Here is a 72,089-nt window from a genome sequence, read left to right as displayed (position 1 = left end):
GACAATGACCCGAAGCACACAGCCAGGATAACCAAGGAGTGGCTCTGTAAGAAGCATATCAAGGTTCTGGCGTGGCCTAGCCAGTCTCCAGACCTAAACCCAATAGAGAATCTTTGGAGGGAGCTCAAACTCCGTGTTTCTCAGCGACAGCCCAGAAACCTGACTGATCTAGAGAAGATCTGTGTGGAGGAGTGGGCCAAAATCCCTCCTGCAGTGTGTGCAAACCTGGTGAAAAACTACAGGAAACGTTTGACCTCTGTAATTGCAAACAAAGGCTACTGTACCAAATTTTTTAAAAATTTCAGGTGTTCAAATACTTATTTGCAGCTGTATCATATAAATAAATAGTTAAAAAATCATACATTGTGATTTCTGGATTTTTTTTTTTTAGATTATGTCTCTCACAGTGGACAATTTCAGACCCCTCCATGATTTCTAAGTGGGAGAACTTGCAAAATAGCAGGGTGTTCAAATACTTATTTTCCTCACTGTACATGAAATCGAATGTAGTAATTTATGCGTATTTGGCGTGCTGTCCGGGAAAGGGCTCTGAATTTGGCCCGAACCCATAGTACTCCCCCCTTTTGACTGGGATAGAAAACCAGCCAAGAGTGAGGTGATAGGGTGGTGGAGGGATGCTGTGAAACTGTCATGGGACAGAGGTGAGGGAAGGCTATAGTTATACCGGCTTCCTATTGTGCTGATTGGTTGATTACCTGAACGTGCTTCTCCCGAACTTTGTAACATAAAACTTTATTTCACGAGTTCACACGTACATGAAATCGAATGTAGTAATTTATGTGTATTTGGCGTGCTGTCCGGGAGAGGGCTCCAAGCTCGGAATTTGGCCCGAATCCAGAGTACTCCCCCAAAAAAGCCAAGTAAGCCGCAGAACAGCAATCGTAAAATGATGAGAAATTAACCCCTCAAAAAGATGCTTGCTGCATCGTACGGGTAAGCCCCACCAGCAGTCGAATGGAGGGCGCTCGCTGTGATCAGTCAGGAGGGTTCAACCAGCGCTTCGAAGGCAGCTGGGACACGGGAATAGACCCCTCGCTGCCCAACGAACGGGGAACCCAGCCGGCGACACGAGCGCAGCCGTCCGATGACGACTAAGTCAGGCAGGCTCTCACTGCTATTCGAACAGGAGGGCTCGACCGGCGCTTCGGAAGGGGGACTGAGCCCGGCCCACAGACGGAGAGCCCTCACTGCGTGCGAACGGGGAGCCTGCAATTGTTTGTAAAATAAATATATACTGAAGCGAATTACACATTTTTGTACGATTTAATTAGTTAGGTGTGCGTTTCTGATGTGGAAGCGGCTGGTGACCTGATGACCAACGACCTGATGTGGTTGCTGCTCCGATACGAACGAATGACTTGAAAATTTATTTGCTACGATACCTGACTGGATGAGAACTGCTTTAAGATGTTTTTGGAACCAGAATCTCGTGGCTGGATGATTGGAGTCGTCTGTGAAGAGTGGATCGAGTGGGGATTTGAACATGGAATGTCTATACTGCAGGTAATTTATGAGAGAATTGTACGGTTGAATGGGAGTTGGCAGATTGAAAATGTAAATGAAGTGACCTTTTTTGGCTAGATCAGTTTTACTTTGTTTAATGAAGAAAGATATGGTTTCGTTATCAACGATCTGTAAATCTGAAATTGTAGGGTGGATATTCGTGTCGAAGTTAGATGTGATTGTTAATTCGGAGCAGCGAAGAAAACCGAAGAAAGCTAGGATGAACATTGCTTCCAGTGTTGGTGGAATGGTATCCGAGACGGAGTGTTGAAATACATTTGGTGAGTATGACGATTGTAATAGGCTGTCTGGTGTCCGGGCGGGTGGGATGAGTTCTTTGAATTCCTTTAATGAGAAGGGAAGTTTGAGAGTTATTTATGGCAGGGACGGACTTACCGTAGGCTAATTTATGGAAAAATTGAATACCGCTTAGATAGCTTTTTATGGAGCCGGCTTGGAGACCTTTTACTCTGTTAAGGTGAGATTTGAATGACATAATGGATAAAAGAGAGAAATCGGGAAACAGCAGGTTGAGAGAGAGGTGAAATGTTTTGAAAGCTTTCCATGCTGTGTAATATGTTTGGAGGGTTCTAGGTGAAACTGCTTGGAGAATGGAATTGATAGAAGTGTCCAGAAGGGATTTTAGTGGATGATTTATGGGAAGATCAGCTGAGAATAATGATGGACTGGGGTTGGAATTGGATCCTCTTCTGGCGCCAGCATCCTGAATTTCTGAATAGAGAAACGGGAGAGAGAGTCAGTGATTTGATTTTGTGAGCATAGGACGTGTTTGGCAGTTATTAAAAACTGATCGCAAGCGGAGATCCAGATGAGGCATCTGAGGATTGGCATGAGAACAGCCTTTGTTAATGCAATGCACAGTTTTCTCGTTGTTGCAATGGACCAGAATGCTTTTAGATGACCACTCTTTCCCCCATAGGGAAGCTGCGACGACGATCGGATAGAGCTTGAAAAGTCAAGTCAAGTCAAGTTATCTTCATTTATATAGCGCTTTTAACAACGTAAATTGTTTCAAAGCAGCTTCACAGAGATAAGCGTATAATTTAAGGTAACAGAGATTGTTTTGGCTTTATAGCAGAGTTAAGTTATTTTCCATCTAAAGTTAGTTTTGATTGATTTGCTTCCGTCGCAACGATCATTTGTTATTAAATTAGGGGCCGCTAAGACGACACCATTCCCTCTACACAGACTTTAAACGCGAACCTGTGAGAAACGCTGATGGCGTTCACATGCGCATTTAGAATGGGTTCTATAGTTATGTGCATTTGAAAATACGCAGGTTTGGAATTCCCTACAAGCCAAGCCTAAACAAAGTACTTGTCTTTCCTTATAAATTTTGATAAAGAATTTTATTTTATTTTGTTGCTTTGGGGTAGGAACGCGAAACGGATTTTCCCGACAACGCCTTATCTGTATAGTGGTAGAGGGATCCTCCATAGGGAGAGACTAGTTGGCACTTCAGCACTGCGTTGTCATCGGTCCAGGCGAAGGTCCTTCGTCAGATCTGGATACGGCCTGGATCCGGCAGGCTGCAGGAAAACCTCGGGAAGGGCTGAGGAGGCTGAGGACTGAGGTGTGTCTAGGAGCTGGGGGGGCCAGGGAGATGCGAACCAGCTTCCTTGGTAAAATTCCCAAAACACAGTGGTAAAAACACAGGGCTGCATCTGTGAACAGTTTTACCCCCTGGGGTCGGCTATCGCGCAGATGCGATAGTCTAGCTTATTTTCTTATCAGTGCAAAATAAATCGATTTTTTTCATTGATCTTGGAAGACTGTGTTTTGCTGTGCTGTTTCACTTGGATTTACCTCAGAAGAATTAGAAGAACGCGATTTGAAGATGAGAATGATTTTTAAAGTAAGACACTCATAATAGTAGCATGTTATTGTTGCATAAACTTTACATTGTTGCTACTAAAACTGGTGCCAGATTAAAATGTACGTTGTGAAATGAGATTGTAGTAAAAACATGAAGCCTAATGCTAAATGTGTGGTACGACACAAGGATGTTTTTATGTTCGATAATAAAACACAGCATGATATAAAAGTAGGCTAGTATGAGTGTTTACTCTAATATGGTGAATATTATAATGTTTAGAAAAAAATATATAATATTTGAGTTATATAAAAAGCTTTTTATTTGTTTTCTTCCTAATTGTCCTTGAAATAGTGGTCAAGATATATATACAGGGACCAGATGCCACTGGATGAGTCCTGATGACTTCAACATTCACATGAGTTTCTATACATGAACATGGTAAAATGAAAAATCAAACACCTTGGAATTGACAGGTATGTGTTTGAGGAATGGCACAAATGTGTGTGACTGTTCAAGTCTCTGTCTTTAGTTCAGTGTGTTAAATAATGTGTTTTTTTGTCATTTGTTTTGTATCTTTGGATTATGTTGTGTTGTAAATAAATCCAAACAATCTAAAAGCCATTATTTTTTAAATCTCCTCATTCTTTGTGCAAGGTTGCTCAGAATGATAGGGCCTGATAGCCCCTGATAGGGCCATTATCAATTATCATGCGCTTTTTTCTCCCGTGACGGGTTCTGGGGCCCAGGCTCGCTGAAGGTCTGCGTGGGAGGAAGGCGGAGAAGCTGCTGGACGCGAGATCGCGAGCAGAAGAAGTGGAAGCTGTAGGAGAAGGGTGAGTCGATTGCAAGGAGAGATATACATTAAACAATTCTGCTTCATTTAATGTTCGTGAGAAGTTGACGTCAGAATTAATTAGGGCTTGTCCCAGCCCTTTAACAGTCCAGGTAGATGAAGAGGAAGATGGTGGATTTCCCCGATTTGAGGACGGAGGCTCGATGATGTTGGTGGCTGGAGAAGAATTATTCCGTGGAGCAGCGGATTGCGACGGAGGCTCAGCTATAACGGAAGAATCGTCATCAGAAGGGAAGAGCTCTAGCTCAGACATGACAGCAAAAGGGCGGGGCTAAATGCTGTGAAACTGTCATGGGACAGAGATGAGGGAAAGCTATATTTATACCAGCTTCCTCTTGTGCTGATTGGTTGATTACCTGAACGTGCTCCTCCGAAACTTTGTTACATAAAACTTCATATCATGTGCTGTGGTTGAGGTGATGATGACATCGCCACTCAACCACAAACACCAACTTTCAAAAAACATCTTCCTCACCACACCGCTTGAGCCCTCACCCAAGATGGCCGCCGTCTCACCGCCTGAGCCCTCAGCCAAGATGGCCGCCACCTCACCGCCTGAGCCCTCAGCCAAGATGGCCGCCGCCACACCAATACCTGTTCCCCGTTCTGTTCCTCGACCTGTTCCTGTCCTTAGACCTGTTCCTGCCCCAAGGACTGTCCATATTTCCAGACCTTTTCCAGTCCCCATTTCAGAGTCTCGTCCCGCCGAGACCACCCGTCCAGAGTCTCATCCCGCCGAGACCGCCCTTCCTTAGTCTCCTGTCCCCGGGCCTGAGTCTTCCGTCCCCGAGCCTGAGCCTTCTGTCCCCGAGCCTGTATCTGAATCTGTTCCCGAGCCTGTATCTGAATCTGTTCCTGAGCCTGAGTCTGAGTCTGTTCCCGAGCCAGAATCTGTTCCAGATCCTGAGCCTGAGCCGGTTCCTGAATTTCCACCCAGCCTCCCTCTCCCACCTCCTCCCATCTACCACCTCCTCCCATCTACCACCTCTCAACCCTTCTTCCGCCACTGCCTGTCAGCCCCTCAGCTCCTCAAACCACCTTCAGAGAGGTGGGGTCGCTGTGGGTCTGCTAGCCTGCAGCTCCAGCCTGGTTGTTGGACCAGCTCCACCGTGGACAATCAGTTCTGCCAGGCTCCCTTGTCCCCCCCGGATCCACCTTGGTCACTCGTCAACCTACCCTCACCTCTGGACTGCACTCCTCTGGCTACGCCCCATCCCTTCATCCCCCCGTTCTTCTGCCTGCACCACACCGTGACAGCGACCATCTCAGGTATATAGCAAATTAGCTGGCAAGTTTGTGATTGTGAGACCCGCGTTAAACAGAAGGCATGAGGACCTCAAAGTGACGTAGATTCCTAATATAAATGGATAAAATATAAGTAAAGAGTTGAAAATAATCAAACATTCGCTCACATTTAATGATGCTCAGATATCATTAAAACCATTTATTTTTATTATTATTATTTTCATTTATGGAGTCAGCTGAAATAACAAGGTAATACATATGAGAAAATGTATTTAATTTAATCTTGTTGTGTTGCGCGAAAGGAAAGACAGTAACATGCAGTAACCTTCACCCGTATTATTGGAAACCACCATTGGACCTTTAGACGGGCTTACACTTTGATGTAAATACAGTGAGCTTTGCAAATTGGTTGTAAATGTAGGCACTGTCCCCGACCGCCACGCGATGCTGCAGAGTCGTGTCAGCCAAGACAGCCCCACAACATCCAGAGACTTGAGGTACTCAGGGCGGATCTCATCCACCCCCGGTGCCTTGCCACCGAGGAGTTTCTTGACTACCTCTGTGACTTCAGCTTGGGTGATGGACGAGTCCGCCTCCGAGCCCTCAGCCTCTGCTTCCTCAATGGAAGACGTGACGGCGGGATTGAGGAGATCCTCAAAGTATTCCTTCCACCGTCCGGTGATATCCCCAGTCGAGGTCAACAGCTGCCCACCTCCACTGTAAACAACGTTGGTAGGGCACTGCTTCTCCCTCCTGAGGTGCCGGACGGTTTGCCAGAATCTCTTCGAGGCCGACCGAGAGTCCTTCTCCATGGCCTCACCGAACTCCTCCCAGGCCCGAGTTTTTGCCTCCACAACCACCCGGGCTGCAGTCCGCTTGGCCCGTCGGTACCCATCAGCTGCCTCAGGAGTCCCACAAGCCAACCAGGCCCGACAGGACTCCTTCTTCAGCTTGACGGCATCCCTTACTTCCGGTGTCCACCACCGGGTTCGGGGATTGCCGCCTCGACAGGCACCGGAGACCTTACGGCCACAGCTCCGAGTGGCCGCGTTGACAATGGAGGTGGAGAACATGGTCCACTCGGACTCAATATCTCCAGATTCCCTCTCTGACAGGAGATTCGGCCAAACGTTCCCAACAGACCATCACAGTATGTTTGGGTCTGCCGAGTCTGTCCAACTTCCTCCCCTGCCATCGGATCCAACTCACCACCAGGTGGTGATCAGTTGACAGCTCCGCCCCTCTCTTCACCCGAGTGTCCAAGACGGCCGGAGGTCGGACCAGATCAGGGTTCAGAACAGGGGGGCCGTTCCTCCCAATCACGCCCCTCCAGGTGTCACTGTCGCTGCCCACGTGGGCGTTGAAGTCCCCCAGTAGAACGACGGAGTCCCCAGTCGGAGCACTTTCCAGCACCCCTCCCAGAGACTCCAAGAAGGCCGGGTACTCTGCACTGCCGTTTGGCCCGTAGGCACAAACGACAGTGAGAGACCTATCCCCGACCCGAAGGCGCAGGGAAGCGACCCTCTTGTTCACCGGGGTGAACTCCAACACATGGCGGCTGAGCTGGGGGGCTATAAGCAAACCCACACCAGCCCGTCGCCTCTCACCATGGGCAACTCCAGTGTGGTTCCAGAGCCCAAGCCGTGCGTAGAGGTGATCCCAACTATCTCTACACGCACAACCTCAGGCTCCTTCCCCGCCAGAGAGGTGACGTTCCATGTCCCTAGAGCTAGATTCCGTGTCCAGGGATCGGGTTGACTAGGCCCCCGCCTTCGACTGCTGCCCAATCCACTTAGCACCGGCCTCTTACGGTCCCTCCTGCAGGTGTTGGGTCCACGGGAGGGTGGCCCCACGTCGCTCCTTCGGGCTGAGCCCGGCCGGACCCCATGGGGGGAGGCCCGACCACCAGGCGCTCGCATACGAGCCCCAACCCCGGGGCTCCTCTTTAGCCTAGCATTATTATAATGCATCTCCTAACCTAACCTTATACTGTTATATCAGATCAAATGCACATGATTATTCTTGCTTGATTTTATGAACAGCTATGCTAATTATTTTCTATTTGCTTCTCTGTTTTATCTCAGAATGCCCATCCTGAGGTAACTAGAGAGTATGTCAGCTCCAGTCTGGATACAGCCTATTATGAAGACTTCAGATGCCCAACATGTATGAAGAGATGGTGCCAAACCCCACGAAGACTTCAGATGATGCAAACGCTGAATCAACATGCACCAGTGCTATCTTTTCTAAATGTCATAATCATTTATTAATAAGTATTCATTACTTCAATGAGCTCATTGTTTCTGCATTAAATGATTGCATTGTTTAAAAAATTTTTTTAGCTAACTGTGACTTTGTATATATACATTTCTGAAATACATAACTTAGACAGTTAGCTCTGTTAACAGAACACTCTAAATTGTAACATGGACTCATGCACTTTCTGTAAAGCTGCTGTGAAATGTGTATTGTGGAAAGCGCTATACAAATAAACGTGAATTGAATTGTGCCTCATGAGTGCTTACTTGGAAAACCCTGAATGGAGCCATATTTTTTTTATTTTGAATCAGATTGGTACTTTGATGTAGCAGCACAAATCATGAAGGTTGCAGCTGTTAAGCTGTGTGTCCTGAGTGACTATTTTGGTCACATATTATGAAGTTTGACGATTCACTGCACTTTGAACATTTTTGGTGTGAGCCTCTCACAAAGGTCACATGGTTTGTTGTTTTTTCCATACCAGCTGTGACAAATGTCTTATTTCAAATAATAAGTCTTCCGAGAAACCATTTACATTAAACTCTAAAGACCAATCACAATTGTCATAGAGTGTTATTGAGTAAATGTACACCTGAGGGTGCTATTAACACCTGTGCTGAATATAGAGATGAACCATTCATTAAAGGTGTGAACACAAACACGGGTAAACACACACAGAGAAGGCACTGATGCTCATTTGGTGTTTTGTTTTGATGTATTTTAGAAGTACAACTTATATTCATCAAGTAGATACACAAAGAAGCAAGTGTTACTTGTTAAAATACATACGTAAAAATGAATGGATATTCCAAATTAATATTTACTTAAGTTTTTGTCATCAACAATTTACATCTACAGATGGAGGATTATTCAAAGTATAGTGAGTTTATAAACACAATACAACCCTATACAATACTAATTACCTTTCCAGTACTGTGTGTGTGATGGAAATGTAACCATGTCTATCTTAATTCAGACATTACACATATTTGTATGTAAAATGTTGTATGGTAATGCGATATTCAAATAGTTTTATTCAACCAGTTTCAGCCAAACTGCACAAATGAATTTCTAATTCAAGTCACCAAGAATTGTGATTACCTTTTACTTGAAACCATGTTCTGTTCAATTTATTAGCAATTTCTGAGTGAGAATTGTATCTTAGCTTTTTTTTCAAGTAAATCTTACTTACAGGTGCCAACAATACAGAGAAACACATTCCAACAACAAATTCCAACAGAACGAATGAATCAAACAAAAAGTAAATGTTTCAGCTGACAACTGACGATCTTCTTAGCACAATTTAGCAAAATTGGACATGTTCCTGGTTCAACATCCCTGCATGAACCGAGCATTTACAACTGTGTGATTAAGTGAATCAACTGATTAACTGATCGGACTCTGAAGAATGATTCACTCATGAATCATCAATTCAAATGATTGTGTGATAATTTATCTTATCGGCTGAAATAAAAAATATTATTATTATTATTTTGAGTATCACTTGTTTGGAGGGACTTGGTTTAGGTTTATTAATAAACTATTAATCTATCCTTTCATTAGAAGTTGCGGTAACACTTTATTTTACAGTGTCCTTGTTACATATGTTACATGTACTTGCCATAGTAATAACAGTAAATTATGAACCCTAATCCTAATCCTACCCTAACCCAATAGTAAATACATGTAGTTAATTAATATTACTCAGTGTAAATAATATATAATTACACTGTAACAATGACACCTTAAAATAAAGTCTAACCAAAGTTGCATAGAATCTACACATTTTAAATATATATAAAAATGCAGCTCAGTTGTTACCCTTCTTTCATTTGATGTTTTTATCCTCTGTGCCAAGCACACGCACATCAGCACAGCTGTTGTTTCTCATGTTATAAAACTCAGTCTATAAAGAGAGGCCGAAAAGTGTTGCTGATGCTGACTGAAATATCTTAAGTGATAGGATGTGTTTAACTCACCTTCTAAAGCCAAGGGTAAAATAAAGCATAGATAAGAGGATTTTTAACTCAGGCCTGAGTTAAAATAGTAGACCCATGTTAGAAAATTCACTATTACAGAGGACATTACTGTATTCCCTAAAAAAGAAAATATATAGAGAGGTAGAAAGCAGAGAATATGAAGCTTCCATTACACATTTACCACCCTTCATCAGTGCGTGTATAACTTTCACCTGCTGATGTACAACAAAGAAAATCCTGAAATATAAAGTTATGATTAGGGTACAAGGAAACAGCAAGGACACGAACAGATCAGTGACTACCCATGTACAACTTTTCATGAGAGAACACTCTCCATAACACACATCTGTTTTGTGTGATGTGACAAAACGTTGATTGCTGCTTGAAAGAGAAGCGATATAAGCTGAAGAGCAAAACCAGCAAAGACAGGTGGTCATTTATGTTTTAGTTACGGTTATTTTCTGTGGGTACTGTAAAGGGTGACACAGCCATAACGATCAACAGCAATTAATACTAAATTACTGAGAGATGCTGAGATTATCAGACTAAGGGTCATACTGAAGATCAGGTCATGTCAGGTCATCTTCATTTATATAGCGCTTTTAACAATGTAGATTGTTCCAAAGCGGCTTTACATTGATAACTGGAAATCAAAGTAACAGAGATTGTTTTGGCTTTATAGCAGCTCTAGAATAAAGTTATTGTCCAGCTAGTTAGTTTTAGATTGATTCACTTCCGTTGCAACGATCATTAGTTATTAAATTAGCTAACACGACACTGTTCTAAAAGAAAACTCGTAAGTTCTTTCTGCGCAAACTTCAAAAACGCGAACCCGTGAGAACTCTGATGGTGTGCACATGCGTATTACGAGTTCAGTCTATAGGTGTGTGTGTTTGAATATATGTGCGCAGGCGTGTAGTCCTTCCACACACACTCACTCACTCTTCCTCGTTGCTCCTGCTGCAGCTGTTGCGTTGGTGTGCGTCTGAAAGCTTCGTATATCTTTCTGTTTTGAATCATTATTCCATGTTGTTTATACTGCTAAATATAACTTACTCAACATCACACATTAACCTGACATCGCTAGCTTCAATCTAAATTGTTATTGCTAGCACAACATGCTAGTAATTCGATAGCCTGTTAGCATGCCATCTGTGCGCTCTTTATTTATTTATTTATTTTTCTTGATTGCTGCTTGAAAGAGCAGTGATATAAGCTGAAGAGCAAAACCAGCAAAGACAGATGGTCATTTATGTTTTAGTTACGGTTATTTTCTGTGGCTACTGTAAAGGGTATTGGATTGGGGATGTAAAAAAAATCACAATAATTGTGATTATTGTGATTTTGATTTTTCACAATAATTGTGATTATTGTGATTTTGATGCAATTATCTTGCATCACAATAATTGTATTGTGATTGTCAAAACATTTTAGTAACTAGAATTGTTTAGAACATGTTACAATTATTACATGGTACAATTTCTGGTAAGCTATGTTTTTTTTATTATTGCTTGACACAAATTTCACAATAAAGTTCAGATCTTGTGATTTGATTCAATATTGACTCAATCAGACCTACAGAAGATAGGCGTACATTTTTCTCAAGAAAAAAAAAAAAACCTCACCTAATGCTGTAAACATATAGAGAGCCCTATCTAGTATTATTTAAGATTAAAAATAACTCAAATTAAATATCATGCGTTTTTTTATTATAATAACAACCTTATTTAATGATATAAGTACAAATATAATAAATATGTAATAGTAGCCTACACATATTTAGCAAAATACTCTCTATAGCTCCTTTTTCTAGCTTAACTTTAACTAACGTGCTGGCCTATATTATGGTCATTAACCCTCTGGGGTCTAAGGTGTTTTTGGGGTCCTTGAGATGTTCTGACATACCCTGACATTTGTGCTTTTTTCAGTTGCTTATAAACATATTAATGGCAAAGGTGTAATTACACTCTATTTAGCACAAACAGGGCTACCATAATATGTGAGCAACATGTATGTACATGTTTTCATTTTTGAGAGAATAATGTTTATGCATGGTTATTGAAAAAACTAAAAACTAAAGTTTCTGAAATAAGGCCACATTTTCTTCAAAATGATGTGAAAATCACCCTGCCTAATCATTCACATAACACAATACATTGATTTAAATTTTGCAAAACACTTTCTGTTTGGAAAGGCAATATGCAGAGTGGGCGTCAGCGATTCCAACACCATCATGCATATTTAGTGTTTCACACCTGAGGAGACAATGGGGCCCGCATACTTAATGAGCCATTCATTCAGGTGTGTCACTGAGCCACAAGAAAGAATGCAAGAGCAACAGTTGGAAGAATTTCAATTTTTTATTTTATTTTTCACAAATTGTGCTTGCAAATTTGCCTATAATATCCAAGGAAAACATGTCTAGTAATTGTGCAGTTAATTCTCATACTGTATTTTCAGTTTTGGAATATGTATCCTCTCCCCAAATTTGTCACTAATAAAACACAATAAAAATTATTTAAAGAAAAGGCTTATATTTACCTTTTAATAGTTTGTTTACATCTACCTTGTAAATATATTTTTTTTATTAAAAAGGGTACAATTACAACAACAATTCAAGTGTAATCTTTCTTTGTAAAAACTAAAGTATACATTTTATCATACATATTTCAAAGTTAAGGATTCATTACTTGAATATAGCCTAGGCTACATTGGAATAAACACTATAACATATTATTTGATTACTTTATTTTTGACAAAACATACTATATTTAACATATGAGCAAAAATTGGCAAACAAAAGCTTATTTGAGGTGGCAGATATTTTACAGTAAAAATGTATAATCTATCCAAAACTAATCAACGAAATGTTGTCTTTCATATGTCTGTAACATAGGTCTTTCGTTTTTATTATAAGAAATATAAATGTTAATTTGCAGTTTAATACGTTGCTTATACAAATACATTTTATTTCAACATATTTCAGTAGATTTTTACTCAGTATAGCAATACAGATTGCTAAAAGCGAAACATTCATTCACACACAGAAACGCGATTCAAATTTAATCGCCTCAGTCATTTGCGTTTGAATAGCACGCACTCTCCGTGGGCGGGGTCAAATTAAAAATAATGAGCTGAGATGAGAACGACTGACATCTCGCTCTTTTCATACAGATTGCATAAACTGAGAATATTTGTTGTTTATAAAAATTACTTCATTTAAAAGAAGAGAATTCAAGCTTCATGCCTGTGTGCCTGTGTGACTGTTTGACTGAGTATTCGCTGAGTTATGGTTCATTTTCGGACGCGTTTCAGAATGGACTTAACTGACAGAGAGAAGGCAGAACTCGCTTCGTGTTTATTTTTCTTTATTTGGCAAAAAGCACAACACTTTGTTTTTATTGTGAGTATTCACAAAAAAAATACACACTTAACAGGATCGATTGATGTATAACACAAGCATATAAGATAAAAATTAATATTAGTATTTTGATTCTTTTTTGCACTGATAAGGAAAAAAACGAGCCTATCGCGCTGGCGCGATAGCCGACCTCAGGGGGTTAAATGGATTTCCTGAGGTAAATGTTATGTGACATAATTGTTCTCCAGCTGTTCAGTTGACCCTTTCCGCGGTTGAAAAACACTGATTGATCGATATTATGTATGAGGAAAATACATTTCGGTAAGTTGTACATTATCTTTCAGCGTTGTTCATTCGTGTTTATTTACTATTAGCTAGTAGAGATGATCGCTCAGGTGCCACTAGGGATCTGTCACGTCACGTTTACAAGTACCAAAACGGTATTTAGTGTTTGAATTTTGTAATAAAATTGACAGAATCTGAGAGCTGAGATTTTTTTATATCATAAGTAACCTGCTCTGGCTAGTCTGTCGGTCTCCGTGTCTTTGCTTCACGATTTTTCTGTGCGTGAGAAAATGGATGTGTGGCGTGAGAGCGTGTGAAAAGTGTCAATTGCGTGAGTCTCACGCTCAATGCGTGAGAGTTGGCAGCCCTGGTTATTAAATTAGCTAACACGACACTGTTCTAACAGAAAACTCGTAAGTTCTTTCTGCGCAAACTTCAAAAACGCGAACCTGTGAGAACGCTGATGGTGTGCACATGCGTATTATGAGTTCAGTCTATAGGTATGTACGTTTGAATATATGTGCGCAGGCGTGTAGTCCTTCCACACACACTCACTTACTCTGCCTCGTCTGCCTCGTTGCTCCTGCTGCAGCTGTTGCGTTGGTGTGCGTCTGAAAGCTTCGAATATCTTTCTGTTTTGAATCATTATTTACTATTATTCCATGTTGTTTATACTGCTAAATATAACTTACTCAACATCACACATTAACCTGACATCGCTAACTTCAATCTAAATCGTTATTGCTAGCACAACATGCTAGTAATTCGATAGCCTGTTAGCGTGCCATCTGTGCGCTCTTTATTTATTTATTTATTTTTCTTGCGCGCGCTCGCGCCTTTTACGAGTCCATCAAACAACTTAGGTGAGTAGGATCAGTCAACAAACATAGTAAGTCATGTCATCTCCTCTTATTGTCACTTGCACCTCATGTAACATGTTTAGCATAGCCTTCTCTGTCAGCACAGGTTTTTTTACATGTGATAAATGCAGGGAGATAGTCAAGCTGACGGAGAAGATTTCAGAACTAGAGACACGCATCCAAACTTTAATCGAGGTTAATTGTAAGAGTGCAAGGGCTTTAGATACTGCTTTGGATGCGACTAGCTTAGTGAACTCTGTACATTGTTCGGTTCCGGCTGAAGTAGAGCCCGTGCTGCAGGGCAACTGGGTGACGGTGAGACGCTATAGTCACGGGACAAAACACCACTCTTCCGTTCCGATAACAACATCAAACAGATTCTCCCCACTCAGTGAAACACCCACTGAGAATTCTGTTGAATGTGCCCTAGTTCGGCCATTCCCAAACTAAAGGCAAAATAAAATATAAAATAATATTTTTTTACCTTCATTTTACCAGGAAATTCCCATAAAAAAAAAAAAAAGTAAAAAGAATATGTAGGCCTATATAAAATATTTTTTCTGTAGGAAGGACATCTATGTGACCACTAAAAAAGTCTGGTCTCATCCTGAAGAAATTGACTTTTGACGTCCCATGTACCGTGTAACTCATTCTCCAGTATCCTTTAATGATCACCTATGGTTGCTATTTGGGACAGTTTGCTTGGCTGGTGATTGTTTGGCATGTGCTTATGTAAATATTGTCTATGCATCAATATAAACTCACCTAAAGGATTATTAGGAACACCTGTTCAATTTCTCATTAATGCAATTATCTAATCAACCAATCACATGGCAGTTGCTTCAATGCATTTAGGGGTGTGGTCCTGGTCAAGACAATCTCCTGAACTCCAAACTGAATGTCAGAATGGGAAAGAAAGGTGATTTAAGCAATTTTGAGCGTGGCATGGTTGTTGGTGCCAGACGGGCCGGTCTGAGTATTTCACAATCTGCTCAGTTACTGGGATTTTCACGCACAACCATTTCTAGGGTTTACAAAGAATGGTGTGAAAAGGGAAAAACATCCAGTATGCGGCAGTCCTGTGGGCGAAAATGCCTTGTTGATGCTAAAGGTCAGAGGAGAATGGGCTGACTGATTCAAGCTGATAGAAGAGCAACTTTGACTGAAATAACCACTCGTTACAACCGAGGTATGCAGCAAAGCATTTGTGAAGCCACAACACGCACAACCTTGAGGCGGATGGGCTACAACAGCAGAAGACCCCACCGGGTACCACTCATCTCCACTACAAATAGGAAAAAGAGGCTACAATTTGCACGAGCTCACCAAAATTGGACAGTTTAAGACTGGAAAAATGTTGCCTGGTCTGATGAGTCTCGATTTCTGTTGAGACATTCAGATGGAAGAGTCAGAATTTGGCGTAAACAGAATGAGAACATGGATCCATCATGCCTTGTTACCACTGTGCAGGCTGGTGGTGGTGGTGTAATGGTGTGGGGGATGTTTTCTTGGCACACTTTAGGCCCCTTAGTGCCAATTGGGCATCGTTTAAATGCCACGGCCTACCTGAGCATTGTTTCTGACCATGTCCATCCCTTTATGACCACCATGTACCCATCCTCTGATGGCTACTTCCAGCAGGATAATGCACCATGTCACAAAGCTCGAATCATTTCAAATTGGTTTCTTGAACATGACAATGAGTTCACTGTACTAAAATGGCCCCCACAGTCACCAGATCTCAACCCAATAGAGCATCTTTGGGATGTGGTGGAACAGGAGCTTCATGCCCTGGATGTGCATCCCACAAATCTCCATCAACTGCAAGATGCTATCCTATCAATATGGGCCAACATTTCTAAAGAATGCTTTCAGCACCTTGTTGAATCAATGCCACGTAGAATTAAGGCAGTTCTGAAGGCGAAAGGGGGTCAAACACAGTATTAGTATGGTGTTCCTAATAATCCTTTAGGTGAGTGTATGTTTGAAAAGAGTTTATGATCTTTTGGCTGTTTTTTTTTCTCCATTATTCTTTGTTTGATTCTTGAAATACATTTTATCCTTCCCTGGGTATATTACAGATATGGTCCCCCCTTTTATTTTTTGTAACTTATCAGTTCTAAGCAGCTGGGACAGTTATATGTTGCGAAGATCATTAGTCATTAACTATGGGGCCGCTAACACGACACCGTTCTAACATCTAACTTTGATCAAGTCTGTATGGTGCCCTGGTGGCCTGTATACAGGAGCCAGCACAAATCTCAAACGTGATTTATCATTTACACTAGATAGTGTTACATTAAGCACCAACACTTCAAAAGAATTTGAAACTAGACTTCTCAGTAATTCTGAAGATATTACTATAAATGACAGCAACACCTCCCCCTTTGCCTTTCAGACGAGGTTCATGTTTATAACAGTAATCTTGGAGGGTGGACTCATTTAAAGTAATATAATAGTTTGGTTTCAGCAAGGATTCTGTCAAACACAGTCACATCTAGATTATATTCTTTAATCATATCATTAACAATAAGTGTTTTTGAAGTAAGGGATCGAATATGCAGAAACCCGAGCTTTATCATTTGTTGATCTGTAGGCCTATATATGGGTCGCATAAAAAAAAAGTCTTAAAAAAGTTTGAAAACCACTGGTCAAGTGTGTGCTTACATAAAAAAAATGGCACATTCCGAACCAGGTGAACAAAAATCAACATAGGAAAAGAAGTAAAAAATGTATAAAGAAATAACCTACGGCGTCACGTATGACGAATCATTTATGCAAAGATATGGTGACCTCGCTCTACGGGCGACGAAGGTGACCGCACGCTACCTGGGTCAGGTGATGTCCACATGCGTGGTCCAGATAAGACACCTCTGACTTAACCTGGTTGATATGTGCGAGGCTGAGCGAACCTGCTTCCTCAACTCCCCCATATCCCAGGCTGGCCTCTTCGGCGGCGCGGTCGAGGACTCTGCCCAACAGTTTCAACCGCCCAGAAGCAGACTGAGGCGATCAAACATGTTCTGAACCCCAGTTGCCGGCTCAGACGCCTCAGTCTGCTCACCGCCGAGGCAGCCCTTGTGCCACTCCAGCAACTCGGGGTTCGTATCCTGAACTATCTCAACGACTGGCTGCTTCCTAGCTCATTCTCGAGACCAGATTTGCTAACACAGGGATCTGGTTTTCCGCCACCTCGCCCGTTTGGGCTTTTGGGTCCAAACTCTCTTTTCTTGGTATGAAGAGGATCTCTTTTCTTGGTATGGTCGACTCGGTCGCCATCTGTGCGCAGCTTACGAGCAAGCAGTCACTGCTGACTTGCCTGAGTCAATTCCAGAGCAAGAGTGTGGTTCCACTGAAGTTTTTTCAGAGGCTCCTGGGGCATATGACGTCCCCAGCGGCAGCCCTGCTCGGACTGTTTCATATGAGTCCACTTCAGGCTTCGCGATCGAGTCCCGAGGTGGGCATGGCAACTAGGCATGCTCCAAGTACCAGTTACTCCGACCTGCCGTCAGACCTTCACCCCGTGGACGAACCCCAGCTTTCTACGGGCCGGAGTGCCGGAGTGGCCAGACATGTTGTTGTGTCAACAGATGCCTCCACCACGGGCTGGGGTGCCATGTGCAATGGACATGCTGCCGCGGGCTCCTGGACAGGACAACAGCGCATGTCAATTGCCTCGAGACGATGGCGGTACGCTTGGCTCTGCACCGCTTCCATGCGTTGCTCAAGAACCAACACGTATTAGTTCTCTTAGACAATACCGCGACAGTAGCGTACATCGACCGACAAGGTGGTCTACGCTCCCGCCGTATGTCGCAACGCGACGCACAGGTAGATCTGTTTGCCTTCCACGACTTTTCCCATTGCAGCCTGTTTTACTCCCTGACCGAGGGCACGCTCGGCACGGACGCACTAGTGCACAGCTGGCCACAGGGCCTCCGCAAATATGCGTTTCCCCAAGTGAGCCTTCTTGCACAGACCCTGTTCAAGATCAGGGAGGACGAGGAGCAGGTCATTTTGGTCACGCCTCATTGGCCCACCCGGACCTGTAGGGCTGGGCGCTATGACGGTATATATCGTTACCGTGGTAGAAAATGTGAACCGTAATAGATTTTTTTATTCTGTGTATACCGCGACATGTAAATAAGAGGGCGTTGTTAACTCACGTGCAGCGTGCGTGAGACAGATCAATAGGATCCACAAAGGAATTACGTTTTCTAAAGGGTTATTAACCTGTTAACCGTTGCCAGTGCGCCCGCGCACTGAAGCGTTATTTATTTATTTAATTCAAAATTACTATCAGATTTAATGTTATACCTTGACAAACTATACATAGTTAAAAAGATATAATACTCAAGTTTCAGTATTTGACCACTATTGTATTCTGAGAAACTCATAGTGACAGTTATGTCTTAATTTGTGTCAGGAGTTATGAAATGAAAAAATGAGTCGATACCTTTAATATGAATTATGCGCGTCAGCCGCTTTCATTCATAAAAAACTCCGTGCTGTCGTCATGACAGCGATACACAAAACAACGTCCCTCAGGGCTTTAGCTCAAAAATGTGCAGATTTGGAGAAATATTGATAGATTCTCATAGATTTACATCATATTTCTATAGACAGGAATAATATTTATTGAATTTATACCCAAATGCGTCGATGTAATCTTTATGAGCATTTGGTATTCCGATACTGTGTTTTTTAATTCATACCAATAGCCTGAGGGCGCTACATGCACAATAATAGTCCATATATGGAACATGAAGAAGAGCCATGACCATGTGACATTCCAGGACGTCACTGATACCTGACTGATACACACAAAGCTAACAAGAGATCGCGCTGTAACATGCAGATACAGATGTTTTGAAGACAATAAACATGATTGCACTGATATTTGAGTTACCTGTGTTTTTCAAGCCATGCCAGGTATTTTCATAATAATAGATTATATTTATAATGTAATGCTAATCTATATAGACTATCATTGTGCAGAACACTATCCAATAGTATATTTTCTGTCTGATTTTTTTATCTGAAGCCAAATTAGATCACAGAAGATTATTTAAAATACTCAACGTGCGTTAAAAAGTAAGTTTAGAGCACAAACATGGTTTTAATCTCATAAATTGTCGTGTATTGATGGTGTGCTAAGCTAACATGCTAGCTAGCCCTAGGTGCACCTGCTACCTAGAAGTTATACTTTTATTATTTTTTGAATGCTACCTGAAATGTGTCTTTATTCAAGAAATGCATTTGATACAGTTTAAAATGTGTGGTAAACTTTGAGAAAAGAAATTAGGGACTGAAACCCTATGAATAGCCTGTGAATAGCCAGTCGTTAGTAGCTATAATGCAGACAAAAGAAATGCATATTTCGAGCCATAACCAGGCTGGAGAGGTGTGAATGTGTGCAGGGGGAGACTGAGACTGAATGGGGATCGTCTGCACCACAAAACAATACAGACAATATACTGGATAGATGGTTAGAAGATGACAATAAACATCAGTAGCATTTTAGCGTCAAATCAAAATAAAGTCATTTGACATGGTCTTGAAAAACATTTAACCAAATACAGAGTTTTGGACTTATTATCTTCAGATTTTAAACATAGAATGTTTAGACATATGGCTTTAGCTGTAGTGCATTTCTAGATTGCTCCAGTGCCAACTTCAATTTTATTTTCATGAGGATGTTTCATAAAAATTAATTTCTTATAATTTTACAAAACTTTGAAGCTATTTATAACAATTTTTGTCATTATGACAATAATTAATTCTACATTTACAATAAACTGCCAGGTGTCAGCTTTCAAATGAGATCATACTTGTGCTTTTAATGCAAAGGGTTCATGAACTGTATCTGTTTCAGTTTGGGTATGTCATTTCTGGGGATTTTTCAAAAGTGGGGTTGCAGCTTAACAGGTTAACCCCCTGGGGTCGGCGGTATCGCCGGCGATACCAGCTCGCTTTTTTTCTTATCAGTTCAAAAGAGATTCAAAAATACTCTGTTGACTTTGATTTTACAAACAAATTTCACACATCAATCGATCCTGTTAAGTGTGTTTTATTTTTGTGTATACTCACAATAAAAATAAAGTGTTGTGCTTTTTGAAAAAATAAAGAAAAATAAACATGATGCGAGTTCTTCTACTCTGTGTCAGTGAAGTCAATTCTGAAACGCGTCCGAAAATTGTAACTCAGCGAATACTCAGTCAAACAGGCATACAGACACACAGGCATGAAGCTTGAATTCTCTTCTTTTAAATGAAGTAATTTTTATAAAAAACAAATATTCACAGTTTATGTAATATATATGAAAAGAGAGAGATGTCAGTCGTTCTCATCTCAGCTCATTAAGTTTTAATTTGACTCCGCCCACGGAGAGCGCCCGCTATTCAAACGCAAATGTGAGGCGATCCATACAAACTTGTGAAACGCCCACATCAGCTGGATAACACACACCACGAGTTCACTTTCAGACTGTACTTTACGACGCTGTGAGGAATACTATCTTGATAATAATCCTGGAAAATTTACCTCAGAAGTTCTGGAAGTTTCATTTCGAGGAGCAAATGGATCCGGCTGAGGAATAGGTCAGTTCTATATCTGCTTTGTTCTAATCGCAAGTGTCTGTACGCAAAAAGACTGTTTAAATATGAATCGCGTTTCTGTGTATGAATGAATGAACGCACAGATGCGTGCTGTTGTGGAGCTACTACAGCTGGCAAAAATACTGTTTAAAAATGATTCGCATTTTTGTGTGTGAATGAACAGCTTTTACCAAACTCTATTGCTATACTGAGATGAGTAAAAATCGACAACAAAATCGGATAATTATAAAGTTTTTACAGTAAAATACTGCCACATCAAATAAGCTTATAATGTTGCCAATTTCTGCTCATATGAATTGAATTACGTATGATAAAATGTATACTTTAGTTTTTACAAAGAAAGATTACACTGGAAATATTGTTACAATTTTAAATGTTGTTGTAATTGTATAACCTTTTAAAAAAAATATATATATAATAATAATAATAATAATATATATATATATATATATATATATATATATACAAGGATAGATGTATACAAAATCTTAAAAGGTCATTATAAGCCTTCTCTTTAAATAATTTTATTATGCTTTATTAGTGACACATTTGGGTAGAGAATATATTCCAAATCTGAAAATACAGTATGAGAACAATTAACTGCACAATTACTAGAAATGTTTACCTTGGATATTATACAATTTGCAAGCACAATTTGTGGAAAAAACAACAACAACTGTGAACCAATTATATATATATATATATATTGTCCTTGCATTCTTTCTTGTGGCTCAGTGACACACCTGAATGAAAGGCTCATTAAGTATGCAGCCTCATTATGCGGGGGCATTGTCTCCTCAGGTGTGAATCACGCCCACCCGCATATGGCCTTTCCAAACAAAAAGTGTGTTACAAAATTTAAATCAATGTATTGTTTTATGTGAACAATTAGGGAGGATGATTTTCACATCATTTTGAAGAAAAAACTCTAGGCGACAAAATGCATTATTCAGAAGTCTTATTGACACATATTTAGTATGTGTTTTGTGGCCTTATTTCAGAAATTTTCATTTTTAGTTTTTTCAATAACCATGCATAAACATTGTAACGTAAATATATGACTCTGGGTCAATGCGAATTAGCTCAAGGATATAGGGAATTTTGGAAATATTAATAATCATAACTCATGGTCATAATTCATAAATCACATATACGTTTACTTTATCAATTATCGGTATTTACCTCTTGACTGGCCTGGTCTCGTTTATTAACTCAGTCACTTGTCCACCAAATGTATGGAAGATAGCTTATCACAGTTCAGAAAGGGTATTACCGTTTTTTACAAACTCCAAGAAAGTTTATCTTCTGGCCACGAACATAGAACTTTCTGAGTTTATGAATTAAAACTACTCAAAGTAGTCTATAATATCGAGCGTGTAGCTTAATTAGATCTTTTGCATTTCATTGACTTCATAATCAGAATCAGAATCAGAAATCAGAATCAGAAAGAGCTTTATTGCCAAGTATGCTTGCGCATACGAGGAATTTGTCTTGGTGACAGTAGCTTCCAGTACACATACAATATAAAGTGACAAGACAAGTAACATAGGTATAAATAAAAAATAGAAAAAAATAAAAATGAAATAAAAATAAAAAGATTATAAATTATAAATATATATAAAGTTATAAGGTGCTATAATGAAATGTCTAAGGGAAGTATTGCACATGTTTGTTCCACAGTAGCGGAACATTTAAGTGTTCATGAGGTAGATGGCCTGGGGAAAGAAACTTTTCCTGTGTCTGGTTGTTTTTGTGCTCGGTGCTCTGTAGCGTCGACCAGACGGTAACAGTTCAAACAGAAAGTGTGCTGGGTGTGACGGGTCCAGAGTGATTTTGCGAGCCCTTTTACTCACTCTGGATGAGTGCAGTACTTTGAGTGTGGGAAGGGTAGTGCCAGTGATTCGCTCAGCAGTCCGAACTATCCGCTGTAGTCTACAGCGGTGGGTTTTCAAACACAGAGACAGTCAAAGTATGAATGGGTTTTAATAAATGTCAAAACTAGAGATTATATGAGCTACAAATATACATTTAACCAAACAAGAACATAAGAAATAACGTTATCAGAATAAATGAAATGAAAGAGAGAAAGAAGGATATAGAGAGAAAAGATAAGAGGGTAACTTAATTCACAGACCTAAGAGCTAGACACCTGAAATCAGCTTTTAGAGAGATCAATACTTGCAAGATTTTGTACTATTTCAGTGTGATGCTGGAAAAGGGGAGGAGGGGAGGGGAGACGCACGTGTGCACGTGTCCGGCTGGTTTGCGTCTAGCATCGTCTTCCAGTGTCGTTTCGCAAAACGATGTAAAGGCTCACTTGAATTTAACGTTACCGAGAAAATTCAGATCATTTCCCTTGTGGAGGGAAAGGCGAGTATGAACTTAGTTGCAAAGGACGGCAGCTTCTACATGATGCGGGGGTATGCGTCCCAGAGAGAGGCCAAGGCCTGTTCCAGCTGGTTCCGTTGGGAGAGGAGAAGCGCTGTGCGTGGAGAAGAAGAAGTGTGAGAGGTAAGAGAGAGCGGGAGGGAGCGAGGGTCTGCACCTTTAAAGGGAATCTGCTTCCGCCCTCTTTTTGGGACAACAGCCAATCGTATCTTCTGATCTGAAGCGGGAAAAAGTTCCTTTGTGAAGAACGCCTACTTTGACTATGTCATATGAGAGATAGAATTCGTATTTTCTCTTTCAGAAAGATAATACCCATAAGAATACATTTCATTGTAATCTCATACATATATGCAATTCTGTGAGATCACTACGATTAGAATGATACCAGAAATGGTGTGTACAGAATATGGGAATACAGATATGCATTTCAAATGTAGAATTCTGAGCATTTTAGGTGTCAATTGATTTCTATGATAGAACATATAGACATCTCAATCTGCCATGGAAATTATGCACATAAAAATACATATCAAAAGCATTGCTATTGTGGAAATTTCTGTTTCAAAGTCCACGAGTGTTCTTGTGCGTGTGTGTGGAATGTCTGGAATGTCTTTGAGGCTTGTCATGTGATTCACAGGCATTTGGGTTTTAGAGAGAGAGGGGATTTTAAACAACAGGGTTCCTTCTGTTTAAGGCAATGTGTGACTCAAATGTCTCTCTGGAGAGCCACAAAGTTGCAATTTTGACAGTCCAAGCAGACTTAGGGGCGCCAGTGTCGGACGTGAACAGACCTCTTGTCTTCTCAGACAACGAAGGATGTGTTTGCGAGATCAGGATTCACTAATTTGAAAAGCAGCTGACCGGATGTCATTGTCATTGTTGCTGCAACATTATTTTCTCAAAAATACAAACATGTACATACATGTTGCTCACATATTATGGTAGCCCTGTTTGTGCTAAATAGAGTGTAATTATACCTTTGCCATTAATATGTTTATAAGCAACTGAAAAAAAGCACAAATGTAAGGGCATGTCAAAACATCTCAAGGACCCCAAAAACACCTTAGACCCCAGAGGGTTAACGTGATATTTTCGGGAAAAAAGGCGCAGCAGTGAACTAGAGCAGTGCAGCACCAGTTTAGAGGAGTGCACGTTTGCAATGGGGAAAGTATGAAGCTTACTTGACAGCAACAGTAGCCTACATACATCAATATCGTAACGAATAGAAATAACCTTAAATAATGTTTTAATAATTTTTTTTAATAAATAAATAATTTAGTTATCTGCATCTTTCCGTCTCTTATGTATAGTTACTTTTTAAACACGAAAATCGCAGTATGACACGAAAGTGGTTGCTGTGATAATGAACAACATGCTTGTTAAAGCGAATGTATGATCCTGTATCTGAGGCAAAATTTCTAAATATGCAGCGAGAGTTATATATTTCTAATTCCAAACAATTGGCCACTGAACCAGCTGATAAAATCTTCCTTTGATTCGATACGTGATTACAACTTGACACTCAAATTAACTGATCGCATTTTACTGATTTAAAAGACATGTGCGTGCACTGACAGGGAGCGCGGTGTGTCAGTGTTCACCAGGCTATGGTAAAATAATGACGCAGTTACAAGGTATAATTTAAACTACTTAGTCAACACTAACAGTAGCTGCTATTCAGTCTCCTAGTCACTTCTGAACTTGATGACCTTGACACTTCTGAACTTCTCATGATTAAAGCTCTAGGTGATGTGATGGGTTGCCAGATATCACAAAAAGAGCAAAACAAGCCCCTTAAAAACGCTGTATAATAGGCAGACATGACAAAAATGTACAGGGGAACACATTTAAACATAACTAGTTGTAAGGGATCCACTGAAGGCAAGATTGAGAACCCAAGTGCAGCTTTATTTATAAATATCAAAACAAGAACAAAAGCATGACGTGGCATGAACTCAAGAACATGAACATGAACATGATGCTTACCAAGAGTGGTTACAGAGAAACAAAACTTGACGAAGACACATGGCAGACATGAGGGTTTAAATACACACAAAACTAATGACAAGACAGGGGACACCTGTGAACAATGAAACAATGAACCAATGACAACATGACACATCAGACAAGGGAACACATGGCATGATCACATGACTAACAGGGAATCACATGACAGACATGAAGCAAGACAAGAACAAAACATGACAGATCCCCCTCTAAGGGCGGCTCCCGACCAAAGCAATTCCAGGAGGGTGGGGGAGCAGGGGGACAGGACATGGGACGTGGCATGGCGTGGACGGACCTTGGCCGTGGCATGGTGTGGGTGGACCTGGCCGGCTATAAAGCTGCCAGGGTGGATCAGGCAGTTCAGGTGGACAAGGTGGGTCAGGTAGTTCAGGTGGACAGAGTGGACCAGGCAGTTCAGGTGGACAGGGTGGGCCAGGCAGTTCAGGTGGACAGGGTGGACCAGGCAGTTTAGGTGGACAGGGTGGACCAGGCAATTCAGGTGGACAGAGTGAACCAGGCAGTTCAGGTGGACAGGGTGGACCAGGCAGTTCAGGTGGACAGGGTGGACCAGGCAATTCAGGTGGACAGAGTGAACCAGGCAGTTCAGGTGGACAGGGTGGACCAGGCAGTTCAGGTGGACAGGGTGGGCCAGGTAGTTCAGGTGGACAGGGTGGACCAGGCAGTTTAGGGGACCATATTGTATGAAGCCGCCAGGGTGGACCAGGCAGTTCAGGTGGACAGAGTGGACCAGGCAGTTCAGGTGGACAGGGTGGACCAGGCAGTTCAGGTGGACAGGGTGGACCAGGCAGTTCAGGTGGACAGGGTGGACCAGGCAGTTCAGGTGGACAGGGTGGACCAGGCAGTTTAGGGGACCATATTGTATGAAGCCGCCAGGGTGGACCAGGCAGTTCAGGTGGACAGAGTGGACCAGGCAGTTTAGGGGACCATATTGTATGAAGCCGCCAGGGTGGACCAGGCAGTTCAGGGGACCATATTGTGTACATAAAGATATGAAGGAATCCGGCTTGTCCCATAGATGATCAGTTTGCTCTCTGGAAACGTGTTCAGTCTTTCCGCTATCAAATTACGCCATGTAAATAGCGAATCCGCCATGGTGCAAGTGCAACTAGCTTTTTTAAAGGGAATGGGAAATGAGACTCTGATTGGTTTAACGCATGTAAATCCCAAAACACACCCATTACTCATTAAGAGAATAGAGACAACCCTTTTAGACCATGCGCCTGGCACGCCGACCATTTTCAAGTCAAGTCATCTTCATTTATATAGCGCTTTTAACAATGTAGATTGTTCCAAAATGGCTTTACAGAGATACAAGGATAGTTTAAAGTAACAGAGATTGTTTGGGCTTTATAGCAGTTCTTGAATAAAGTTATTTTCCAGCTAAAGTTAATTTGATTGATTCACTTCCGTCGCAACGATCATTAATTATTAACTTAGGGGCCGCTAACACGACACCGTTTTAATAGGAAACTCTACACAGACTTTAAACGCAAAACCTGTGAGAACGCTGATGGCGTCTTTTTTTGTCATTATGTTTTTGATAACACAGATGCAACATGACTGATGAAAGTGATTAAGCATAAAGCACATAATATCTACATTTACCATTTATTACAGTACATTGAGGATTTATGCTGCATGCTCAGTTTATTAAATGAGCTAATTTAATACAATTTATGAACATTGTGTCGATTTATTTCAGTGTGTGTGGAAAGAAGTTAAATTGAACATCAAATGCAGAAAACATGCTCTCTGAAATAAGCTACATAAGATGCATGTAGTGTAAATTACAAAGATAAATCCTACAAAGATAATCATATCCTTTATGAGTGACAGCTTTACCAGTTTAATTACAAGTGATGCTCTGTAAAAATATCGACCAGAGAGGATGCTGGCTGAAATATCTTCAGAGTTAAGATGTGTTTAACTGTCTTTTTAAACCAGGGATAAAATAAAGCATAGATCAGTGGATTCAGACCTGAATTTGTGTACAAGACCCATGTCAAAACATTTATGGTTGTGGAAGAGATTGCTGATATAGAACAGATATAGTATGGTATAAAGCAAAGCATATAAACTATCACAATGATTCCTAATGTCAGAGCAGCTTTACTCTCAGATTTCCTCCTCAATGAACCTTCCGTTACACATTTACCACCCTTCATCAGAGAGTTTATAACTTTCACTTGCTGATGTACTACATAGAAAATCCTCAAATATAAAGTTATGATAAGGGTACATGGAAAAATAAAAGACACGAACAGATCAGTGACAAACCAGGCAAATCCCCCCACAGGAAAACACTTTCCATAACACAAGTCTGTTCTGAGTGAAGTGTCAACATATTCATTATCAATTACAAGGATAGTGTTATAAGTTGAAAAACAACCCCAGCTCAGACAGATGGTTATTAAAGTTTTAGTTGTGGTTATTTTCTGTGGGTACAGTAAAGGGTGACACACAGCCACATAACGATCAACAGCAATTAAAACTAAATTACTGAGAGATCCTGAGAAAACCAATCCAAGGATTATTATAAACAGATCACAGAAAGTGTCTCCAAAGTACCAACACGTCTCAATCTGCCTAGAGCCCTCTATGGGTATAATAACTCCCATAAGCATGTCGGCCACAGCCAGAGAGAGAATAATCAGGTTGGTTGGAGTGTGAAGCTTCTTGAAGTGAGAGATGGAGATGATCACCAGCAGGTTCAGAAACACAGTCCATGCTGACAGCAATGATACAAACACATACATGATATTGTATTCATATTTAGAGCGTTTTCCCTTGATACATGATGAGTTGACGGCAGGAAAGCAGTAAAGAGTCTCATGATCCTCTGTCTCATAGGCCATGAGTGAGTCTCCTGCTGTTAGGAGTTTGTTCTGCTCTCTTTCTTGTCTATAATTTATACAGTGTCTGGATCAGACGGCCCACCCATCTACTGCCCACTGATGATGTAACATTCAAATGTTTGTTTGTTTAGTATTTCCACATGAAAGCAAAGCACAGGTAGAACTGAGCTGAACACAGGTGTGGTGGTTTTTGCTTTAATCAGTAATCAGCCACTGCAGATCAGCCTTCCTTTGAGCGGCTCCAGGAACTCATCTGAGGGGTCCCTTGGTGAGGTTAAGATGATTTCTGTGAATTAGGAATGGGGTCCAGAAATAGAGGGGTTATGTCATCCACTGGAACTCAAGAATGCTTGAGCTGTCCATAACCCTCCCAGTTTACCCTGTAAAATAACTATTGCAATGTAATAGATGGGCAATAACTGTCCCCTATACACAACACATTAGCAAAAATGGTGAAATAATCTTTATACTGTGCAGTGAAAAAGCTATTGAATTGAACATATGTGTAATAAAAAGTTTCAGTTCCCAATAACATCCATCATATGGACAAAAAAATACAATAAAAGTCAGTGGGAAGCGAAACTGTCTGGTTACCCACATTCTACAAAATATCTCTTACCGGTTTGGTAAGACACGAGTGCGAGGGCTTTTTACAATACAGATGTCAGGGTTCTGTCACTTCTGTCTTGTCTATTTCTTGGTTTTGTAACGACTGGGCTATTGAATCATTCGTTCGTTTGGTCTGAATTAACAAATTCGGACTCTCTGTGTTTTCTAAGCACATCTTTTCCAAACACATCCTCTGCAAAGCTTACTAAAGCTTTTAACCTCCTGACTCCCAAATACAAATCATACGCCGGCTCCAGCTAGTCTGCAACAAATGGTCTTTCGCGACACTTTATTGCACCACAAAGAGATAACGGAACTCTCCATGTGACATTCCAGACACAGAGCATTCCATACACACGCCACACACACACAAACATCCTTTGGGTGTAACTTAGGATAGAAATATCCTTTTTAATATATGTACATTCCTATATGCATGTGTGATTAGTTTTGCCTTTAATAGAGGTGTGGTTTTCAAATGAGTAGTTTTGAATTCTAAGTGTTTATTGAAAGAAGGTTCCCCAATATTGTCTTGTAACCCGACCTCGGACTAGGACATCATAAAGTTTCAGCAGCTCATCCAGCTCCTCTGCAAGAGAGATAACGGGGAGCGCAACATTCCAACACACACACACAAACGTTTCTTTACCCTCATCATCTAAGTCATTACTAAGATGTATTTGATAGGTTTGTGCGTTGCATAACTGGTTAGCCCTGTTATGCGATGGTTATGATTTTCTGATGTGTAACTTGGAAGTGTTTCTCCTAAGTAATGTTCTCAAATAGAATCATGGTCTTGTAACCTGACCCCCTGCTATAGGATAACACTTTACAACCCCCCCCCCCGGGAGACTGAGAAGTCACCTAACACACACACATACATGAACTTTGAACATTAAACTAAGAATATAAGCATGTCATATTTCATATACTCCTGTGTGTTTCCCAGTTTATATTCACTTTGTTTATGACGTTTATTTGAAGGAACAAACTTTAAATGTGTGTAATTCTGCATATGAATGTAACTTTATGTTTCTTCTACCTTTACCTGCCATTCTTGGTCTCTCTTTAACCGTCTTGTTTTGACTGAACCACTCATACATAGGAGATTACAGTAAAATGTATTGTTCTATGTGTACAATCTTTATGGGTAGAAATGACAAAATTTTATACCATCATAAACTATGCAAAGAAGTTCTTCTGACAAGACAAAAGAAAAATCTTCCCGTCCGAGATGCTCTAAGATGATTGGTCCGCATACGCAGAGTAGGCGTGAACCCATCTTCTCCATAAGAGACTGACACCGAAGTTTCTCGGAGAGCACTTTTCCTGTGAGAGGTTTTCAAGATCCATGGCTCCTTCGGGAGCTTTTCTCCGTTTCTCTTTTATTTTTATTTAAGTCTTTTCTTTATTTTCGTCTTCGGACTCTCCCTACGTTCAGTGAAGCGAATGCAGCCGGTAGCTTCAACTCAAAGAAAAGAACTCTGTTGAAATTCCCGCGGCTCAGCTCCTCTTCCTTAAGGACGCACGCACGAGCACTCCGTCTGAGAGAACTTCCGGTTCCATGGCTCCTTCGGGAGCTCATCTCCGTTTTTCTTTTCTTTACTAAGTTTTATTTTCATATTCGCCTCTCCCTCCACGAGGGAGATGAACTTTGAATTGTTTCGTTGGTAACTTCACGTTCAGTGAACCTTTAAATCTTCCCGCAAGTCCGCTCGCCCCAAAGACACGATGGAACACGCCCAGCTCTAAAAAGAACGACACACACGTCTTCTTTCCTCAGCAAATACAAAGAGAACCATACGCAAGTATTGATTTTGATTTGATTGATGTGGTTTCTTGTTGTCTCTCTTAAAGGTTACCTGGGCTGTGAGCCTATGACAGCAAGTCCAGGATGAGCGTCGAAGAACCAAACAATCCAAGATCATGCCAAATCGTCAACAATCAAATCCAGCTAACTGAGTTAGCGACGTATGAAGAACGGGCCCCTGATTTTAAAATAATGTTTTTGATGCTACATAATTAAGGGACCAGAGACTTTCTCATTTCAATGAGCCATGTGTATTACACCACAAATCAACATACAGTCAGTAACTTACAATGTACATAACGGGTATCCGTTGATTATTCACGCATGCAGAGACCAGCGCTCTGGATGGGGATGCCAGATCGATCCACCGGCTTGAGATAGGAGATCCTTTCTCACCAGGATCGGCCATGGGGGTAAGTGCGACAGCCTCACTAGCTCTGGGTACCAGATTTGGTTCTCCAACGCTGGGCTATGAGAAGCACTGGGTGGTGCGTTTCCCTGATTCTCGCAATGACCTGTGGTAACAGGGAGATCGGAGGGAAAGCGTACAGCGGGAGGCTGGGCCGGGTCTGGGCCAGCGCATCCTCGCTCCTCGAAAAGAATATCGGGCAGTGAGTGTTGTCTTTCGACGCAAAGAGGTCGACATCCGCTCTGCCGAATAGGCGCCAGAGCAACTGGACTGTCTGGGGGTGCAGGGACCATTCTCCCGGGGGAATGATGTCCCTGGACAGTCTGTCTGGGCCGACATTCAGGTGGCCCGGCACGTGCGCGGCTCTCAGCGAGCGCAACGAGCGATGAGCCCACACGAGAAGGCGTTCTGTCAGTTTGTGCAGGTTCCTGGATCTGACACTGCCCTGTCGGTTCACATAGGACACCACGGACATGTTGTCCAGGCGGACTAGCACATGGTGATCCCGTAGGAGTGGGAGGAAACGCTTGAGCGCGTTCTCAACCGCTATCATCTCCAAACAATTTTTGTGGAGGGATTTCTCCTGGTCTGACCAAAGGCCAAAGACCGGTTTGCCTTCGAACAGAGCGCCCCAGCCTGAGGTGGAAGCGTCCGTCGACATAACTTTGCGGTGCGAGACGGCCCCCATTGTCACTCCCCGCTGGTACCAGTCGGCCGCTAACCAGGGCTTCAATGCTGAAACGCAGCTCTGAGTCACTCTGATCCGAATGCGGCCGGAAGCCCATGCTCCGTGAGGCACTCGGGCGTTCAACCAGCGTTGTAGCGGGCGCATACGCAATAGACCCAGCTGAAGCACTGCAGCAGCTGAAGCCATACAACCCAGCATCCTCTGAAATGTATTGAGAGGTGCGGTGCTGCCCGTCTGGAAAGACGCGGCCAGGCTTCGAATACAGTATCGATAGGCGGGCCGTCATTGCCACAGAGTCCAGATCCAAACCCAGGAAAGAGGTTGACTGACTGGGCACTAAAGCGCTCTTGGTCCAGTTGACCGTGAGCCCCAGGCTTTCCAGGTGGCTGAGAAGCACTGTTCTGTGGGCGATAAGCTCTGCCTCTGACTGTGCTAGAATTAGCCAATCGTCCAAATAGTTCATAATTCGCATTCCCTGACCTCTCAGCGGAGCGAGAGCCGTGTCCATGCACTTTGTGAATGTACGGGGTGCTAAAGACAGGCCGAACGGCAGGACGGTGTATTGATATACCTGACCGCCGAAGGCGAATCTCAAGAATGGCCTGTGACGGGGTATTATCTGGATATGAAAGTATGCGTCTTTTAGATCGAGAGAGATAAACCAGTCCCTCGGGCGAATCTGCGCGAGGATCTGCCTGGTTGTGAGCATTTTGAACGGTCTTCTCATAAGAGCCTTGTTCAAATGTCTCAGATCCAAAATCGGTCTGAGAGCTCCGTCCTTCTTGGGAACAAGGAAATAACGGCTGTAAAAGCCCGTCTCGCTCATAGAAGGGGGTACCGGTTCTATAGCCCCTTTGCACAGGAGTGTCGCTATTTCTGCTCGAAGTAGATGTGCTACTCTCGTCACGGTTCGCGCATGAAAGCGCGGGGGGCGGCGAGCGAACTGCAGAGTATATCCCTCTTTTACTGTGCTTAGCATCCATTCTGACGCGCCTGGAATAGCTTCCCACGCTTTCGCGTGTGCAGCCAGGGGCAGAATGGCCTCCGAGCTCTGATTGCCGCGCGCGCTCTTGGTGCTTAGATACGGCGGCTCGCATGCAGCGATAGCTGGCCGTTTTACACACAGTGTCCCGGTGGCTTTGGACGGGGAACATACAGTGTGAGGCGCGATGCGCGAGGGCGGCGTCGGGGCGAAATGTTTGTTAGTATGTGTGAGCGCTCGAGGGCTGGCACAGGACTTACATTTAAAACATGACCGGTCGTGAGAGGCCGTGTGACAGAGCGGGCAGTGAGTAGGTGTGGGCACGGGGAGGTGGACACGCGACCTACTTTTAACACTCGAGCGGCTTCTGCCTACTTTATGAGAGTGGGCTCTGTGAGAGACACGGGATTTATAGTGCTTGTGTGCAGGGGTGAACACGGAAACGTGGGCACATTCACTGCATTTGAAACACATACGGCGTGAGCCGTGCAACCAGACATTATGCTCATTTGAGATTTCTCTGGGTCGCCGTGAGAACGGTGGTAGCGCGCAGGTGAGTGGGTAGATATACTGGCTCGTTGGCTGCGAGGTAAACATCTGCAGTAGCCGTGGCAACGGGGACTGACAGAGCGTGAAGCTTTGACGGTGGTCCAGCCGCAGCGGGACTTAACCGTCTTCTCTCGTGTTTAGACGCTCATAAATACTCGAGCACCATGAGTAGGAGTGGTGCGAGAGGCGGGTTCGTTTTCTGTATGTAAGAAAAACTGGCCGCGAGCTCGGAGAAGCGAGCAGCATAAATTTTTATCTGCCGCGAGAGCCGGGATCGAACACGGGTCTCTGGCGCAAAAGCGTATGATTCTGCCACTGTACCACAGGGGCAAACACATTAACTTTTAGTTAGCGCGACCATGTAACAGAGTTTGTTTGCAGGCGTGCGTGTATTAAAACAGGCTTGTTTACTGCAATAGTAATATTTCCAGACGCCTGATCTTAAGAGGGGACTGAGAAATGTGTGAGAATTGGCGGCTTGTCCGGCCACAGCGGGACTAAAACACTCTCTCTCCTCTTTTCGCCGGTGAGTGAGGCGCGCACGCTGAACGTTGCTCGTGACAGTCCGCTCTCATCCCTTGAGAACGGCGCAATCTGCGCGGCCCAAAAAGGGGGAGAGCGGGTTCACTTTCTGTATGTAAGAAAAGCTGGCCGCGAGCTTGGAGAAGCAAACAGCATACATTTTCATCTGCCGCGAGAGCCAGGATCGAACACGGGTCTCTGGCGCGAAAGCCTAAGATTCCACCACTGAGCTACAGGGGGGTGTGTATGCAATTGTATGCGTGTATTTATAACAGGCTCGTATACTGCGATAAGAACAATTCCAGTCGCCTGAACTTAAGAGGGGACTGAGAAATGTGTGAGAATGGAGGTAGGTCCGGCCATGGCGGGATGAAAACACTCTGTTCTCCTTTTGCCGGTGAGTGACGCGCGAGGACGGAGTAGCTTTCTTGTAACCTAAAGAGAGCTCCAAGACCGTCCGCTTCTGCCATCCCTTGTGAGCGGCGCAGTAGCGCGGCTCGAACAGAGGGAGGGTGTCTATCTCATTCGCCTCATCCCCTGACGCGGCGGCGGCGCGGGCGAGAGCCGGCAGTTGAGCGGCCGAGGGGGGCGGAGAGGGCGAGACAGAAGCTCGAGGGAGAGGGTCCGGCGAGCTCCTCAGTCACATCAGTCTCCGGTGGTCTCTGCGAGCGGCGCTTCTTCTTGCGCGGCCCGGCAGGGACAGGCGGAGCGACAGCTTGGTCGAAAACTTCAGGTCGAGCCTGCAGGGTCGACATTGAAAGTTCTTCGCACTCGGGGCGGCCGCCCGTAGAGTGTGCGGTGGCGGCGTGCTCGCGGCCCAGGCAGAGAGCGCAGATGAGGTGGCGGTCTCCGTTGCTGAGCGGAGCGTGGCATGAGCTGCAGGAAAAACGAGGCATTTTGACAAAAACGCCTCGTGCTCTTTTAGAACAGTGGTAATAAAAGGATATGTCGCCGGATAGCGTAGCAGGCACGGATGGCTGAAGGCGGCGAAGGCGGCCGGCTTCTTCAGGCGCTGTCCTAGGCTTGCTGGTCGCTGGTTTCAACGGCGGCGGCTCTCAAGATCCAGCCATGCGAAGAGCTTCGCTGAAGACAAGAAAATCAGATTCTCAGCATACAAGCCCTCCTTATATACACACTGGCCACACCCACCTTGACGGTTAGAAGGGTGTGGAGGGCGCGAAGCGCCCTGATATGGTGTGACGTCACACAGGGCTCACTGGTAGGCTTAAGCAGTTGCTGCCGGGCAACCAATGAGCACGCTTATACAGCCTGCCATGGTCTGCCGGCTGCCGCACAGTGTTGACAATGAATACAAAATTAAGGATAATTTTTTGCCTTCAGATCTCGAAGAAAGACAACTTATGCAATACGAGAGAACATCTCGTAAGAGAATAGACTTCTCTCTTATGTAATCCGTATGAAATGTGCATTTCTCTCTGGCGCATTCACTACTGCGAAGATCGCGAGTCAGCATCTTTCCAGCCGACACAGACATAAAAAAAAAAAACTGGTTTATTATTAAACACTTAAAATGTCTCCTACTATATTTTACATATTCATAATCATTAATTTTGCCGGTTCGTTGTGACAGCTTTTAGGTGCTTTATTGGCAGCAGCGCCACCCTTACATCGCATCAGCACCAAAAACATAGAGATTCTTTTCTTTTGGGGGCATTTTGTTTGTGTTCAGACTTTCTCAGTTGTTTTTAGGAACGATGTTAGAGGACGCTGCTAATAAAGTTGCTAGTAGGCCCACACATTGGATTCACGTTTATTATTATAGGCTAAAAACAATACCCCAGTTTTTATGCCGTTCGTATCATTTTATTTTGTTGTATTTATCTGCCACACCTTGAAGGCCGGTCTGTGAAAATATTGTCTGATATTAAACCGATCTGTGGTGCAAAAAAGCTTGGGGACCGCTACAAGTGATATACATGTAGATTTTTTTCCTTTTTTGGAGCGAGCGGGGGGCGATTTGAGTGGAGCGCGAAGCAAACTGCGTTGAGCGCTGAGCGATAATGATTGTGAGGGTGTATACCTTCTGGCTGAAATGGTTCTCTCTCTCACACTCACATGATATAGAGAGGACTGAATGAATATTTTGAATGCTTTTATTGGCATTTGTGTTGTTTCTGAATGCTTTTATTGGCATTTATGTTGTTTCTATTGTTGTGTGAGGGTGTATGCCTTCTGGATGTAATGGCGCTCTCTCTCTCTCTCATAAATTTTTTTTTTCTATTAAAAAAGTCATAATCCATGTCTTATTCCAAATTAGGATGTTATGGTATCAATCTGAATGGGAAAACCATCGAATTGTACTCAATGGCCTTTGTGCCCTGTCATATGGCCTTGGTGCCCCTAAAAAAAAAAAAAAGATGGAGGCCAAATTGCCTTGCCCCTAAAATTACATAATTCCCACCCTGCTGAGAAGTCTAGTTTTAAATATACTTCTTTTGAAGTGTTGATGCTTAATGTAACACTATCTAGTGTAAATGATAAATCACGTTTGAGATTTGTGCTGGCTACTGTATACAGGCCACCAGGGCACCATACAGACTTTATCAAAGAATTTGCTGACTTTCTATCAGAGTTAGTATTGACTGCAGATAAAGTACTAATTGTTGGTGATTTTAATATACACATCGATAATGAAAAAGATGCATTGGGTATGGCATTTAAAGACATTGTAAACTCAATTGGAGTTAGTCAACACGTGTCAGGACCTACTCATTGTCGTAATCATACTCTAGATCTAATATTATCACATGGAATAGATGTTGATGCCGTTGAAATTCTGCAGCAGAGCGATGACATCTCAGATCATTATTTAGTCTTGCGTAAACTTCATTTAGCCAAGGCTGCAAAGCCGACTCCGTGTTATAAATATGTTAGACCTATCACTTCTGCCACTAAAGATTGCTTTATTAATAATCTTCCTGATCAGTTTCATCATCTCAGCATCCCGGATAGCTCAGAAGAACTTGACATTGCAACAGAAACTTTTAACTCTCTCTTTTCCAGCACTTTAGACACAGTTGCTCCGTTGCGCTTAAAGAAGATTAAAGAAAATATTCCAACGCCGTGGTACAACGAGCACACTCAGGCACTTAAGAGAGCAGCCAGAGAGATGGAGTGCAACTGGAAGAAAACAAAACTAGAGGTATTTCGCATTTCATGGAAAGAGAGCTCGATTGCGTACAGAAAGGCCTTAAAAGCTGCTAGATCTGCTTATTTTTCAACCCTATTAGAAGAAAATAAACATAATCCTCGGTATTTATTTGAAACGGTGGCTAAACTAACGAAAAATAAAGCTTCAAGCACCGAAGTTTCCAAGCAACACAGCAGTAATGCAGCAGTAACGCAGCAGTAACGCAAGACTAAATAATGATCTGAGGTGTCATCGCTCTGCTGCAGAATTTCAACGTCGGTGTATGAATGAGTGAGTGAATGGGTGAATGTGAGGCAATGTGTAAAGCGCTTTGGTGGCCATAGGTCTGTGAAAGCGCTATATAAATGCAGTCCATTTACCATTTTACCATTTTTTAATGACTTTGTGAACATCTTCACTATCACAAGATTGATAATATCAGGGACAAAATTATAACCATGCAACCGTCTACTACAGTATCGCATCAGGCAGTGCATTGTAGTCTCCCTGAGGAAAAATTTGATTAATTTATTGCTATAGGAGAGGAAGAATTTTGCAAACTCGTTAATTCATCTAAATCGACAACATGTGTGTTAGACCCTATACCGACTAAGCTACTGAAAGAGATGCTTCCAGAGGTCATAGATCCTCTTCTTAATATCATTAATTCGTCTTTGTCTCTAGGATATGTACCAAAAACCTTTAAGCTGGCTATGATTAAACCGCTTGTTAAAAACGCAACTTGATCCTACAGAATTAGTCAATTACAGGCCGATCTCGAATCTTTTCTGTCAAAGATACTAGAAAAGGCAGTATCCTCACAACTGTGTTCCTTTATTGAAAGAAATAATATCTGTGAGGATTTTCAGTCCGGATTTAGACCGTACCATAGTACTGAGACTGCTCTCGTTAGAGTCACAAATGATTTGCTCTTATCATCCGATCTCTATTAGTGTTACTTGATCTTAGTGCTGCATTTGACACCACTGACCACAACATTCATTTAAATAGACTCAAACATTATGTTGGCATTAGTGGAATTGCACTAGCATGGTTTAAATCATACTTATCTGACCGTTATCAGTTTGTAGCAGTAAATGAAGAGATGTCTCATCGATCACAAGTTCAGTATGGCGTACCACAAGGCTCAGTACTAGGACCGTTGCTGTTCACTCTGTACATGCTACCATTAGGAGATATCATTAGGAAGCATGGAATTAGTTTTCACTGTTATGCTGACGATACTCAGCTCTATATTTCTTCAAAACCTAATGAAACTTACCAATTCACAAAATTAACGGAATGCATAGCGGATATAAAAAATTGGATGACTAGTAATTTCCTACTACTTAATTCTGAAAAAACAGAGATTCTAATTATTGGACAAAAAAACGTCCTCACATAATGATCTAGAATACTGTCTAACACTTGATGGCTGCTCTGTTAAGTCTTCGTCGTCGGTTAGGAACCTGGGTGTGCTCTTTGATACCAATCTTTCATTTGAAAGTCACGTGTCTAGTATCTGTAAAACCGCATTTTTCCATCTTAAAAATATATGTAAATTATGCCATATGCTCTCATTGACAAATGCGGAACAATTAGTTAATGCGTTCATGACCTCAAGGCTAGATTATTGTAATGCTCTACTGGGTGGTTGCCCTGCACGCTTAATAAACAAACTACAGCTAGTCCAAAACACAGCAGCTCGAGTTCTTACCAGAACCAGGAAGTATGACCATATTAGCCCGGTTCTGTCAACACTTCACTGGCTCCCTATTAAACATTGTATACATTTTTAAATATTGCTGATTACTTACAAAGCACTAAATGGTTTAGCTCCGCAGTGCTTTAGCGAGCTCTTAACGCATTATAGTCCGTCACGTCTATTGCGATCTCAAAATTCCGGCCAGTTGATAATACCTAGAATATCAAAGTCGACTGCTGGCGGTAGATCCTTCTCCTATTTAGCACCAAAACTCTGGAACAGTCTTCTGTTTTGGCAAAAATTTCTTAAACATCATCATCACTGCGTAAGACACACTCTGAATCCAATTGTCTTTTAAAAAGTATTTATTCTTGCAAGAATAGGCCCAGTTACCCACACAGAAGTGACAAAGTACAATCTGTGAAGCAAGTGCGACAGTCAGGGAGGAGTGCAGAGCAGCCTTTATACCTTCTCTCAAGGTTACCTGCTTACAGGCTCTTATCTAAACAAGGGAAGGTTTCTCTGCTAGTGATCTAATGCTGCTGAGTTTATTCTTACAAACTCACAAGTTCTAAATTGGACGACCTCTGACCCTAGGGGTCCCTTTCAATCTGTCTCCCCCTGACGTCTCACCTGTCTCCCATTGTTTAAAAACACAAACACATTAGTCAACTAAAGTTGGCAAACCACGTACAGTCCAGCAAAGGGTCAGTTCAATGTCTTACTGGAAATAAAAGAAAATCAACACTGTAAATCAATGAAAATCTAAATTTTCCATTACACTTCCTAACATTGTCCGGGAAGCAGACACACTCTGTCAGTTCAAAGCTAGATTAAAGACACATCTCTTTGACCTAGCATTCACATAATACATTATAGACTTCTATAATTTACATTTACATTTATTCATTTAGCTGACGCTTTTATCCAAAGCGACTTACAATTGCTATATATGTCAGAGGTCGCACGCCTCTGGAGCAACTAGGGGTTAAGTGTCTTGCTCAGGGACACATTGGTGTCTCACAGTGGATTCGAACCCAGGTCTCTCACACCAAAGGCATGCGTCTTATCCATTGCGCCACACCACACCACACCACACCATAATTCAGTGTTAGGCTGCATAGGTCAGCCGGAACCGGGAACACTTCCCATAAATCCTGATGTACTCGTTACATCATAAGAAGAATGGCATCTACGCTAATTTTAGTGTCTTTGTTTATCCCGAGGTTTTCCCGCAGCCTGCCGGATCCAGGCCTTATCCAGATCTGATGAAGGACCTTCGCCTGGACCCGATGACAACGCAGTGCTGAAGTGCCAACTAGTCTCTCCCTATGAAGGATCCCTTTACCACTCTACAGATTCGTTTCGCAAATTTACCAATTTACCAATACCAATAGCAAATTTTATTTTATTTTATAAAATAAAATTCTGTATCAAAATTTATAAGGAAAGACCAGTACTTTGTTTAGGCTTGGTTTGTAGGGAATTCCAAACCTGCGCACATATATTCAAACGCACATAACTATAGAACCAATTCTTAATGCGCATGTGAACGCCATCAGCGTTTATCACAGGTTAGCGTTTAAAGTTTGTGTAGAGAGAATGGTGTCGTCTTAGCGGCCCCTAATTTAATAATGAATGATTGTTGGGACGGAAGCGAATCAGAATGTAACCAAAAATGTTGTTGCATGTAATGTGTGTGTGTGTGTAATGGCGCTTTTCCACTGCATGGTACGGTACGGCTCGGTTCGGTACGGCTCACTTATGGCGCATTTCCACTGCATGGTACGGTACGGTACGGTACGGCTCGCTTCGGCTCGCTTTAAATGGTACCACCTCTGTTGAGGTTCCAAGCGTACCGTACCGATACTAAAATGTGACGTGAAAACACTGAAGATCACTGATTGGTCAGACAGAATCGTCACTACCAGTGTCATTGTATTTGCGACACGAGACCATGCACGAGACAAACCCGCTAGATTTAAATAGCCAGTAGACAACAGCCAACGCTGTAGTGTCTTGCAGTTAAAAAGTTTCTTGCAAACTGTTTCTTGCAGTCAGGGGCGGCGCCGGATAATTTTTAAAGCATGTGCTGAGGGGCACACACACACATATGTGTGTGTATATATATATATGTGTGTATATATGTATATGTATATGTATATATATATATATGTATATATATATATGTAAAAACACAAACACATTAGTCAACTATATATATATATATATATATATACTGTATAGTCAACTATACTATATATATATATATTATTAATAAATGAGCAAAACTTGGCCACAAAATATTTTATATTCAATTATTTTAATGATCACAATTAAAGTTTTAATTTTATTAAATTGAACAAGCGCAAAATTCAGCATTCAATCAAATATTCAAAAAGACTTAATAATAATGTTATTTCTCTCTATAGGCGCGTTTACTACGAATATGGCGATCGTCAACTTCATCTTTGCCAGACACTGACAGAAAACACTATTTTATAAATAAAAATCAGTGCACGCGTCCCCGGATTTACAAACGCACATCTTGCTTGTTGCACACACATTATGTCGAAATAACGAGATATTATGTTGAAATAACATTATTATTAAGTCTTTTTGAATATTTGATTGAATGCTGAATTTTGCGCTTGTTCAAATTAATAAATTTAGGCCTATATATAGCCTATATATATACTATTAATAAATGAGCAAAACTTGGCCACAAGTTTTGAATAATATTCAATTATTTTAATGATCACAATTAAAGTTTTAATTTTATTAAAACGCGTGCACTGATTTTTATTTATAAAATAGTGTTTTCTGTCAGTGTCTGTGCATGGCAAAGATGAAGTTGACGATCGCCATATTCGTAGTAAACGCGCCTATAGAGAGAAATGCACATAATGGATTACATAAGAGAGTAGCCTATTTCTTTTTGTTTTGAATTATTTTGTTTAAAGACATTTCAAGCTTTGTGTATTTGAGGATGAGATGCGCTCCAGTTAGCGTACAATGCAAGTGACCGCTCGGGCGCCTCAATGGTTAAATCGTCTATTTTGCATCTTATTTATTCAATCCAGGCAATTGTTTGATGATTAAAATTAAGATGCAATTTATACAAAACGAAATTCACTTTAAAGAAAGGTTTTCTACAAAACAAAACTTAATGAAGTGGTCAAAATTATGTCTGACTCGCTCCATGTCTCTCTACTCGTGCTGTTCACTTTTCATAATCAACATAGGCAGATGAAAAAAAAAAACATAACATTAACTAAATGCGCTTTTTTAATGGCAGTAGGCTATAGTTTAAAACAGTACATTAGGCCTAGACTCTCTATTTGTAAAGATTGCTGCACATTCATTTAATTCTGAATTTTGCACACAAGTTGAAAGGCATTTGTTCAAATCAAGTTCACGGATAATTGTGCATGCATTTATTAATCATTATGATACTAAAATCATAACAAAGTAGGCTATGCTATGTACAAAAAATCAGATGAGCCCAGAATATGAACGCAACGTTTAATTACACGTTAAGAATTTTCCTTCCATATAGTAAACCATTATAAGAACGTTTAATTTAATTTAAAAACATCCACATGCCGAGAATCAAGAGCACCATCCCCTGTGTTGTGCGTTTGAAATGTGGCGCGTTTACGATGATGTCATGGCAGTAGAGGCGGCAACTATAACGATCAGTCCCACCCAGTTTGAAGCGGTACTAACTGCAATGGAAAAGCAACCGAGCTAAAGCGAACCGAACCGTGCCGTACCGAGTCGAGTCGTACCACGCAGTGGAAAAGCGAAGCGAGCCGAACCGTTCCGCGCCGAGTCGAACCGTACCGAGCCGAACCGTACCGTACCATGCAGTGGAAAAGCGCCATTAATGAATGAATACTGTATACACATGCACCACACATGTTGGGTGTCCATATTTTATGGGGACATAGACATAATGATTTTTATATTGTACAAATTATATCCCCTGAACCTAAACACAAACCTCACGAACAAAAACGTACATTTTCAAAAAAAAAAAAAAACATAATTTAGTATAATTTATAATTACAGAAGGTACAGAAGGGGTACAGGAAGAGGAAGATGGCTGATGGTACTAGACACCGTAAGAAAGACGCCGACAGCGACCACGCGGCTTTAATGAATGAACTACGTGCGCTTAGCGCAAAAATGGACACTATGCAGACTACAATTGAAAAACAAATGAATGACAAAATGGAAAGTCTACGTGAGTCCATGGAAAAACTTATTAATGAGAGTAAAGAAGCATTCAAGCGCGAGGTGGCTAAAGCAGTCAAGGAGATGCAACACGCATTGGATCTGGAAGTGGGAATTCTCTGTTCCAGAATGGATCAGATTGAAATTAAAATGAATGAAAAAAAAGCTAAGGGTAAGCAGTTTGATCCTGATGTGTCGTTGGTAATTGTGGGACTGTCGCAAACGGAGGGAGAAGATGTTGAGGCCAAAGTAAAAACTCTGCTGTGCGAGGGAATGGATTGCGAGCCGGTGCCAAAAATTGTGGCCGTGGAGCGCATGAGGGCTCGAGGGCGAAATCCGGGACTCATCAGAGTGGAACTTGAGACAACGCTGGAGAAGGTGGCTGTGCTTCGGCGGCGGCCTAAACTCAAGGACAATGAAAGTTACCGAAGGGTTTATGTTTCGTCAGCGAAATCACACGCTGAGCGTCTCATGGAATCCAATTTTAGGACTCTGCTTAGAGATATCCCTGCTGCTAAAGACTACTACGTGGCCAACAACGGACGGCTAGTAAAGCGTGGTCAAGCCAGGGGCACGGCGGGATCGACACCACAGCCTTCGGTTTGAAGATTTCATGCCCGGCCTGTAAGTACGGATTATATTGTCTTAGTTCATTGGAACGTTAATGGATGGACACTTGCAAATAGTAAGCTAAGAGCGCAACTGCTTCTTTCGTTTGAGCCAGGAATTATTTCATTAAATGAGACTCATTTGTCCACTCTTATGCCTGAGCTTCATGGATACACTTGGATTGGACATAATCGTGTTGCTCATAAGAGAGCTGTCAAAGCCTCTGGGGGTGTGGGTGTATTTGTCAAAAAAACAATTTTGGACAACTTTTCTGTTACGATTGAGGACAAGACTTATGACGGAATTTTGTGTTTGAGGTTCGAGCACACTAGCTCACAATATTCATTTATTTTGATTTCATGTTATTTGTCTCCTGAAACTTCGACATGGGGCCGTAATGCTGATCTTTTTTATGCACACTTATTGTCTTTGATTTTTACGGTTGAGGTTGACTCTGTTTATATTTGTGGGGATCTGAATAGTCGTGTTGCGCACCACAGAGACTATGTCGATGAGGATGATATTAGTCCTAGAGTGGTGTTGGACTCGGGTCTGAACAAGCATGGGGAAAGTTTGATTGATTTCCTTAAAGAGTCGAAATGCTGTGTGGTTAATGGAAGAATAAACCCGGAGTATGATAATTTCACATCTATTTCTGTTAAGGGTAAGGCGGTAGTTGATTATATTGTGACGAGACATGAAGATTTAAGAACATGTAGTGAATTTAAAGTATTAACTCCATCTGAATTATTGGAAAGAACTGAGTCCCGAGGGCTAATAGATGAGAGGATTAGACCCCCTGATCACTCCATGCTTTATTTACGTTTTCAAACAGCAGAGATGTTTATAAATAGTGCTGATATTACACTACTTTGTAAACAACCAATAAGAAAGCTAAAGGACAACTTTCTTAGTTCTGAAACCTCTGATGAAGCCCTAAAAAATGTTATAGTACAACTGGACAAAGGCGGGGAAGCACAGGATAATGTTGATTGTTGCTATGAACTTTTCTGTGGTGTTTTGCATGGGGAAATGAGTCAATATGGATTAAAACTGCATGGAAAACGGGCCTATAAGAAATGGTATCGAATTAAACAACCTTTTTGGAATAATGAATTACATAATATTTGGTCAAATCTCCGTGTGGCAGAGAAAAGATATTTAAAATGTAAGGAGCCTGTTTTAAGGAAGAACCTGCATGATATATTTAAAGCCTGTCAATATGATTTTGATAAAAAACTTAGACTGTATAAAAGGCGTTATAGGAGAGGTAAAGCTCTTGAAATTAAGCTTTCTCAAAATACTAATCCACAGCATTTTTGGAAAGAAATAAACAAGCTTGGTCCAAAGAGAAATAAATTAATTCCACTTGAAATAGTTACAGAAAGTGGGGGGTCTGTATTCGAGATAGATAAAATATTGGACAGATGGGAGAAAGATTACAGAGACTTGTACACTTGTTCTAGCTCTCATCAGTTTAATGATGCATTTTTAGCTGAGATATGTAAATTAAAACATCTACTGGAAGTTGGATCTGTTACGTTAGAAACAACCTATTTTAGTAGTGTGCTAAATAATGATATTTCCTTAGAAGAAGTTCGGAAGGCAATTGATAGAACCAAACCTAATAAAGCTGTAGGTGTGGATGAACTTTCTAATGAGGTTCTTAAATGTCCTAAGTTGTTAAATACTCTGCACATGTTATTCCAATATTGCTTTAAGAGTGGGACTGTTCCCTCGGTGTGGTATAGTTCGATCATCAAGCCTATTCCAAAGACCACACAGGCTGATCCAAGAGTACCTTTGAATTATAGAGGAATAAGTTTGCTAAGTACAGTATGTAAAGTATTTTCTGGTATTCTTAACAACCGACTCAGTGAATATATCGAGATCAATGGAATTTTGGTGGATGAACAGAATGGTTTTAGAAAACATAGAGCATGCATTGATCATATTTATGTTTTATCATCTGTCATTAGAGCAAGGTTGCAAGAAAATAAAAGTACTTTTGTTTGTTTTGTTGATTTAAAAAAAGCTTTTGATTGGGTTAACAGAGATCTTTTGAAATATAAGTTACTTTCTATTGGTATTACAGGTCACTTGTATAATTCCATCAGAGCCCTGTACAAGGCTCCAGTGGCCTGTGTGCAGATTAATGACATGAGGACAGGATGGTTTCCCACTCCATTTGGGGTTAAGCAGGGAGATGTTCTTTCACCCACTCTTTTTGCGCTTTTTGTGAATGATCTGGCTCAAGAGATAAAATTAGCAAATTTGGGTATTGACATTGATGGCTTTAACCTCAGCATTTTATTATATGCAGATGATATTGTTGTTTGCACAGATGAAGAAATTAAACTACAAAGAATGTTGGGCATTATGAAGGATTGGTGCAGTGAATGGAGACTTTCTATAAATGTGGATAAAACACAAGTAGTCCATTTTAGAAAACCATCTGTGTCACGCAGTGAATTTGATTTCTTTTTTGGACAAACACAGCTTATGTACTCCAGAACTTATAAATATCTTGGTTTTCTTTTTCATGAAAATATGACATTTTCAGAAGGGAGAAGGGTTCTGTCTGAGTCTGCAGGGAGGGCCCTGGGAGCAGTTATTAATAAGATGAAGTTTTGCCCTGAAATAAGTTTTTTAACATTTACACAGCTGTTTGACACTATGGTGGGATCTGTTTTGTTCTATGCAGCTGGGGTCTGGGGCTTCGAAGATGCTCCTGAATGTAATAGATTGCAGAGCAGAGCCATGAGGTGTTTCCTTGGAGTGCACAGATTCACTACTAGAGCTGCGCTAGAGGGTGATATGGGTTGGGAGCCTTGTTTGGTGAAACAAAAGGCGGAAGTAATGAGATTATGGAATCGCCTTATTAGATTACCTGAAGATAGACTTACTCGGAAAGTTTTCAATTGGGATAAAGCTCACAACTATCCTTGGTCAATGGAGGTCCTTGGAATACTCTCATCAGCAAAAGCACAGTATATATTTACAAATAACTTACAATGTAATATATCTCAGGTCAGACAGTTTTTGTTTAATTCCTATAAAGAGCAATGGCAATGGCAGGTGTTAAATAAGTCCAAATTGAGAAGCTATGTTCATTTTAAAAATGATTACTCCACAGAGCCTTATGTCAAATGTTGGTTAACCAGATTACAAAGGTCTTTGTGTGCCCAGCTCAGAGCAGGGGTGTTGCCTTTGCAGATCGAGGTGGGGCGCTATAAAGGTGTACCAGAAGAGGACAGACTATGTGTTTTGTGTGATTTAAGGGTCGTTGAGGATGAATGGCATTTTTTGTTTTTCTGTCCTGTATATCATGATTTAAGAATGGGTATGTTTGAGAGAATTCAATATAAAAAGCCTGATTTGTTTTGGATGACGGATGGGGATATGTTGAGCTGGCTCTTTGAAAATGAAATTTATAGTTTGGCTAGATATGTGGAAAAGGCGTGGAAACTTAGGCAAAGGAATTTATATCCTGGCCTAAATTAACAGTGTTTCTTTTTGTTTGTTTATATTGTGAAAATGATGGTAATGTACTCTGTATGATGGTCATCTTTCTATGTTATGTCTGTTTTATGTCGATAGTGTCTTTTAAGCCTAATTGGGCTGGGCACGTAAGTGCAAGACACTTTAATAAAAATCAATTCAATTCAATTCAATTCATATAACATGTTTTCTTCATGGGGACCATAAAAAAAAGTTTCCACAAGGACAGACATTTCTGATATTACTACCTTTGTGGGGACGTTTGGGTTTACCAGGACACACACACACACACACACACACACACACAAACTGTGATATCTAATCCAGGAACCATGTTTGAGAACTTCGAGAGCCTTGGTGGAAGAGTGGGGTAACATCTCACAGTAAGAAAAGGCCAGTCTGCTTCAGTCCATGAGGATGATCTGTGGGACTTACAGCAGCTCCTGGCTACACCAGTTATGACTGCTTATTTTCATATTGTTCAGGGACTCATTGTTCCATTTCTTTTCCTCAAATGTCTGCGGAACTTGTTTAGTTTATGTCCAAGTTTTTGAATCTTTTTATGTTCATACCAATATTTATAAATTAAGACATTTTCTGGAAATAAAAGCAGTTGAAAGTTTGAGGACATCACTTTTTTTACCGAGTTTAGTTCTGTATGACTGTCCCTTTTTTTGTCATTATGTTTTTCATAACACAGATGCAACATGACTGATGAAAGTGATTAAGCATAAAGCACATAATATCTACATTTACCATTTATTACAGTACATTGAGGATTTATGCTGTGTGCTCAGTTTATTAAATGAGCTAATTTAATACAATTTATGAACATTGTGTCGATTTATTTCAGTGTGTGTGGAAAGAAGTTAAATTGAACATCAAATGCAGAAAACATCCTCTCTGAAATAAGCTACATACTAAGATACATGTAGTGTAAATTACAAATATAAATCCTACAAAGATAATCATATCCTTTATGAGTGACAGCTTTACCAGTTTAATTACAATTGATGCTCTGTAAAAATATCAACCAGAGAGGATGATGGCTGAAATATCTTCAGAGTTAATATGTGTTTAGCTGTCTTTTTAAACCAGGGATAAAATAAAGCATAGATCAGTGGATTCAGACCTGAATTTGTGTACAAGACCCATGTCAAAACATTTATGGTTGTGGAAGAGTTTACTGACATAGAACAGATATAGTATGGTATAAAGCAAAGCATATAAACTATCACAATGATTCCTAATGTCAGAGCAGCTTTACTCTCAGATTTCCTCCTCGATGAACCTTCCGTTACACATTTACCACTCTTCATCAGAGAGTTTATAACTTTCACTTGCTGATGTGCAACATAGAAAATCCTCAAATATAAAGATATGATAAGGGTACATGGAAAAATAAAAGACACGAACAGATCAGTGACAAACCAGGCAAATCCCCCCACAAGAGAACACTCTCCATAACACATGTCTGTTCTGAGTGGATTGTCAAAATATCCATTATCAATTACAAGGATAGTGTTATAAGTTGAAAAACAACCCCAGCTCAGACAGATGCTCACTAAAGTTTTAGTTGTGGTTATTTTCTGTGGGTACTGTAAAGGGTGACACACAGCCACATAACGATCAACAGCAATTAAAACTAAATTACTGAGAGATCCTGAGAAAACCAATCCAAGGATTATTATAAACAGTTCACAGAAAGTGTCTCCAAAGTACCAACACGTCTCAATCTGCCTAGAGCCCTCTACGGGTAAAAGAACTCCCATAAGCAGGTCTGCCACAGCCAGAGAGAGAATAATCAGGTTGGTTGGAGTGTGAAGCTTCTTGAAGTGAGAGATGGAGATGATCACCAGCAGGTTCAGAAACACAGTCCATGCTGACAGCAATGATACAAACACATACATGATATTGTATTCATATCTAGAGCGTTTTCCCTTGATACATGATGAGTTGACGGCAGGAAAGCAGTATTGAGTCTCATGGTCCGCTGTCTCATAGGCCATGAGTGAGTCTCCTGCTGTTAGGAGTTTGTTCTGCTCTCTTTCTTGTCTATAATTTATACAGTGTCTGGATCAGACGGCCCACCCATCTACTGCCCACTGATGATGTAACATACAAATGTTTGTTTGTTTAGTATTTCCACATGAAAGCAAAGCACAGGTGGAACTGAGCTGAACACAGGTGTGGTGGTTTTTGCTTTAATCAGTAATCAGCCACTGTAGATCACCCTTCCTTTGAGCGGCTCCTGGAGCTCACCTGAGGGGTCCCTTGCTGTGGTTAAGATGATTTCTGTGAATTAGGAATGGGGTCCAGAAATAGAGGGGTTATGTCATCCACTGGAACTCAAGAATGCTTGAGCTGTCCATAACCCTCCCAGTTTACCCTGTAAAATAACTATTGCAATGTAATAGATGGGCAATAACTGTCCCCTATACACAACACATTAGCAAAAATGGTGAAATAATCTTTATACTGTGCAGTGAAAAAGCTATTGAATTGAACATTCCTGCACACTCCGCCCCGCAGTTCTGATTCACCGCACCTGCACATCATCATCAACGCACACTATTTATAGGCACTTCCACTTCACTTCATTGTCTGGTCTCGTCCTTACCTGAACTTACAGACTCCTCTACTTACCTGAAGATTCCTTACCTGAACCTGAAGATTCTGTCTTGTCTCCCGTCATCGGCTTGCCATATCCTGTCCCGCCATCTGCATACAGAGATTCAGATTATCATCCAGCTAAGTTCATCGTCCTGTTCCGATCCTCCATTGCATACTCACCAGTCTCATCTGCTGTTCCACTCCGTGCCTCTGTTCAATATATATCAGTTTCAACAATTTATCTGTCTGCTTCTTTCTGTACCATGACAGAAGACCAGACCATATGCAGAGTCCCATGGAAACTGCAGCAGATCGACCCATTGATCCGTTCGCAGAATTGGTTCATGCAGTTCGCCTTTCCCTTCTATCCACCGTGGCTGACAACCCACCAACCGTTCCTACCGATGTCCTTCAAGCCGCACGCCAATCTCTCCTGCACTCCACAACCACTGCCTCTGCCAGTCCCATGGCCCGACCAGCAACATTCACCGGAGAGGCGGAGGATTGCAGCGGGTTCCTGTTACAATGTTCTCTGTACTTCGAAATGCAGTATCACCAGTTCACCAACGAACGCGCCCGAGTAGCCTTTATTTCCCTGCTGTCTGGACGTGCACTCCATCATTTCTTCACTATCCTCCTTATTTCAGTCACTTTAAAGTTTCACACACTGGCGGCCACCAGCGGCTGGAACGAGGCTGCACTACTCACCGCTTTTCGTCAGGGACTTAATGCCGACGTCCGCCAGCTCATGGTTGTGCATGACGATGCTATTGGAATAGAAAACTTCATCCAAAAGGCTATCCGGGTTTCTCAATGTCTCACCGCTTGTTCTCTCCAAAATGCAGCTGAATATCCTCCGCCCTCGGCACCATCAGTCGCCCTTCCAGCACCTGAACCAATGCAGGTGGATTCATATTATCTCACACATGTGGAGCATCAGCGAAGGTTCCAAAATCAACTGTGTTTATATTGTGGGAGAGAAGGTCATGTTATCACCGCCTGTCCTGTTCGACCACCACGTCCCGCGGTTAGTACTATTCAACTTCCACCTCAAAAAAAACTCCTTGTCTCGTACATTTACATTTACATTTAGTCATTTAGCAGTACTACTGTGCATATTTTAACCCCCCGTATCTGTGCCTCAGCGCAAGCCCTGATCGACTCTGGCTCAGCGGGGAACTTCATCTCAGTCCAACTCCTCCAGAAATTGAATGTCCACAAGAAACGCTGCTCTCAGGATCTGAGAATCCACACCAAGAAACTGCTGGGGCGTGGTAGAATCCGACACCTCTCTCCCACACTGACGCTCCGCATCGGATGCCTGCATTCCAAAAAGATAACGTTCATGGTGCTGGAAGGATCCACTGCTGACCTAATCCTGGGACGCCCGTGGATGACGCAACACCAACCGCACTTCAACTGGGATACCGGGGAGGTATTACAGTGGAGTGATGTTTGTTTCCAATACTGTCTTTCTTCTGTCCAGAAACCATCCCAATCTCTCCGTGTTCCATCCATCACCCCCACACTCTCCATCAACTCCACTACCATTGAAATATCCAGGAGGCACTTCAGCAACAGTTCATCCGACCATCTACATCCCCTGCCGCTTCCAGCTTCTTCTTTTTTATGGCCAAGAAGTACAGAGGCTTGAGGCAGTGCATCGACTACCGACACCTCAACTCTCAGACAGTCAAGTATAGCTCTTCCTCTGGTCACGGCAGCTCTGGAACAACTCTGTGGAGCTCGCATATTTTCCAAGCTGGACCTGAGGAGCGCTTACAACCTCATACGTATCCGCTGAGGTGACGAGTGGAAGACTGCTTTCATCACTCCTTCAGGTCACTATGAATATCGAGTTATGCCGTACGGTCTGTCCAACTCACCTGCAGTCTTTCAAGGCTATATGAATGAGGTGTTCCGGGAATTTCTTCACCGATTCGTCATTGTCTACATAGACGAAATCCTCATCTATTCCCGGAACCTGGCCGAACATCGCCTTCACTCAGGTCCTTGAGAAACTCCACCATCACCATCTCTATCTCAAGCTGAAAAAATGTGAGTTCCACACCACCTCCGTCCACTTCCTAGGGTACGTCATAGATCAACATGTCATCCAGATGGACCAGAGGAAGGTGGATACCATCCAGAAGTGGCCTCAACCCACTACAATCAATGAATTCCAACGCTTTCTCATCCATGTGCCTTCTATTCCAAGAAGCTTTCCCCGGCGGAGCAGAATTACGACATTGGAAACCGAGAGTTTCTTGCCATTAAACTAGCTCTAGAGGAATGGAGACACTGGCTGGAGGGAGCACATCACAAATTTGAAGTCTTCACTGACCATCGAAACCTTGAGTACCTGAGAGAAGCTAAGAGACTCAATCCTCGTCAAGCCCGATGGGCTTTATTCTTCACCAGGTTCAATTCAATTTCACTGTCTCATATCGACTTGGGTATAAGAACTGTGATGCAGATGCCTTATTGTATCTTCTCCTGAAACCATCCTCCCTCCAGCCACGATCGTCAGTCCCACCTTTCGCCTGCCCCTTCTGGACTCAGCTCACACCTCTCCGGGCTCTGGACACCCAGGTAACTCTCTTACTCCTCCGTCAATGCTACTGGTGGCCCACTATGCCTCAGGATATCTCCCGGTACATTAAGGGTTGCTCAGTCTGTGCCGTTACAAATACTCCTAGGAAACTCCCTGAAGGAAACCTGGTACCTCTTCCCATTCCACATCGTCCATGGTCACGTCTGGGTATTGACTTCATGACCGACCTACCACCTTCAAACAACCACATCTGTGTTTTCATAACCGCTTCTCTAAAGCCTGCAAGTTGATTCCCCTCAGAGGATTACCCACTCCTTTCGAAGCGGCTGAGGCTATGTTCCAGAATGTGTTCCATCATTTTGGTATTCCCAAGACATCGTCTCTGACTGGGGACCTAAATTCATCTCAAGAGTCTGGCAAGCATTCTTCAAACTCCTTGGAGTATCCGTAAACCTCTCCTCCGGTTACCATCCCCAAACTAATGGCCAGACTGAGTGGAAGATCCAGGAGATCAGGAGATACCCGAGGTCCTATTGCCACCAGAAACAGGATAGCTGGAGCCAGTTCCTTCCATGGGCTGAGTACGCCCAAAACTCACTCCAACAATCCACCACCAGGCTCACCCCCTTCCAATGTATCCTAGGATACCAACCTCCGGGTATGGGACTCAGCTCACGTGCATCTCCAACAGGCAGTGTGGAGACACAAGAGACACGCAGACACCAGCAGAACATCTACCCCTCACTACCAACCAGGCCAGAAGGTATGGCTATTGGCACGGGACATCCGTCTCCCCCTGCCTTGCCGTAAGCTGAGTGCCTGGTACATAGTTCCATTCACAGTGCAGAGGCAGCTCAACAAGGTCACTTATAGGCTTAACCTTCCACCTTACTACAGAATTTCACCATCCTTCCACGTATCCCTCCTGAAACCTCACTCTGAACCTCTGTTTTCTCCTCCCACAGAATCTGGTGGCGAAGAAGTACCTCCTCCTCCCAAAGTCACTGAAGAAGAACCGATCTACCAGGTCCAAGCTATCCTGGACTCGCGACGACGTGGTCCCAGACTGGAATACCTCATCGATTGGGAGGACTACGATCCTGAAGAGCGGTCATGGGTGAGCCGTTATGATATCCTCGATCCTCGATCCGACACTCCTCACCCAATACCACCCGGAACACCCAGATCGACCAGCTGGGCCCAAGGTAGACCCTGTCGTCGTCCTATCCAGGAGGAGCCGCCCATGGAGGAGGGGGTACTGTCATGGAGTCACAAGATCTGCACACTCCGCCCACTCGTTCACTCTCCCCGCAGTTCTGCACCTGCACATCATCATCAACGCACACTATTTATAGGCACTTCCCCTTCACTTCATTGTCTGGTCTCGTTCTTACCTGAACGCACAGACTCCTCTACATATCTGAAGATTCCTTACCTGAACTTCATCTTCGATTCACCAGTTCCCGTCATCCGACTCCTATCTTGTCTCCAATCATCGGCTTGCCGTATCCTGTCCCGCCATCTGCATACAGAGATCCAGATTATCATCCAGCTAAGTTAATCGTCCTGTTCCTATCCTCCATTGCATACTCACCAGTCTCATCTGCTGTTCTCATCTCTGTTCAATAAACATAAATTTCAACTATTTATCTGTCTGCTTCTTTCTGTACCATAACAACTGGTGGGATGTGTGAAGGATACCCAATCACTGGACATTTATTTTGATTTTGTTAATTCTCTCGCAGCCTGGACGGAGGAGAGTTCTTTGCAGCTTAATATTAACAAAACCAAAGAAATGTGTTGTGGGGCTAATAATGCACATACACTTTTTAAGCCTTTGTTACTTAATGGAGAGGAAGTTGAGCAGGTGGGATCTTTTAAAAACCTGGGTACAGAGATTGACTCCCAGTTTAAATTCGATAAGTAATATTCATCATAAGAAGAATGGCGTCTACGCTAATATTAGTCTCTCTGTTTATCCCGAGGTTTACTGCAGTCCGCCGGATCCAGGCTGTATCCAGATCTGACGAAGGACCTTCACCTGGACCTGATGACAACAGCGCAGTCCTGAAGTGTCCACTAGTCTCTCCCCTGTGAAGGCCTCCCTCACCTCCCTTTACATCTCTACAGATAAAGCGTTGTCGGGATAATTGCGGTTCGCGTGGCTACGTAGAAGCGATAAACATTCTGTATTATTAATTGTAAGGCCAGACAAGTAGTATGTTGAGGGTAGGGTTTAACATATAAGAAATCAACCCTAAATGTATTCACAAAATGGCTAGCTGTTTCTTCAAAAAGACACAAAATGAGCCAGTTTCGTCAGTATCAAGATATTTACAGATAGATGAACTAAACCTACTCTTTTAGCGCTCGTTAAGTACTTATTGAAATAAGTACCTACTCTGTGAGTATGCGGTTTCGAACGCAGCCCTTAAGTCTGAGTGGACATCCATGACGTGGAGTCCCTCAAGCCTTAATTCTTGATGAAAGATGAAGTTCTCAGGGTGAACACATACCTTCACTCTAGGGGTCAAACAACTAAAAATCAAGTCAGGAATCTCTGTGTGATTCTCGAGTCAGGCCTTAGTTTCAGTAGTCATGTCAAAGCAATAACTAAATCAGCATACTATCATCTGAAAAATATTGCAAGAATTAGATGCTTTGTTTCCAGACAAGACTTAGAGAAACTTGTGCATGCTTTCATCACCAGCAGGGTGAATTACTGTAATGGACTCCTCACTGGCCTTCCCAAAAAGACCATAAGACAGTGTCAGCTCATACAGAACGCAGAGCAAAATCAGAACATATGAACACATCACACCAGTCCGTCTTTACACTGGCTCCCAGTTAGATTTAGGATTGATTTTAAAGTATTATTACTGGTATATAATCCTTTATTCATTTAATGAATGAGCACTGTGCCACTGTACGTCTGACTGTTTGCACTGTATTTTATTTCCTTTTTTATTATTATTATATATTTTTATTATTTTTATTCCTTCTATGTAAAGCACATTGAATTACCATTGTGCATGAAATGTGCTATGTAAATAAACTTGCCTTGCCTTGCCTTACCAAAGGTTTGCTTGGTGACTGTGGTCCCAACTACCTTGAGATCATTAACAAGCTCTTCCAAGCAATGCGTTATCCCGCGGCCTATCCCCTGTGTAAGATGACTACCAAGGCTGTGGTCAAAGTTTTAAAACAATTTATCTCTATTTTCGGTATGCCCAAGATCATTCAGAGCGATTGAGGGACCAGTTTTACATCTGGAATGTACAACCAGTCTTGCGCATATAACGCTCTGAGTCAAGGTGCATTAGAGTGTTTGTATCAGTCTCTGAAGTCGTTGTTACGCACTTACTGTGTTAATTGAATCAAGATTGGGAAGAGGGTCAGTCTTGGTTGATGCTCGTAGCCCGAAGGTGACACAGGAGAGTTTGGGTTTTGGTCAAAAAATGTTTTGGTCACACAGAGCAGGGGCCAATTAATACCATGTTTCATTTAAAATTGTTGCATGTAGTCTCCCTTTTTTGTTGCAGGGTTGTAACAATATATATTTTTTCTGCTCGTGCCCTCTAAGGTTCATTGTGTCAACTTTGACCATTGGGTGGCGCATATCCCTTTTGTTGTTACACAGCAGGAAAGAAAGGAAACAGTAGGAAGCAGTGCTGGTAGAATGCATGCAGTGAAGTCGCCACTCAGGATTGGTCACTTGTCTGTTTCTTTGAAGCTGTTGATTTGTCAAACATGCAATATCAAGTTTCTCATTTACTCCTGATAATAAGTCATCTGAGGTTATTCATTACAGCTACAGTAAACTCTGGAGACCAATTATAGCCATTATGGTTTGCTGTTGAGTAAATGTGCACCTGAGGGTGCTGTTAACACCTGTGATGAATGCAGAGATGATCCATTCATTAGAGGTGTGAAAGCAACACATCTAAACACACAGGGAATGCACTGATGCAATAGCTGCTGCTCATTATTCAGGGGTCAGTTACATAATATTTTGTTTTGATGTATTTTAAAAGTAAATGAAGTAGAACTTTTATTCGACAAGTAGATAAACAAAAGTATCATCTCGGTGCAGTTGCCAACAGTAGAGAAACACATTACCTATATTTTTTCACATTACCCCCATCAATCACATGATTGATGTGGTTCTCAATCGTGATCACATGATTGATGTGGTTCTCAATCACATGATTGATGTGGTTCCCCCCCCCCCACACACACACACACACTGTTGGGCCAGGGCCAGTCGCCTTTCCACTGTCACTTCCGGGCTTGATCGGGGCTTACTCGGGGCCAACGGCCAGGATTTCTGGCCCGTCGAATACCTTGGGCCAAAGCGGGCCAGCTCGGGCTAGAGGAGGGGTTATGAACAGAGGCAGAGTTTAACTGAGTCTGGAGACGGCAGTGCCGGATGATTCCATATTCCAGCTAACATCAGCATTAAAGACTTTTAAAATAATTAACCTCAAAACTCACTTACATGTTTGAATGCTTTCTATTTGTGATCCGATGTGGATTCTGATCACCGTATAAGGTAGAAATATTTAGACGCGATGCAAAAGCCTATGCACGCTAACCATTACCATAGGAAACATAGTAAATATGAATGCTTGAAGAAATCAGACAAATCATCACAATCACAAGGCTATCACAATCACGTTGTTAGTAGCCTACGTCTCGTCTCTTTATACCGCATTATCATAAAATAAAGCAACTTTTTTTTCAGGAGCTTCCTCTGTTTCTGTGACTGAAAATATCTGTCGCCTACTGGGAGTCGAGAGAGTGCTAAAGCTCCTCAGGTCGTATTTTTGGTGGCATATTTGTAAAAAATGATCATTCTTTTCTAAATGTGATGTAAATATGTCCTGTAACTACCAAATAAACAGAAACAGCCTCAACTGATTAAGTATGTCCTCTTTCTTTTCATTCTTTCTAAATATGTTTAGAGTTTATATATGTTTTATAGAGTTTCTAATTATTGGGCAAAAAACCTCTGCACGTAATAACCCAGAATACTGTCTAACAATTGATAAGTAACAACACTATCTAACACTTGATGGCTGCTCTGTTAAGTCTTCGTCGTTGGCTAGGAACCTGGGTGCGCTCTTTGATACCAATCTTTCATTTGAAAGCCATGTTTCTAGCATCTGTAAAACCGCATTCTTCCATCTTAAAAATATATCTAAATTACGACATGAGATTTTTAATTGAGAATTAAATATTTCCTTTAAAAAGAGTGGTAATACTGAAAGTTTAAGGAATAGTGAAACTCTTATTTTAATGTAATTAACACAGGGGTAAATGCTTAGTAGAGAGCTGAGTGTAACCAATCAAACTGACATGCATCCTTGTTTTTTTTAATGCATTTCTTAAGAGTTAAATATCTAATGGTTTGTTGGGTCACTTTGCTGCTTCACAAGTGACTTTCTGCTGGCTGCTATTAAGCATCAATGCAGAGAGAAACTTCTCTCTGAAACTTCTGCAGGGAGACAATTCTGATAAAGCTGCACAGTAATTAGAGAAGAGTCCAAGTGGTTGAAGCAGTGATGGAGACTTATTGGATGGTGCGTCGTCCTCATAATGGGCAAGGCCGATTTGAGTAATGGTGATGGGAGGTCATGATCTATTTGAGAAAAGTGATATTCAACAGCAATGTGTTCCTGTTGCTCAAACACAGTGATAGCAAAGCCAGTCATAGGTTCAATTCCCAGGGAATACATGAAATGATGAAGGAAAAAGGTGATACCTCACCTTTCATGTCACTTCATGTCTTGTTTAGCTGGAAAATAACTTTATTAAAGAACCACTATAAAACTATCTCTATTACCTTAAATTATACGTGTATCTCTGTAAAGCTGGTTTGAAACAATCTACATTGTTAAAAGCGCTATATAAATGAAGATGACTTGACTTGACTTTAGATAAAGCATCTGAGAATTTAATAAATGTAATATTGCACTTCAATTTATTGTAACATCTATGGAAATAAAAAGCAATAATCAACTCAAACATTATAGATATTGTAATTGTTCATCACAAGAAGCACTGAAATTCCACAGTTGTCCCAAGAAATGCCTGAAAGGACAGTTTTTTTAATGATTGCATGTCACAATTTTTCCATAAGAAAACCAAGAGTAATAGTAATGTTCCACAATACCAGATAAAAGAGTTTTTATAATATTAATTGTAGGTTTGAATATGACATGAAGAATAATGCTGCAGTTACAGTGTTTGATTCCATAGCAGAAGCAAAAGCATGAACAGCATACTAGACAGAACCGGCGCCACAGCAGAGGATGCTTGTGTTGAAGGAACACTTTGTGATGTCTGTGTTTGTCCGGTGGTTGAGTCTTGATGTCCCACTGAAAGTAAAGGGAAAAAGAATGAGCCAAAGACTGAAGAGACAATTCCAGCAAATCATTATCGACTTTAAAAAAACAGTTCGGGACAAATGAGGAACTCACCAACAGAGATGCTCCAAGGAATCACGGAAACAAGGAACACTTTTGATTCAGTAATTGCTGTTTTAAGAGTGTCTTGAATGCTTGTTGCATTTGGAAGCACAGTCTGGTTTTTAAAAATAAGTTCTGTATCCACACCGACTGACCCAGGCCTGGAGGACAAAAATAAATAAAAACATTAGATATGAAAATACCTAAATTACTACAGTGAAAGTGGTGTGTTGTAGAATTACAATATGTGGTTTTGCTCACTGTCTTGATTTTTTATTGGATTTCAATATTTACTTAGAGAGTAAAAATATGTAATGCATTACAGTAACTCAGGCATTTTAAGGTTATTTTAGGTTATTTTTAAATTACTACTATTTACTTCACGTTTGAATTAGGGCTGCACGATTTGGCAAAAAAAAAAAAATGTAATTTGAAACGTGATATGATTTAATTTCATTTGAAAATGTCTCAAATTTCTGCTGAGACATCTAGGTAAAAAGAAACAACTGCTAAAAAATAGAATAGTGAAGCTAAGTGTGAACATCCTTAAAAAGCAACTAAGAAACAGTCCTGTCAGTGACTGAAAGTAAAAAACAAAAAGCTCTGCATTAACTGTAGCTGCACTCAGAATGAAAGTGGAAAGTGAAAAAAATGACAGAAAACTGTAAAAAATTGCGCGGTCCAATAACAGTAATCTACTGGCAGCTGTGGTTGCCAACAATGTACTGTTCATTTACAGCTCTCCTTTTTTACGGTATGTTACCATAAAAATACCATGGAAGGTAACTCGTATCATTTGGGAAGCCGATTGCTTCAAAGAGTTCGAGTTCAAAAACTAATAGTACTGTGAACTTCTCTTAATATAGAATTGCAAACATCTTAATTTAGTGAATTCATTAAAAACATGACTTTAAATAAAAATTTTGCAGTTCGTATTTAGTGACCAATAGCACACATGTATGTGCTAAAGTACTTAGCAAGGAGATCGCCACTGCATCAGCAACTACACAGTTAATGCTTTTAAATAAAGCAACCGGCAGCATAACATCAGTGTTTCTCTGCTCATCTTTGACTGAAGCACAGGCTCTACTCTCCAGCACAATGGTGACCCACAAAACTAATGAATTAAACTACCAGATCTCTCTTATATCATCTTGTGCAAAACACATAAAACACTTCAGTTTAATATTACTCTCCTTATCAGTTATTGACTTTGCATTACTTTTTTCTATGAACTTTAGCCTGGGAAAACCCAGACGAACTTCCAGCAAATTTAGATTAGTCAGTCTGGCCAAGAGCCCATTCAAGCCCATTTCCAATCTTTCCAAATCTTGGCACCAATCACAAACGTTGAGGCGGGCTTTACACAATGACGATCGCTCTGATTGGTTTTAGGTCTATCCAATTGCGCCTAGAGGCATTTGAGCGACGTCCGTTGGTGACGCCCCTTTGGAAATGGGATGTGAATGAAGCTTCCCCAGACCCACTCTCAGTTAAGACTGAGAAGGGTCTGGTGTCAAACAGGCTGGTGAAATTAACTTCTTTCGTTTAATAAATCTGACGATTGCATTTTACAGTATGTTACTGATTTTCCTTGGGTTAACACTTTTAACACTCCACTACAATATCTTCAGTTTTAAATGAACACTTGTGTGTCCACACTACAGAGTGTTGGAGTAACACTGAAGCTAATGATATAATTCAGTGATTAATTAACTGATGATCACAGACAGGTCTGATGCGCTTCAGCCAATCACAGACAGATCTGAAGAACTTTAGCCAATCACAGACAGTTCTGAAGCGCTTCAGCCAATCACAGACAGGTCTGATGCGATTCAGCCAATCACAGACAGGTCTGATGCGTTTCAGCCAATCACAGACAGTTCTGAAGCGCTTCAGCCAATCACAGACAGGTCTGATGCGATTCAGCCAATCACAGACAGGTCTGATGCGTTTCAGCCAATAACAGACAGGTCTGCATCGGGTGCAAAACCAACCTGCTCGTGGCTCGTCACTGGCGCTCGTGTTTTGAATCAGTGTCGCTAACGTTTCATTATTTTAGTGAATGTAAATGAGCTATGCTCATATTCTGATTTTTTTATTTTAATTATGGCAACCCCTGAAATGGGTCATCCCATTGATAATACCAGAGCACTGAGCATTTGAAGTAAATGGCTCATAACATGGACACAGTTACTGCATGGACGGAGCAAAAACAATGTGTCTTGAAAGCATGGACACAGTTCAATTGAAAGGTAAAGCTCGCCCTCTTTAACAATACAGTTAAACTAAATGTACGAAGCAAACTTTGTACAAAGCTGGAAAAACCTCAACAACAGTGAAATAAGATCACATGATTTATCTGTCATTAAGATGTAGGTAAAGTTGTAGTTTGTTACTATTATAGCAATAGTGGGCTCCCAGTCACTGATCTACAACGACTGGATAGCTCATGACGTCATAAACAGTAAAGCCACCACGCCGCCATATTGGTATTCCCTCGTGAGCTCAGGCGTTCTATTTAATCAATAGGAAATTGAAATAAATTGAGAGCCTTGTAACATACCAGAATCTCCTGACGTAGCATCTGAGGAAACTGGTCCCAAAAATTTCCCGGTACACTCGATTCAGCTACAGAAATGCATAGAACACACACAGACTTAAGCTATAAGTTAAACTTACTATAAATGTAGTCTGGACAGAATTATTAAAAACTATTTTAATATTAGTATATAAAAAGTGAAAATATTTCTTAAATAACCTCAATAGTGATGTTTAAGGACAGAATCTGGTACTCCATGGATGCAGGCCTATTGTAAGCATCAATATATGTTATCTGTAAACGGATCTGCAGAATAACGAATCCCTCGCCTGGCACTGCTGAACCTGTGGAGGCTTTAGTTGATAGTTGAGTGGTTGGCAGTGAAGATGTGGTTGAGGTGGTGACACTTTTAGAGTGTGTTGAGTTCACAAATAATATGGATGTGGTGATCTTATTAGCAGCAGCACTGGCTACAGATAATGTAGTGCCAGCTGAAGCAGTTGTGATTGATGTACTGGTTGAAATTATAGCATCCAAGCGATGAGTTGGTACAGCTGTGCTTGACAGATCTGTAGTGGCAGTGGTGTTTATGGTACTAGGAGGAATAATGGTGCTTGATTGATAAGTAGGCACTGTTGAGGTTGAAGGGTGTGACAAAACAGTTGTGTTTGAAAGATCTGTAGAAACAGCAACAGTTGTGGAACCAACAGGAACAGATGTCTTTGATGCATCTGAAGGATCTTTAGTGGTGGCAGGACCATTAGGAGCAGTAGTGCTTGACGGATCAGTAGGAACTACAACAGTTGTGGAACCATCAGGAACAGATGTCTTTGATGAATCTGAAGGATCTTTAGTTGTAACAGGACCATTAGGAGCAGTTGTGCTTGACTGATCAGTAGGAACTACAACAGTTGTGGAACCATCAGGAACAGATGTCTTTGATGAATCTGAAGGATCTTTAGTGGTGGCAGGACCATTAGGAGCAGATGTGCTTGACGGATCAGTAGGAACTACAACAGTTGTGGAACCAACAGGAACAGATGTCTTTGATGAATCTGAAGGATCTTTAGTGGTAACAGGACCATTAGGAGCAGTTGTGCTTGGCGGATCAGAAGGAACTACAACAGTTGTGGAACCAACAGGAACAGATGTATTTGATGAATCTGAAGGATCTTTAGTGGTAACAGGACCATTAGGAGCAGATGTGCTTGACTGATCAGTAGGAACTACAACAGTTGTGGAACCAACAGGAACAGATGTCTTTGATGAATCTGAAGGATCTTTCGTGGTAACAGGACCATTAGAAGCAGTTGTGCTTGACTGATCAGTAGGAACTACAACAGTTGTGGAACCATCAGGAACAGATGTCTTTGATGAATCTGAAGGATCTTTCGTGGTAACAGGACCATTAGGAGCAGTTGTGCTTGACTGATCAGTAGGAACTACAACAGTTGTGGAACCAACAGGAACAGATGTTTTTGATGAATCTGAAGTATCTTTCGTGGTAACAGGACCATTAGGAGCAGTTGTGCTTGACTGATCAGTAGGAACTACAACAGTTGTGGAACCATCAGGAACAGATGTCTTTGATGAATCTGAAGGATCTTTCGTGGTAACAGGACCATTAGGAGCAGTTGTGCTTGACTGATCAGTAGGAACTACAACAGTTGTGGAACCAACAGGAACAGATGTTTTTGATGAATCTGAAGTATCTTTCGTGGTAACAGGACCATTAGGAGCAGTTGTGCTTGACTGATCAGTAGGAACTACAACAGTTGTGGAACCAACAGGAACAGATGTCTTTGATGAATCTGAAGGATCTTTAGTGGTGGCAGGACCATTAGGAGCAGTTGTGCTTGACGGATCAGTAGGAACTACAACAGTTGTGGAACCATCAGGAACAGATGTCTTTGATGAATCTGAAGGATCTTTCGTGGTAACAGGACCATTAGGAGCAGTTGTGCTTGACTGATCAGTAGGAACTACAACAGTTGTGGAACCATCAGGAACAGATGTCTTTGATGAATCTGAAGGATCTTTAGTGGTGGCAGGACCATTAGGAGCAGTTGTGCTTGACTGATCAGTAGGAACTACAACAGTTGTGGAACCATCAGGAACAGATGTCTTTGATGAATCTGAAGTATCTTTCGTGGTAACAGGACCATTAGGAGCAGTTGTGCTTGACTGATCAGTAGGAACTACAACAGTTGTGGAACCATCAGGAACAGATGTCTTTGATGAATCTGAAGGATCTTTAGTGGTGGCAGGACCATTAGGAGCAGTTGTGCTTGACGGATCAGTAGGAACTACAACAGTTGTGGAACCATCAGGAACAGATGTTTTTGATGAATCTGAAGTATCTTTAGTGGTGGCAGGACCATTAGAAGCAGTTGTGCTTGACTGATCAGTAGGAACTACAACAGTTGTGGAACCATCAGGAACAGATGTCTTTGATGAATCTGAAGGATCTTTAGTGGTGGCAGGACCATTAGGAGCAGTTGTGCTTGACGGATCAGTAGGAACTACAACAGTTGTGGAACCAACAGGAACAGATGTCTTTGATGAATCTGAAGGATCTTTAGTGGTGGCAGGACCATTAGGAGCAGTTGTGCTTGACTGATCAGTAGGAACTACAACAGTTGTGGAACCATCAGGAACAGATGTCTTTGATGAATCTGAAGGATCTTTAGTTGTGGCAGGACCATTAGGAGCAGTAGTGCTTGACGGATCAGTAGGAACTACAACAGTTGTGGAACCATCAGGAACAGATGTCTTTGATGAATCTGAAGGATCTTTAGTTGTAACAGGACCATTAGGAGCAGTTGTGCTTGACTGATCAGTAGGAACTACAACAGTTGTGGAACCATCAGGAACAGATGTCTTTGATGAATCTGAAGGATCTTTAGTGGTGGCAGGACCATTAGGAGCAGATGTGCTTGACTGATCAGTAGGAACTACAACAGTTGTGGAACCAACAGGAACAGATGTCTTTGATGAATCTGAAGGATCTTTAGTGGTAACAGGACCATTAGGAGCAGTTGTGCTTGGCGGATCAGAAGGAACTACAACAGTTGTGGAACCAACAGGAACAGATGTATTTGATGAATCTGAAGGATCTTTAGTGGTAACAGGACCATTAGGAGCAGATGTGCTTGACTGATCAGTAGGAACTACAACAGTTGTGGAACCAACAGGAACAGATGTCTTTGATGAATCTGAAGGATCTTTAGTGGTGGCAGGACCATTAGAAGCAGTTGTGCTTGACTGATCAGTAGGAACTACAACAGTTGTGGAACCATCAGGAACAGATGTCTTTGATGAATCTGAAGGATCTTTCGTGGTAACAGGACCATTAGGAGCAGTTGTGCTTGACTGATCAGTAGGAACTACAACAGTTGTGGAACCATCAGGAACAGATGTCTTTGATGAATCTGAAGGATCTTTCGTGGTAACAGGACCATTAGGAGCAGTTGTGCTTGACTGATCAGTAGGAACTACAACAGTTGTGGAACCAACAGGAACAGATGTCTTTGATGAATCTGAAGGATCTTTAGTGGTAATAGGACCACTAGGAGCAGATGTGCTTGACTGATCAGTAGGAACTACAACAGTTGTGGAACCAACAGGAACAGATGTTTTTGATGAATCTGAAGTATCTTTCGTGGTAACAGGACCATTAGGAGCAGTTGTGCTTGACTGATCAGTAGGAACTACAACAGTTGTGGAACCATCAGGAACAGATGTTTTTGATGAATCTGAAGTATCTTTCGTGGTAACAGGACCATTAGGAGCAGTTGTGCTTGACTGATCAGTAGGAACTACAACAGTTGTGGAACCATCAGGAACAGATGTCTTTGATGAATCTGAAGGATCTTTCGTGGTAACAGGACCATTAGGAGCAGTTGTGCTTGACTGATCAGTAGGAACTACAACAGTTGTGGAACCAACAGGAACAGATGTTTTTGATGAATCTGAAGTATCTTTCGTGGTAACAGGACCATTAGGAGCAGTTGTGCTTGACTGATCAGTAGGAACTACAACAGTTGTGGAACCAACAGGAACAGATGTCTTTGATGAATCTGAAGGATCTTTAGTGGTGGCAGGACCATTAGGAGCAGTTGTGCTTGACGGATCAGTAGGAACTACAACAGTTGTGGAACCATCAGGAACAGATGTCTTTGATGAATCTGAAGGATCTTTCGTGGTAACAGGACCATTAGGAGCAGTTGTGCTTGACTGATCAGTAGGAACTACAACAGTTGTGGAACCATCAGGAACAGATGTCTTTGATGAATCTGAAGGATCTTTAGTGGTGGCAGGACCATTAGGAGCAGTTGTGCTTGACGGATCAGTAGGAACTACAACAGTTGTGGAACCATCAGGAACAGATGTCTTTGATGAATCTGAAGGATCTTTCGTGGTAACAGGACCATTAGGAGCAGTTGTGCTTGACTGATCAGTAGGAACTACAACAGTTGTGGAACCATCAGGAACAGATGTCTTTGATGAATCTGAAGTATCTTTCGTGGTAACAGGACCATTAGGAGCAGTTGTGCTTGACTGATCAGTAGGAACTACAACAGTTGTGGAACCATCAGGAACAGATGTCTTTGATGAATCTGAAGGATCTTTAGTGGTGGCAGGACCATTAGGAGCAGTTGTGCTTGACGGATCAGTAGGAACTACAACAGTTGTGGAACCATCAGGAACAGATGTCTTTGATGAATCTGAAGGATCTTTCGTGGTAACAGGACCATTAGGAGCAGTTGTGCTTGACGGATCAGTAGGAACTACAACAGTTGTGGAACCAACAGGAACAGATGTCTTTGATGAATCTGAAGGATCTTTAGTGGTGGCAGGACCATTAGGAGCAGTTGTGCTTGACTGATCAGTAGGAACTACAACAGTTGTGGAACCATCAGGAACAGATGTCTTTGATGAATCTGAAGGATCTTTAGTGGTAACAGGACCATTAGGAGCAGTAGTCAAAGTTGAGTTTTCATTCACTGAAACAACACGAAAACAAACCAACATCAGCCAACAAAGAAAAGATTACACCAAAAATGTTATACATATTTGAAAACATCTTGAGAGAATAAGGAACTCACCAACAGTGATACTGTTAGGAATCACACCAAGAAACACAGTTGATTCAACAATTGCGAACTTAAGATCTTCTTTAATGCTTGTTGAATTTGGAAGCACAGTCTCATTTTTAAAAATAAGTTGTGTATCCACACCCACTGAGCCACGCCTAGAGAGAAAGATATTTAACTTTAGAGTTAGACATCTTTTTTGTTTATTTCTTTTTTTTTAAATCAATAAACAACAATTGTAATCATGCATCACCCAATCTTAAGTAATAAAATCTTGACAATGGCCATTTTACTCTAAGACAATATCAATACAGAGCAGTGGAATAGAGGAAATGGCCTGAGCAGTTGATACCTCAGCAGTGTGCAAAGAAATTTAAGATGTGAACAATATGGAACAAATTGCAGAATATCTCCTCAACATTTTCCCAAATTAGAAACAATACTTAAATTGTAAAAAAAAACCTCCTCTATTGGCCTTTGAATGGAAAATATTAGTTAAATAAGGACTATGCTTTCAGCCAAAATACAAAAACAAAGCAAATCAAACCGTGTACATGGTGCAGTGGAATGAAGAATTTTCGGTCTGGATTACCAGACCAAATTTAACAACTGCTTAATATCTTACAATCAAACACTTCTGGGATTTAAAACAAAGATTTCTGTTGTTATTTGTCTCCTTCATTCTTGGCCTACTTCTACTGTCATGCTGCAGTGATGTAGTTGTAGTGATAACCCTTTCAGCCTGCATTATCCTTTCTCTATACTTCATGTTGTGCTAGTAGTTGGCTATGGGGCTGATTTATTTAATAGGTAAAAACAGAAATAAAGAACAAAGGAAAGGAAAATAATGGAAAGGTAATATATATAAAAGTCTTGTACCAGAATCTCAGCAAGAAGCATCTGAGAAAGAGTGGCCCATACAATTTCCAGTAGAATTGATTCAGCTACAAGAAAAAAAACAACAAAAAAAACACATAAATGTAAGTTATGATTAACAAAAACAACTCACTTTAAACATAGTTTTGACAGAATTCAGAAAAATGATTTAATATTACATTAGCAAAAATCTATATATTTCTTTTAACTGAGTACCTCTGTAGTTATGTTCCTGGACAGAGTCTGATACTCTGTTGAAGCAGGATTATTGTAAGCATCAATATATGTTATCTGTAAACGGATCTGCAGAATAACGAATCCCTCGCCTGGCACTGCTGAACCTGTGGAGGCTTTAGTTGATAGATGAGTGGCTGGCAGTGAAGATGTGGTTGCAGTAAGATTGGATACAGATACTGAAGTGGCAGAGGAATCAAAAACAGGTACACTTGATGAATCAGAATGAGCTGCAGTGGCTGTGTTCAATGGGCCAGTAGGAACTCCTGTGCTTGAATGAACAGTTGGGCTTGTCTGATTAGTTGGAACTGCAAGCTCAGCATGGCCTGTGGTGCTTGAAGGACCATTATTTGCATCTGTGCTTGATGTATCAGAATGGCCTATAGTGCTTGAAGGACCATTATTGGCATCTGTGCTTGATGGATCAGCATGGCCTGTGGTGCTTGAAGGACCATTATTGGCATCTGTGCTTGATGTATCAGAATGGCCTATAGTGCTTGAAGGACCATTATTGGCATCTGTGCTTGATGGATCAGCATGGCCTGTGGTGCTTGAAGGACCATTATTGGCATCTGTGCTTGATGTATCAGAATGGCCTATAGTGCTTGAAGGACCATTATTGGCATCTGTGCTTGATGTATCAGAATGGCCTGTGGTGCTTGAAGGACCATTATTGGCATCTGTGCTTGACTGATCAGTAGGAACTACAACAGTTGTGGAACCAACAGGAACAGATGTCTTTGATGAATCTGAAGGATCTTTAGTGGTGGCAGGACCATTAGGAGCAGTTGTGCTTGACGGATCAGTAGGAACTACAACAGTTGTGGAACCAACAGGAACAGATGTATTTGATGAATCTGAAGGATCTTTAGTGGTGGCAGGACCATTAGGAGCAGTTGTGCTTGACGGATCAGTAGGAACTACAACAGTTGTGAAACCAACAGGAACAGATGTATTTGATGAATCTGAAGGATCTTTAGTGGTGGCAGGACCATTAGGAGCAGTTGTGCTTGATGGATCAGTAGGAACTACAACAGTTGTTGAACCAACAGGAACAGATGTCTTTGATGTATCTGAAGGATCTTTAGTGGTAACAGGACCATTAGGAACAGTTGTGCTTGACGGATCAGTAGGAACTACAACAGTTGTGGAACCATCAGGAACAGATGTCTTTGATGAATCTGAAGGATCTTTAGTGGTGGCAGGACCATTAGGAGCAGTTGTGCTTGACGGATCAGTAGGAACTACAACAGTTGTGGAACCAACAGGAACAGATGTCTTTGATGAATCTGAAGGATCTTTAGTGGTGGCAGGACCATTAGGAGCAGTTGTGCTTGACGGATCAGTAGGAACTACAACAGTTGTGGAACCAACAGGAACAGATGTCTTTGACGAATCTGAAGAATCTTTAGTGGTGGCAGGACCATTAGGAGCAGATGTGCTTGACGGATCAGTAGGAACTACAACAGTTGTGGAACCAACAGGAACAGATGTCTCTGATGTATCTGAAGGATCTTTAGTGGTGGCAGGACCATTAGGAGCAGTTGTGCTTGACGGATCAGTAGGAACTACAACAGTTGTGGAACCAACAGGAACAGATGTCTTTGACGAATCTGAAGAATCTTTAGTGGTGGCAGGACCATTAGGAGCAGATGTGCTTGACGGATCAGTAGGAACTACAACAGTTGTGGAACCAACAGGAACAGATGTCTTTGATGAATCTGAAGGATCTTTAGTGGTGGCAGGACCATTAGGAGCAGTTGTGCTTGGCGGATCAGTAGGAACTACAACAGTTGTGGAACCAACAGGAACAGATGTCTTTGATGAATCTGAAGGATCTTTAGTGGTGGCAGGACCATTAGGAGCAGTTGTGCTTGACTGATCAGTAGGAACTACAACAGTTGTGGAACCATCAGGAACAGATGTCTTTGATGAATCTGAAGGATCTTTAGTGGTGGCAGGACCATTAGGAGCAGTTGTGCTTGGCGGATCAGTAGGAACTACAACAGTTGTGGAACCAACAGGAACAGATGTCTTTGACGAATCTGAAGGATCTTTAGTGGTGGCAGGACCATTAGGAGCAGATGTGCTTGACTGATCAGTAGGAACAACAACAGTTGTGGAACCAACAGGAACAGATGTCTTTGATGAATCTGAAGGATCTTTAGTGGTAACAGGACCATTAGGAGCAGTTGTGCTTGACGGATCAGAATGAACTACAACAGTTGTGGAACCAACAGGAACAGATGTCTTTGATGAATCTGAAGGATCTTTAGAGGTAACAGGACCATTAGGAGCAGTTGTGCTTGACTGATCAGTAGGAACTACAAAAGTTGTGGAACCAACAGGAACAGATGTCTTTGATGAATCGGAAGGATCTTTGGTGGTAACAGGACCATTAGGAGCAGTTGTGCTTGACGGATCAGTAGGAACTACAACAGTTGTGGAACCAACAGGAACAGATGTCTTTGATGAATCTGAAGGATCTTTAGTGGTAACAGGACCATTAGGAACAGATGTGCTTGACTGATCAGTAGGAACTACAACAGTTGTGGAACCATCAGGAACAGATGTCTTTGATGAATCTGAAGGATCTTTAGTGGTGGCAGGACCATTAGGAGCAATTGTGCTTGACTGATCAGTAGGAACTACAACAGTTGTGGAACCAACAGGAACAGATGTCTTTGATGAATCGGAAGGATCTTTGGTGGTAACAGGACCATTAGGAGCAGTTGTGCTTGACGGATCAGTAGGAACTACAACAGTTGTGGAACCAACAGGAACAGATGTCTTTGATGAATCTGAAGGATCTTTAGTGGTAACAGGACCATTAGGAGCAGTTGTGCTTGACTGATCAGTGGGAACTACAACAGTTGTGGAACCATCAGGAACAGATGTCTTTGATGAATCTGAAGGATCTTTAGTGGTGGCAGGACCATTAGTAGCAGTTGTGCTTGACTGATCAGTAGGAACTACAACAGTTGTGGAACCATCAGGAACAGATGTCTTTGATGAATCTGAAGGATCTTTTGTGGTGGCAGGACCATTAGGAGCAGTTGTGCTTGACTGATCAGTAGGAACTACAACAGTTGTGGAACCATCAGGAACAGATGTCTTTGATGAATCTGAAGTATCTTTAGTGGTGGCAGGACCATTAGGAGCAATTGTGCTTGACTGATCAGTAGGAACTACAACAGTTGTGGAACCAACAGGAACAGATGTCTTTGATGAATCGGAAGGATCTTTGGTGGTAACAGGACCATTAGGAGCAGTTGTGCTTGACGGATCAGTAGGAACTACAACAGTTGTGGAACCAACAGGAACAGATGTCTTTGATGAATCTGAAGGATCTTTAGTGGTAACAGGACCATTAGGAGCAGATGTGCTTGACTGATCAGTAGGAACTACAACAGTTGTGGAACCATCAGGAACAGATGTCTTTGATGAATCTGAAGGATCTTTAGTGGTGGCAGGACCATTAGGAGCAATTGTGCTTGACTGATCAGTAGGAACTACAACAGTTGTGGAACCAACAGGAACAGATGTCTTTGATGAATCTGAAGGATCTATAGTGGTAACAGGACCATTAGGAGCAGTTGTGCTTGACTGATCAGTAGGAACTACAACAGTTGTGGAACCAACAGGAACAGATGTCTTTGATGAATCTGAAGGATCTTTAGTGGTAGCAGGACCATTAGGAGCAGTAGTCAAAGCTGAGTCTTCATTCACTGAAACAACACAAAAACAAGCCAACATCAGCCAACAAAGAAAAATTACACCAAAAATGTTATACATATTTGAAATCATCTTGATAGAATAAGGAACTCACCAACAGTGATACTGTGAGGAATCACACCAAGAAACAAAGTTGATTCAACAATTGCGAGCTTAAGATCTTCTTCAATGCTTGTTGAATTTGGAAGCACAGTCTCATTTTTAAAAATAAGTTGTGTATCCACACCCACTGAGCCACGCCTAGAGAGAAAGATATTTAACTTTAGAGTTAGACATACATTTTTTTTTAAATCAATAAACAACAATTGTAATCATGCATCACCCAATCTTAAGTAATAAAATCTTGACAATGACCATTTTACTCTAAGACAATATCAATACAGAGCAGTGGAATAGAGGAAATGCCGTGAGCAGTTGATACCTCAGCAGTGTGCAAAGAAATTTAAGATGTGAACAATATGGAACAAATTGCAGAATATCTCCTCAACATTTTCCCAAATTAGAAACAATAGCTAAATTGTAAATAAACTCCTCTATTGGCCTTTGAATGGAAAATATTAGTTAAATAAGGACTATGCTTTCAGCCAAAATACAAAAACAAAGCAAATCAAACCGTGTACATGGTGCAGTGGAATGAAGAATTTTCGGTCTGGATTACCAGACCAAATTTAACCACTGCTTAATATCTTACAATCAAACACTTCTGGGATTTAAAACAAGGATTTCTGTTGTTATTTGTCTCCTTCATTCTTGGCCTACTTCTACTGTCATGCTGCTGTTGTAGTGATAACCCTTTCAGCCTGCATTATCCTTTCGCTATACTTCATGTTGTGCTAGTAGTTGGCTATGGGGCTGATTTATTTAATAGGTAAAAACAGAAATAAAGAACAAAGGAAAGGAAAATAATGGAGAGGTAATATATATGAAAGTCTTGTACCAAAATCTCAGCAAGAAGCATCTGAGAAAGAGTGGCCCATACAATTTCCAGTAGAATTGATTCAGCTACAAGAAAAAAAAACAAACAAAAAAAAACATAAATGTAAGTTATGATTAACAAAAACAACTCACTTTAAGCATAGTTTGGACAGAATTCAGAAAAATGAT

At 41.6% G+C, this 72,089-nt stretch overlaps 3 protein-coding genes across 3 annotated transcripts; all 3 read right to left on the bottom strand.

The window, feature by feature from the left end:
• Positions 1–27,086: 27,086 nt before the first annotated feature.
• LOC311303859 (trace amine-associated receptor 13c-like) lies at positions 27,087–28,193 on the bottom strand (the record flags this gene model as incomplete). The annotated part of the gene is made up of 1 exon (XM_084430570.1): positions 27,087–28,193. The coding sequence occupies exon 1, from the start codon at positions 28,089–28,091 to the stop codon at positions 27,087–27,089; it is 1,005 nt and encodes a 334-aa protein (XP_084286696.1). The 5' UTR covers positions 28,092–28,193.
• Positions 28,194–47,869: 19,676 nt separating this feature from the next.
• Positions 47,870–48,913, bottom strand: LOC311301065 (trace amine-associated receptor 13c-like; the record flags this gene model as incomplete). Its single annotated transcript, XM_084425909.1, has 1 exon — positions 47,870–48,913. The coding sequence occupies exon 1, from the start codon at positions 48,872–48,874 to the stop codon at positions 47,870–47,872; it is 1,005 nt and encodes a 334-aa protein (XP_084282035.1). The 5' UTR covers positions 48,875–48,913.
• A 9,056-nt stretch (positions 48,914–57,969) lies between these two features.
• Positions 57,970–66,118, bottom strand: LOC311305248 (uncharacterized protein; the record flags this gene model as incomplete). Its single annotated transcript, XM_084432832.1, has 6 exons — positions 57,970–58,412; positions 58,515–58,663; positions 61,069–61,133; positions 61,264–62,810; positions 63,747–65,078; positions 66,073–66,118. The coding sequence occupies 6 exons, from the start codon at positions 66,116–66,118 to the stop codon at positions 58,273–58,275; spliced, it is 3,279 nt and encodes a 1,092-aa protein (XP_084288958.1). The 3' UTR covers positions 57,970–58,272.
• Between the last annotated feature and the right edge of the window lie 5,971 nt (positions 66,119–72,089).

The sequence above is a fragment of the Rutilus rutilus genome (assembly GCF_951802725.1).
Source record: "Rutilus rutilus genome assembly, chromosome: 1".
Lineage (NCBI taxonomy): Eukaryota > Metazoa > Chordata > Actinopteri > Cypriniformes > Leuciscidae > Rutilus > Rutilus rutilus.
This window is presented reverse-complemented; position numbering and strand designations above follow the sequence as displayed.